The 65,609-nt window shown below is 54.0% G+C and overlaps 5 protein-coding genes across 9 annotated transcripts; 2 read left to right on the forward strand and 3 right to left on the reverse strand.

Moving 5' to 3' along the window:
- Positions 1-468: 468 nt before the first annotated feature.
- SIN3A (SIN3 transcription regulator family member A) lies at positions 469-27,127 on the forward strand. The gene is made up of 20 exons (XM_086471428.1): positions 469-657; positions 2,296-2,472; positions 3,909-4,015; positions 4,512-4,794; positions 7,574-7,825; positions 8,367-8,519; positions 8,861-9,019; positions 10,318-10,407; positions 11,871-11,989; positions 14,064-14,274; positions 16,318-16,434; positions 17,140-17,378; positions 18,555-18,738; positions 18,923-19,496; positions 19,990-20,159; positions 21,291-21,464; positions 22,311-22,403; positions 22,754-22,848; positions 23,404-23,611; positions 26,155-27,127. Exons 1-20 carry the CDS (start codon positions 469-471, stop codon positions 26,383-26,385), a joined length of 3,825 nt encoding a protein of 1,274 aa, XP_086327554.1. The 3' UTR covers positions 26,386-27,127.
- Positions 27,128-29,499: 2,372 nt separating this feature from the next.
- Positions 29,500-43,003, forward strand: MAN2C1 (mannosidase alpha class 2C member 1). Of its 2 annotated transcripts, none has more exons than XM_086471926.1 (26): positions 29,500-29,591; positions 30,144-30,269; positions 31,355-31,478; positions 32,237-32,307; positions 32,550-32,727; positions 33,208-33,397; positions 33,883-33,989; positions 34,166-34,276; positions 34,650-34,742; positions 35,132-35,248; positions 36,032-36,127; positions 36,430-36,575; positions 37,063-37,186; positions 37,693-37,814; positions 38,657-38,742; positions 39,271-39,441; positions 39,711-39,793; positions 39,964-40,058; positions 40,180-40,284; positions 40,507-40,663; positions 41,017-41,164; positions 41,265-41,385; positions 41,952-42,031; positions 42,141-42,286; positions 42,639-42,742; positions 42,821-43,003. In XM_086471926.1, exons 1-26 carry the CDS (start codon positions 29,500-29,502, stop codon positions 42,936-42,938), a joined length of 3,111 nt encoding a protein of 1,036 aa, XP_086328052.1. In that variant the 3' UTR covers positions 42,939-43,003. The 2 variants fall into 2 exon arrangements, with proteins under 2 accessions (XP_086328052.1, XP_086328051.1); XM_086471925.1 differs by having other exon boundaries at positions 41,017-41,160; positions 41,276-41,385.
- Positions 43,004-43,814: 811 nt separating this feature from the next.
- Positions 43,815-48,117, reverse strand: NEIL1 (nei like DNA glycosylase 1). The gene is made up of 9 exons (XM_086471656.1): positions 47,699-48,117; positions 47,458-47,577; positions 47,226-47,304; positions 45,983-46,082; positions 45,709-45,833; positions 45,180-45,207; positions 44,592-44,653; positions 44,222-44,420; positions 43,815-44,061 (listed from the first exon to the last, which is right to left on the reverse strand). Exons 1-9 carry the CDS (start codon positions 48,115-48,117, stop codon positions 44,042-44,044), a joined length of 1,152 nt encoding a protein of 383 aa, XP_086327782.1. The 3' UTR covers positions 43,815-44,041.
- A 280-nt stretch (positions 48,118-48,397) lies between these two features.
- Positions 48,398-50,019, reverse strand: COMMD4 (COMM domain containing 4). 4 transcript variants are annotated; one of them, XM_086471627.1, is made up of 8 exons: positions 49,984-50,019; positions 49,829-49,900; positions 49,683-49,748; positions 49,397-49,436; positions 49,165-49,284; positions 48,878-48,958; positions 48,611-48,787; positions 48,398-48,502 (listed from the first exon to the last, which is right to left on the reverse strand). In XM_086471627.1, the coding sequence occupies exons 1-8, from the start codon at positions 49,984-49,986 to the stop codon at positions 48,462-48,464; spliced, it is 600 nt and encodes a 199-aa protein (XP_086327753.1). In that variant the 5' UTR covers positions 49,987-50,019; the 3' UTR covers positions 48,398-48,461. The 4 variants fall into 4 exon arrangements, with proteins under 4 accessions (XP_086327753.1, XP_086327755.1, XP_086327754.1 ...); XM_086471629.1 differs by lacking the exon at positions 49,829-49,900 and having other exon boundaries at positions 49,984-49,997; XM_086471628.1 differs by lacking the exons at positions 49,829-49,900; positions 49,984-50,019 and having other exon boundaries at positions 49,397-49,589; positions 49,683-49,710.
- Positions 50,020-55,981: 5,962 nt separating this feature from the next.
- CUNH15orf39 (chromosome unknown C15orf39 homolog) lies at positions 55,982-63,489 on the reverse strand. The gene is made up of 13 exons (XM_086471328.1): positions 62,717-63,489; positions 60,865-62,539; positions 60,309-60,367; positions 59,842-59,996; positions 59,313-59,416; positions 59,146-59,204; positions 58,737-58,873; positions 58,537-58,661; positions 58,117-58,175; positions 57,576-57,730; positions 57,069-57,178; positions 56,802-56,924; positions 55,982-56,029 (listed from the first exon to the last, which is right to left on the reverse strand). Exons 1-13 carry the CDS (start codon positions 63,487-63,489, stop codon positions 55,982-55,984), a joined length of 3,582 nt encoding a protein of 1,193 aa, XP_086327454.1.
- Positions 63,490-65,609: the final 2,120 nt, after the last annotated feature.

A 65,609-nucleotide genomic window follows, 5' to 3' on the forward strand; every position in this document is an offset into this window, starting at 1 on the left:
TGGCTGTCATCCTACCTGGACTGTCCAGGAGGGTTTTTTTCTGCTTTCAGCACAGGCAACTTTGTCCAGGCTGTGTATAGGTAATGCACCCTCCCCCAGTCTCTTGTGTTCAAATACTGCATTCGGTGAGTTCAGGGTCTGCATGTGCTTAAGATGCCCAGTGTCCTTTAAGCAAGATTGAAGAAATCATTACTTTCTAAGCAGAGTATTTTATTTCCAACAATAAGGGCTGTATTTTTTTTTTGTGATTAAACATGATTGAATATTTTATGCAGCAAGCTGAATCTTAATTCCACTTTCCTATCTTGAGGTATCAGTAACCTAAATGAATAGACAGAAACTTGCCCTACCTGCTCTTGGTGAAGAACTTGGTGTCCACGGCGCTGGCAGGGAGCGATGAACCAATTGCATTTGTTAATTGGTCTGTTTTTAACAGGTTTTGTAGTGCTTCCCGAGCATGAGTTCAGAATGAAGCGACGATTGGATGAGCAGGAGTCACCCGTGTATGCGTCGCAGCAGAGACGTATCACCAGCAGCACCGAAGCTTTTCAACACCAGCACCGCGTGCTTGCCCCGGCACCTCCGGTATATGAGGCAGTTTCGGATACCATGCAGTCTGCCACGGGGATTCAGTACTCGGTAACTCCCAGCTACCAGGTGCGTGCGCTCGTCCCTTGGCTGCATCTCGGCTGCCTGACCAGCCAGCACCGTGTCATCTCATGGTAGAATTTTGTATCTGAGACGAGGTTTTATTTTACTAACCAGGGCTTCCTAAAGAAAAACTGAGAGTGGACAATGTGCTTATCCTACATCTCATTTTAAGGACTTGCTTTAGGACTATCAACTTCATTTGTGTTCAGAGCCACCTGAACAAACGTGATGTGACTTTGTTTTTTTTGAACATGGTTCTTGTAATGATTCTCTCAGATCATGGTCTCTGAATCCTAGAGGCGATTCTGTGCAGGGCTTTTTCTCCCTTCTTTTGTTTCTTTTTTTTGTTTGTTTGTTTGTTTTTGGTTTTCACCGTGAAAAGGTTTGTTCTTACAGTTACTCTGTCACAGGCGTATGATATCTTGGGTGATCTCAAGCTTAACAGACTGGAATGGATCAGCATTTAGATTGAAGGAAAATGGAAATGTTTCAGAAAACATTACCCCAGAGTCATTAGGTGGCACTCTTCACACTCTTGCCTCCTTTACAAGGAGCTGTCAGCTGGGGAGAGGGAAAAAGGCACCTTAAGAGTGCGTTGGAGATGCCTCCCAGTGAAAGATCAGGGAAAGGCTCTTCCTGTGTTACGTGTCTTTGCCGTGGTTTTACATGTCACATCTTCCAGTCTTCTGTTGCTTGTGAGCTGCTCTCCCTGTCTAGTGCCTAATTTTACACAGAGCTCCTTCCTTACTTCTGCAGAAGGGGTGTTGATGCTGATAGTAGCAGCCGCAGAGCTGAAGAGCCTGCAGGCAGACACTTGCAGGGACTGGAAGAGGGTGTGTTTATGCTGGCAGTCATTCCTAAAAAGAACTTGGATGGACCAGCAAGCAAATAATTTCTTGTTCATGAGAAGGATTAAAAAAAAAGTGTATCCCATCTAAAAGAGGCTATAATGGAAAACTAAGTTTGTGGAAAATGAAAAGTAATTTACTTTTTAAAAAAAATTTAAAGGCTCTTAATGGATTTTCCAAACTGAAACTTTTCTGGTTTAATGTATGAAGGAGACCTGAAAATTGCGTGCCTTCTGTTCCTTTCTCTGTTTTTCTAGGGGAGATATCAAGAGTTTTCCCCTGAGTCTGCTGGTGTCAGAGAGCCACAATAACTTCAAGTACCCAAACTGAATAACAAGAGTGTAGAAGTTCGTAAAGATTCATTCATTCAGATTATTACTTGTGACACATAAGTGTCATAGAGACAAAAGAGAACCTTGACTCTCTCAGGCTAAAGATCCCTTTTTATGCCTGTTTTGCAGGTCTTTATGTTAGTGTTAGTGATTAGACAGTCTGCAGGCTGGAGAGAACCTGCGGTCGTAACGTGTTTGCAGAGAGGGCTCTCCTATATTGGGAGTATAGGGTGAGGGTTGTTTTGGTTTTAGGTCTCTGCGTCGTTGTTGAAGAAAACAAAAGATGTTTTTTGAGTAAGGTCGTTAGCAGTCGTGGTTCAAGGTCAAACTGACTGTGTTCTGCTTCCTTAAAATTTTACTTGTACGCCTGGGTCCGGGAAGACTGATCTTGCTCTCTGCCTGCGCGGTGAGCGGAGGCGGCCGCCAAGCAGTAGCCGTCCGTGACCTCCTCTTTGCCTCGCCAGGTGTCGGCCGTGCCGCAGAGCTCGGGCAGCCATGGGCCAGCCATTGCAGCCGTCCACAGCGGCCACCACCACACCGCGCCGGTGCAGCCTCACGGGAGCCAGGTGGTGCAGAGCCACACTCACCCCACCGCGCCAGCCGTGCCCGTGCAGGGGCAGCAGCAGTTCCAGAGGCTCAAGGTAACGCCAAGCATTCCTGCCTTGAGTACGCCAACCTCTGCCTAAATCCTTGGGTGACCGGGGGCCTTTTTCCGTTCGGTGTGTAGGGGAGGCCACCCCACAAGGCCAGCTGGTGACCTCCTAAAAGCTCTCTTGACAAGGCTTAGGTGCTTCTCCTGTTTGGAAGACTATTGACTGCAGAACGGGACTTCTCTCTGCTGAAAACCTGTTGTTTCAAATACTGTGATAAAAAATGGACTTGCTGGGAGAAGATCAGGGGCAGGAAGGAGGAGGAAGAAGTATTGATCAGAGTATCCATATGAATGGGTTAAATTGCCAAAACATTTGGTGCTTTTCTGAACACATGGCTTATGTGGGTGGTTGTGTGGGAGTAATTTGGGAGTAAGGAAGGCTCTATTCTCAGATTATGTGCTGTAAAATCCTTAAAAAAAGAGAAAACTCCACCAAAAATAACCCATTTAAGTAGCTACATTTGGTTCAGCGCTAGCGAGAAGCCATGTGTATGTGAATTGATGCCTATTTCTTTGTATCTTCCAAATATGGTGCAAGTCTCTTCCAGTTTTGGTGAAACCCACAGCCTTTCCTTTTGCAGTGTGTAGGACACTTCATTTCTTGAGACCTCTGAAAATGGTTTCATGATGTGTCGTTCTTTCTCCCGGTGAAATCGATGGCAAATCCTCTGCCAATGCAAGGTTGGGGCTATATGTAGTAGTCCTTCTTCCTTTGCTGTCATTTCATTTCAGACAAAAGAGGTCCTGTGTGTAGCTTTTGCAACTGATGAGCCTGTGGCCTGGCTGTTGGAGGCGATAGGGACCCAGAGCTTTTGCTTTAGGCTGTGCCGTTCTTTCAGTACATCTGAAAATGGGATGTTGGTACACGAATGGTTCATAAACTTCTTGCTGTTTGAGGTGTAAAACAATTTACCGCCCACAGTTGCCATTTTCAAAACCCTTATATGTCGAACTGAAATGTCTGGCTTTTAGAAAAAAGTGCAAGCGTGTACCTGGCAGACATATACTACACTGAATATGTCATTTCCACTTTCTGCTTATTCTTAGACTTCCATAATAATTTCCACATATGAATGCAGGAAAAATACTCAGTCTAGTTCTGTTTATCCTAGCAGTCCCTTCAGTGATGGTAAATTCAGAGTATGTTTTTTTTCCTTTGAGTAGTTCTGCTGATCTGTGTTGGCTTTTTCTTCTTTTTGTTTCTTTTTTGTACAGTTTTATCTTGTGAGCCCGGAGTGGGGAGTGCATATCTCTTATTCAAATGGCGCTGGTAGTACACTAACCGGGCTCATGATCTTTTGCTCTTTAATTCCCTGCCCAGGCTCAGGGCTAACAGCTGTGTTTTCAAATAATGCGTGCTTTGCAGAACAATGGAGGTGAAATAAAATCTGCTCTGCTAATATAACCTGTCTGTTCTGTCTCCAGGTGGAGGATGCATTGTCTTATCTTGACCAGGTGAAGCTGCAGTTTGGTAGCCAGCCACAGGTCTACAATGACTTCTTGGATATTATGAAGGAATTTAAATCTCAAAGGTAACAAGCTGCATTTTTGCATCTTCCTTCCAGATTAGAAAGAGTGTGTGCAGGCATGGGAACACAGGGCAGGAGCTAAATCCTGTCTTTCACGTGCAGAGTAACACACCTCTAGCAGTACTGTAAAAGCAGTTGCGTGCTTTCTCTTCCGAAAGTTAAATGCATCCCTTCATTTCTACTAAATCTCTGCTTAGAGTGGGAGTTCACAAGTTCAGCCTTGATAGCTGATTCATCTGGCTGTCTGGTTGTCTGCCCATTAATAATGGTCAGACTTGGGACTAGATCTCATGGGTATAAAATGCTGTCTGGCTAATAAAATAATTCTAATGTTGTTCTTAAGTTGGGTGGTGTATTTATAGGAATCAGGTTTGCTTTGTGTCATACATTAAAGATGATAAGATAAAAATTCTAATGGAAAATTCTTGCGTGGAGAATTTGGTGTACCGCTGAAAGGGTCTTAGAGGATCGTGACGTTGTGATCTTATTCCTTTTTCAGTATTGACACTCCAGGAGTGATCAGCCGCGTATCGCAGCTCTTCAAGGGCCACCCAGACTTGATCATGGGTTTCAACACCTTCTTGCCGCCTGGTTACAAGATTGAGGTGCAGACGAATGACATGGTGAATGTGACAACACCAGGGCAGGTTCACCAGATCCCCACTCACGGCTTGCAGCCCCAGCCGCAGCCCCAGCCCCAGCATCAGTCGCAGCCTTCAGCGCAATCAACCCCAACACCAGCACAGCCGGCGCCGCAGCCACCACCTGCCAAAATCAGTAAGGTGGGAGACTTTGAATGGCATACATTGGTAAGGCAGGGATCCTGTGCCTCCCGCTGAAACTGGCGTGGAGCTAGAGAGCAAAAAAAGAACTTCCACACTGCTTTTTCATAGTATTTGTGAGCCTGTGTGTGGTGTGCTTCTGCTGCTGGATTAGTGTCTCCTTTTCAAACTTTAAGATGTGTCCTGGTTGGTTTGACAGTAATTCAAATGAGCCGCCTTAAGGGGTTGGAAAAGCCTTATTGCTTTCAGTGGGGAACTGGAAGGTGCTCAGAGCAGCTGGTAAAATGTACACATGTTATTTGGGGAGTGATCCAGCAGCCCCAGCCCCAAAATGCATTTGACTTCACTAGAAGGGCTTCCTAGTTAAAGCACTGGGCGCACGCTGAACTGCTTGCTTTTGTGTATATTGTCTCAGAATAACTGAAGTTCCGCGGGTTTTCGCCTAAAATAGAGGCTGTGATAAAGATGTTGCTCTTGGTGTGAAAGTGTGTGTGTGTGTGATTTCAAATGCTTGGGGCAGTTAAGCCTTTAGAAGAGCTTGATTAGTTATTTGGTAGATTCTGCATTGCTTGAAGTCTTGTTTTCAGATTGGGTGTTTTTTGTAAGAGAGTCTGGTTCAGCCATCAGCTGGATGGGTGCAGGAGTTACTGGCAAAATCTCAAGTGCGAGAGTTCAGGCAAGGTGACCATGATGCTGCCTTTAGGTATTGGTTTGTGCGCCTGAAACCAAGACCTTTCAATAACAAATAGAATTTGACTCTGGTTTAGATGTAATCCAGGTGCTACTGTCCAACAGATGTGTTTTATGTGATTGGAAACATTCAAGGAGCTTACTCAAGATAAAATAATCATGTATTTTAGCCTCAAAAGATTTGCGAGCCTTAGGGAGGGAAAGAATCCTCGAAGTTTCAAGGGTTAATCTCTAAATTATACAATTAGGTAACAAATGGCTGGAAAAGACATTAAAAAAAAAAAAAGGAAAAGCAGTTAGAAAGCAGCAGGATTTAAAACATGACAATTAGATGGTCTCTAGACAAACATTGGTGGGACTTGCAACCTCCTGTTCAGAAACAGCAAACAAAAACATGCTAGAAGATTTGCAAAGCTGAAAACTGCAAAGCTAAGGCATTCCGGAATTAGCTTACCTGTGCCAGATTTCAAGGCTTTTTTCCAAAGAAGTAGTACATGCTCTCAGTGAAGAGGTAGCAGTCTCTTTCTCGTCGCTGTGAGCTAAGTGGTTTTCTCCCCATTGACCTGCAAAAACTATTTTTGCTGAAACTTCAAAATGAACCTGAGGGACATGCTAGATAATGGGGTGAGATTTCCTTACCAGACAGGTAAGGTTGTAGGTAAGCAAGGCAGGATCTTGTAATAGGATGCTTCTGGCCATCCTGAGGCAGTTAACTACACTGTCAGTCACGAAAACTCCGCGTAATACAAGTTTTGAAGTTTGGAAGGTGAGAGGAATGAGTGCTTCCATTTCCGTTTAAAATTGCCACCTTGAAAGTGCTGCTAGATTTTCCCGTGTCTGTTAAGAGTGTGCAAAATATTTACTCTGAGAGCCTTATCTGCATTCTCTTTGTCTCAGTATTGAAAGAAATTCCAGTTTTCCCTTGCTGTTGCCTTAATGCATCCCAGAATTCTTCACAAGGGGTAAAATAACTTGCCGTGTTGGAGCAAGCCATACCTCTGCACTTTGGCTGTGTTGAATCGTTGAGACAGTATGTGTCTCTTGTCAGATTTCAGTCAAAAGCAATTAGCGAGGAAAATCAGCTGTTAATGACAACAGCTTGAGTGGACAGGGTGTTTTGGCTTCCTGATAAGATGTAGTCTCTGCTGGTCCGCTAAATATTTATCTATTTATTTGCTTTGGATAGTAGTTTTCTTCTGCTTAGTCTGCCTGTATTTGTACTTCTGTTAACCTTTAAAACGCAACTCTGACTGTCAAGTGGTACTTCTTAATTTTGACTCTTAACAGCAGTTTCTGCTTAGACAGCCACTAGGAAATGTTCAGTTTAGGAAAGATACTGTTAAAATTGTTTAGAACTGCAGAGGCAATTAATTGTTCAGTAGCAGTTTAGAAAGACCATGTTTTTAGGAAGTGCAGCATCCAGGGCCCGTATATGGAAAGAGGTTGTTTGACTGGATGTGGTAGCAGGAGATTTCGTCCACTTGATATATTCCGGCTCGGAGGTTGTCCTCGTGTGACTGGGATGGAATCCCAGCCCAGCCATGCCAGGCAGGCTGTTAGCAGTTTGGAGTCAGCCAGGGCAGCTGACCCAAGTTAGCTGCGGGGGTAGCCCATCCCATAACGTCATGGTCATTATAAAGGGGGAGGATTGGCTGGGGAAGGAGAACTCTTGTGGGGTTCCTGATGGGGTTCCTCCTGCTCCTCCTCTCGCTTCTCCCGAGGACTGCTCTCCTTTTGACTGTGACCGCAGCATTTGGCGGAGTATAACTCTGTGTACCTCTGTGGTTTTGGTGGTACCGCATTTAAAATCTGTTCTCGCTTCCACCCATGGGTCTGCTCTCCTTTTTCTTGATTCTTCTCTCTGGCTGGTGAGGGGTTTTCAGGTGATGGAGCGACTGTTATAGTTTTGCCCGGCTACAGGCTAAATGTAGACAGAGGTATCTCTGCTGAATCCATGTTGTTCCACCGTTGGCATCAGGTACAGTTATGTGCTGGGTTGTTTCCTCCAGATATGGTCTGTAAGTGGAATATCTTTATTCTAAACATAAAGGGATCTGCTAACTTCTCGCATGGCTTCTTTTCATCTTAGCCATCACAGTTGCAGGCACATACCCCTGCCAGCCAGCAGACTCCTCCGATTCCACCATATGCATCACCACGCTCACCACCAGTCCAGCCTCACACGCCTGTGACAATCTCTCTGGGAACCACACCATCCCTGCAGAACAATCAGCCTGTTGAGTTTAATCATGCCATCAACTATGTCAACAAGATCAAGAATCGGTTCCAGGGACAGCCAGACATCTACAAAGCCTTCCTGGAGATCCTCCATACGTATCAGGTGAGTGTTAATAGCGCAGATTTCAGTATTTGTACGGTTATTTCTCTCTCCTTGCCATGTGGAGCTAACCGTGTCTGTCCCAGACTTGCATTTGGGTCTTCTGCTGGATTAGCATTGGCCAGCAAGCTAAGCAGAGTTCTTGCAAATTAGAAAATTGCAAATCACGTAGCAGCATGAAGGAATCGATTTCAGTCTATCGTCTTTGTTTGCGAGTGTCTGAAATGCCTTTTTAAAAATCATATTTGACATTTTTTCATGAGCCTGGGTCAGGAGGAGACAACATGCCTGTAGTTCTATGCTGTAAGAAACCACTTCCTTGATTGGTGTCCTACTAGTCCAGGGCCAGTTGGACATTTAGCATGTTATATATGTAACATATATATATATAAGTATATATAACAATCATACTATTAATGTAGTGTGATTCTTTACGTAAGAAGCTGAGGGTTTTGCTGTTTCATTCTTTATATTGCTGAGGGGTTTTTTTGTGACTTAGTTTGTGCGTCCTTTCTTCTGATGCTTCTCCTTTTTCCTGTGGCAGAAAGAGCAGCGTAATGCCAAGGAGGCAGGAGGTAACTACACGCCGGCTTTGACGGAGCAGGAGGTGTATGCGCAGGTGGCTCGCCTCTTCAAGAACCAGGAGGATCTGCTCTCGGAGTTTGGGCAGTTCCTGCCTGATGCCAACAGCTCAGTGGTGAGTCGTCTTGGAGATAGGCTGGAGCTGAAATACTTAGCGGAAAACTGTTCTGCATGTAGCCAGAGTTCAGAAAAATGTGCTTTTGCTGTTTGTTTCTTGGGTTTTTTTTGGAGTGATCTTTCACTGAGTGTGGGAATGGGGTCAGGGCAATAGACGTTGTTTACTGACCATAACTTGTCTTTTAAATACAATCCCTTTGCCTAAAAGGGTTGTTCTAAGACTGCAATAACTGCAGTAAAATACGTTGGTCATCTAGAGCTAGGAGGAGCAGGCATATTTTTTTGCCTGCATGTGTGGAACTCAGCTCTAATGGTCTTGTGGGTTTGTCTCTAAATAAGCTGTTAAGTAAGACAACTGCAGAGAAAGTGGAATCAGTAAGAAATGATCACGGTGGCACGGTGAAGAAGCCACAGCTCAACAACAAACAGCAAAGACCCAACCAGAATGGCTGTCAGATCCGACGGCACTCGGGAACTGGAGCAACCCCTCCGGTGAAGGTAAGAGCGTGTGCTGCTCGTTCAGCAGCCCTGTTTTTCCCAGGAGGCTGTGGCAGAGCGGGAGGCATTTTACGAGTCTGTGCAATTTTTTTTGTGGCACAGGCTGCAGCTTGAGAACACAGGAACTAATGCTTGCCTTTAGAGGAGAGATTTTGAAGTCCTTGTTTCCAAGCTCAAGGCTTTGTTTCTGGTTTTCACAAACTGGTGGTGTTACCTGTACCTGAGGGTGGTAATTGGCTTGAGAAAAATAGGGCTTTCCCCACTTTATTAGGGTGCTGCAGAACGTGTAGGGGTAGCTTTATTGGTGAATAAAGCAGTGTTTGGTGATGAGGGGGAGATGTGGGGTGTGGAGGCAAAAGTCTCAGTAAAGTCGCAAAATAAATTTGTCCAAAACTTGTAGCAATGTTTCTAAGGCACGTGGGAAGATGAGCTGAGGGAAAGATAAAAGTGTGCCTCAAAGCTTCGTTGTAGTAGATCTTGGAGCAGACACAGTGGCACGTTGTTTGCTCGTCTTTCCTATGATAAACCTTAGAATACAATGATGAGTGATTCTTCTCTTAGCAGAGTTTGCCCTTTTCAAATGATGCACGTTTTGAGAGAGCAAGGCTTTGTAGTGTCATAAAAGTGGTGTTGTGGCCAGGCGGTTTAGTGTTTGTGCGTTAGGGACAAGTTCGCCTGCTTTATCTGAAGGTGGCGTGTCTTGCTTTGTGATGAAAAGCATTAGCACGTGTAATTGTAGCATTTAAATCCAGTGATTTACTTGCCCTTCTGCACTTTCTCCTCCTCTTCAGATAAAGGGCAGCAAAATAAAACATGTTTTGGAGGCAGCTTTCAGCCTTTCTGAGGGTGTGGGGTGCAGTGCTGGTATGGAAAATAAAGGACCTTGCGGTGGAACGCAGGAGAGCAAACGAAATGCACCAATTTGAGAGAGGTGTAAGATTTAAAGAACTGGGCGAGCCACGGGGAAAAAGGCAGATTTATTTTGGTAATTTTGCAAACTAGTTAGAAAGCTGAGGTATGCTACAACCAGTGACTGTTTCAGTGAACTAGTTACAGAGAATGAAGCAACAGTGTATTAAAAATATTTGGAGTTCTATGCTACTGGTCAGCCTTTAATAGATAACGTGTGACACACTCTTTCATGCAAGTTTCCTTCAAAAAAGCCAGCTTTCTTTTAGTTGAAAGCAAATGGTGGGGTCAAGAAGTTGAAACCTTTGTGTGGTAGATAATCAAAATATGGCAACTTGCTCTGCTGAACGGCCTTTTTTTTTCCTTGCCTTTTTTTTTTTTGTTAACAGAAGAAACCGAAGCTGCTTGGTTTAAAAGACCAGTCTTTGGCAGAAGCCAGCAAACATGGTGTGGGGACAGAATCTCTCTTCTTTGAGAAGGTGAGAAGCAATATTCAGAGAAAGCAGTCTCGTGTCGTTGATTTATGTTCTTAGCGTGTATACGTTCGGATTTTTGTCACAGTGAAGTATGTGATGTATATACCACCCTGAAAACATTTGTCAGCTTGACTTCAGATGGATCGTGTGACCTCATAAGTCAGATCCATTGAATTGTTTCAACAGACTGGTGATCTTTTTTTACGTGGATATTTGTGTCTTTCCCCAATGGTTATTCTCCAGGTTTTCACCCGCTGCTGATGCAGTTTATTTGCAGGAATGGGAATTTTTTCCTGTAATGCATATTCTAATTTTTTTTTTCCCCACTTTATGAATCTCCGTACTACCTGTGATGTGTGTGGCATGTTGGCACAGCTTGCTGTACCGATCTGCAACCAGCTGCCTGCAGTGTGGGAGCTCAGTTTACGGAGCAGCTGATTCATGTCAATGTTGGGTTTTTTGTTGGTGGTTGTTTTTTTTTTTTTTTCCCCGAGAGATGAATCTAATTAATTGCACAGTTGTTACCTGTTGCTGGTTTACCACACAGAGCAAATGAAGGATGTGTGAGATGTTTCCAAGTGGTACCTTGGTGTCTCCCTAAGACGTCCATACATTTCCTTATGGCTCAGAGGGGAGTATATAGTGAACATAAACAAGCCTTTTAAGTAATATTCATGTGTTGATGAAAGTCTTGGTAGCTCCCTGATGGCGTGGTGCATTTTGCAGCATGCTGTAGACCAGCTAGTGGTAACTGGGAACCAATCTATTGCTCAGAGGATGTGTAGGTGTTAACATGAGTAAACCTAGAAATCCGTGCTGTTGAATTATAACCGTAATGACGAATATCTTAATGATGATAGATCCCCGTCTGATGCGTAGATGCTAACTGTTCTCGTGGGAAAGGTAGTGGTGTTGGGATGAACTGTTTGGTTTCCTCGTACTGTGAAGATAAGGGTTACAGAAGCTGGCTTATCTGTGATAACCCACGCTGTAACGTAGGCAGAGACTGGAGCGGTGTTACCCAGGGCACAGGTCTCTTACTCCTGCTCCCTACTTGCGATACTCTCTGGTGTTTAAAGGCAACCTGGGTGGATTTGTGGTGCTGCAGTTACAACTGACGTTATCCACGATTCCAGCACTTCGTAATCCAGCTGTTGGGGGTTTTTTTTGAGCTGTTTCTTTCTTTGCTTGCAACTCCTTTCTTCGGAGTAGTGCACCAGGTGCTGATGTTGTAGGGCATACCCAGCACGGGGATGACTCCCATCGGTATCTGGCTGGCCCTGCACACGGTACAAGATACCCTCTGTTCAGCTCACTTAAAGATTTGCGTTCTCATTCCACGTGTAATCTCCATGCATTGGTGGGAAGCACAGTGTTGAATCCAGGTCTCCTGGACAGAGATAGCTCACACACAACTTGATCTCATCCTGACAGCAGCCGTGTTCCTCTTTTCTCCCCTCTATAAGGTCCGCAAAGCTCTGCGTAGCACAGAAGCATACGAAAACTTCCTTCGCTGCCTGGTTATTTTCAACCAGGAGGTGATCTCCCGGGCTGAGCTCGTGCAGCTAGTTTCTCCATTCCTGGGGTAAGTGGAGCCCGTTTCCGTACACGAGGCGAGAAGTTTAATCCACTTGGTCTGCTTCTCTCGTGAAGCCAGGAAAGAAACGCTGACCTTTGTGGTTGTTGAGGGGAATGCATCTCCTGTGGTTGCGTGGCACGGAGGAGGAGGAATGCCGCTGTGGGAGCCGGGCGGTGGTTTCTTGAGCCACAAAGCACATCTGAGATGGAGTTTGCCTGTGCTGCCCACTTCCTCTGCTGTTGGTTGGCTTGACTTTTATCTGGACAGCCTGCAGTTGCTTAATTGTCTGTCCACTAAGTGACTGCACAGGTTGCTTCTGTGGCAGTGCATCCTCTGATCCCCTGTTCCCTCCAGCTCGGCCCGAGTGTCACGAATGTGCGTGGTAAGGTGCCACATGCTGCTGTGTGGGCAGGAGGGAAACTGTTCAGTGGCTTAATACTGTGCAGGTGCCATATGCTTTGGGCTTTCAAACTTCCTTTATTGGAGCAGGACAGTAAGGGCCCTACTTCAGTTTTCTTTCCAACTTCGTGCTCTTCTGCACTGCCCTTTTCTATTTCTTAGCCAAGGGGAAGCCAGAGAGGGATTCCTAGCTATGTCTTGGCAGGCAGCATTCAAGAGCAGTGCCGCTACTGCTTGCTGTGTTTCTTCCTTTTTCAGAAGAGCAAACAGAATTATTTAGCAGCCTGTTACGGCAGTCTCTTGCTCTGGAATCACAGATTATTTCATTTGACAAAAGATTGACTGCTTAATTACATAGGAAATGTCCCCTAAAAAAAGAGCGCTGATAGGAACTCACTAAAATTTCCAGAAAGCAAAAAGCACCTGAATTCTGTCATGAAGCCAAAAATGATAAGGAATACTATAGTTTAAATAGGAATTATGACTTCTATAATTGCCAGTAGTGTACAGAACAACTCTGTATTAATCAGCTAAAACCAGCCGATATCCTGTCATCAACTTTGGCAAGCAAGATTAATGTTCCTTCTTCCTGTGAACTGAGTTCCTGGTTCCAAGGGAGAAGGCAATAGCAACATAAATTGGGTTCAGGACCCCATTACACTAGCTGCTGTGCAAAGAAACTGCCCCAAGGAGCTTCCTCTCTCTCTGTAGCTCCACTGGAATTAGTCAGGCATCAGCAGGATGCTACGTTTAGCTAGGAAAGGGGAAATATTTGACCAAAGAACCTGGGGTTCCTCCCATCTACTGTGCTCCTAGCTATAAGAGTGACTGTCTGTATTGGGGATGGTACAATACAGTTTTCTTATTCTGGAGTTGGAAGTTATATTCTGTCATGTAATGAAAAAGCAATAAATGAGCAGTGATTCAGTTATCCTCAGTAACAGGTTCAATTCCTCATATTGCTGGAGCTTTGTGTGAGATGAGAGGAGTTGAACAGTTGCAGTATTTTAGACTAATAAATTCTTCAGAAAACTTTTCTCTACAAGCAGGCAAACTTGGGCCTTGCAGGCAAAGGCTTCTTCATAATTTGTGCAGGTCTCTGTAGTCTGGGCCGGCAGCACTGGTTGAAGCGGTTGCTTAGCGCTGCACCCTTCTGCTGTGTAGTTACAGAATGGCTTTTCGGTTTCTGCTTGCTGCTTTTGGAAAGGAAAGGTCAGTTTTGAGGTTAAGAACATTGGCAAGCAGCTAGGAATCTGGCCTGGGTTCGCTACTGGTGTAGTTTGGGAGACCCAGATGTGACCCTGCAATGAGCGCTGCCCCTGCAGTGAAGGCTTTGGCTGCTCTTCCTTGCTTGGCACTTGTCTCACGGGGACTGTACCCACAGGCGGGTGGAGGATGTATCGGTGCTTGTCTGTGTATCCCTGGCAGTATGAAGGGGTAATCCTGAAGTTGCACAGAGAGCGCTATCCACCACTTGATCAACAAACGGGTACTTGCTTCCCGTTTGGGCTCTGTGGAAGTGGGATTGAGCAGAGAGGGTCCTCTGTCACCAGACTGGTAGTTCAGAGGGTCTTCTTGGACACAGTCTGTCTGTAGCAATCAATTCTAGCCTCAGCATCATAGCTCAGCGCTGTTTGATTTCTACTTAGCTAGTTTTTCACTTCAATAATCTTATTTTTAGGAAATTCCCGGAATTGTTCACTTGGTTTAAAAACTTTCTGGGGTATAAAGAGTCTGTTCACATGGAGACGTATCCAAAGGAACGGGCTACCGAGGGGATTGCCATGGAGATAGACTATGCCTCCTGTAAAAGACTGGGCTCCAGCTACCGAGCCTTACCCAAGAGCTACCAGCAACCCAAGTGCACGGGGCGGACTCCGCTGTGTAAAGAGGTAAGATGCTCTCAGAGGGGAATTGTGTGACAGAGGAAGGCTTTTCCCAGCCTTCTTGAAGGGATGGAGCAAGGGTGAGTGGAACAGAACGGGATGGGGAATTTATTTTGTGTCCTGCACTATGCTGAAAAGGTTCCCGGGGATGTCAGGGCACATCTGCCCTCGTGCAGCAGAGCTGCGTTGCTGCCGGTGCCCCAGAACCGGCACTGGGCGTGGAGCTGCCTGGTTAGCACTGATCCAGCACGGAGCTGTGCTGCTCTTGCGCCCAGGCGTGTGCCAGCTTACCATCCTGGCTCGGGATCGTCATGGGACATGTCGGAGCCCGAGGTAAGCACACCCCGAGGCGTTCCTAGTGGCAAGCGGGCACTTGGCACTCCTGCAGACACCTGGATCGTGTCCAGAAGCTATTGCACAGGGCGAGGCGTCAGTCTAGGAATGGGTTATGCTGGAAGCTGGCTGGGAGTTGCAGTACCCACGTGGCTTTGATGGTTGGCATCAGCTCTTCTCCAGTGGTGCTTGTGAAAGGATTGCGTGAAGCATTGGGGAGCAGCTGGGAGAAGAAACCCGACAAATAGTTGTGATGTTTAACTACTTATCTAATGGCCCTACATTTTATTTATGTGTGATGTTTTACGTAGTATAACTTGTGAAAAGAACATTAAGATTAGAAACTTAAACACTTTTAAGTAGGAAATGACAGAACTAGTTTTCTGTATGGTCTTAATGGGATCTCAGGGATCTTTTGCAAGGTAGTATTTAATTCAATTGCTACCTTTTTATCCAAATTCCCACTCGGTCTGCTTTCAGAGTTGTTTCTAGTCCAACTTCAAAAGAAAATCAGGTTTTCTGCAGACAGATTCTCCCACATATCCCTCACATGCTTCTTTATTTCTACCTGAAATGCCAAGAAGACCTTTTGTCTTCAGAAATGGTGCTTGCTTTAGAGTCCTGCAGGATCAGATGTACTCATCGAGTCCTTTAATGCGTTGTAATGACCTTTTGATCAAAGTGGGAATGGTACTGGCTGATCCTGTTCCTTCACTGGTGTGAAGGTAATGTTTTGGAGGTGAGTGAGCAGGACTCTTGCTGAAGGCCAGTTAATAAACATGCTGCTTAGAAGTGTTCACTGGAGGAGGGGAGAGGCCCAGGAATCCCTTCTCTGGGTGACTGAAGTCAGCGGTGGCACCTGCAACAAATAGCAAGATTGCCATTTGGGAACATCATGGGTTTTGTGTCCTTACGCTTCTTGAGAGATGAGGAGGACGAACGTGGGTGACCAAGTCACGCAGTTAGCAGTGGTGACAGGTGTTCAGCTGAAGTGGTGGCAAGGTAATGAAAACAACCTGGGCAAGAGAAAATTTTAAGTTTTTTAATCTGAGTCCTGACGTGTCTCTCAAAAGTGTCTTGTGTGATGCAGTTAATGAACTTTTCTTCCTGTGAGAATATAATGAGTCAGTTGTTCAGGCTTCAGGTTTATGAAAGCTGGGCCTGACTTTCAAGACTGGCTGCCAAAATCCTTGTTTCTTTGCCTTTGGCCTCTCTGAGGTTTTTTTGAATGTTCTGTTCCTGTTTTGGGGGTGGTGAAAGCTGCAGGTGCTCGGCTGCTTTGTCAGGAAAGGTGTTGCTGGGGTATGGATTTATATTCCCGATTAGCCTTATTTGGAGGTGGAAACCATGTACTGTCTAACAGTCGTGCCTGACATGATGACCACCCAGTGTTGTCGATGGTGAATCACACACACGATGAACCAGCTGGTTGCAGTTGACTAAGCCAAAGTAACGGAAAAGCTCCTTTCACCTTTCTATTTCTCTTCCCTTGCAAGTTTTTTTTCTTACAGCTCCAGCTAACGAATTTTTCAGGCTGCCTGGATGTTTTGGTTCTGGCCATTTGGGGTTGTCTCATGGATGCTGGGTGGTGCCTTGCTTTGGAAGGGACACACAGTTTTTGCCACTGGGGAATTAGAGCCTCCCATCAGAAGCCGGATGAACGTGACCCCCTCAAAGATTGACCATGACTCTTGTCTCTCCCTGTCTCCCTCAAAGGTTTTGAATGACACCTGGGTCTCCTTCCCGTCCTGGTCCGAAGACTCCACATTCGTGAGCTCCAAGAAGACGCAATACGAAGAGCACATCTACAGGTGCGAGGATGAGCGTTTTGAGGTAAATTGCTTTTCTTCATTCATGTCTCGGAAAGCTTGGGGTTTTGTGAACAGTTAATGATCTTGATATAATTACACCTTTAATAGTACTGCTTAGAATCTGGTTTTTTTGCATGACTGTCACCTGGGTTTTTTTGTGTAAAAAGCTTGTGTTCTTTTAATGCGAGAAGCAGCGGCTGCATGACCACCTCTTGCCCCTCACTTTTTGTGCAGAGCTCTTTGTTCACACGACTCCAGATGAAATTATTCAATGGCCAGCATGTAATGGATGTGTCTTTTCTGTTCTTACTGCCCACGTAGTGTACGAGAACATGCATTCCCCTGTAATAATCTGAAAAGTGATACGTTCAGGATGCTAAATGATTGACATCTTGACTTGAAATGGAAGTTAGCTTGGCAATTACCTGAACACGCTCAGATTCAGAACATCCTTTTGCAGAGTAACTGTCAATTGTATTCTATTCCCAGGTGGAAAGTGTAATTTCCGAACAGTATCCTTCTGGTAGCCTTTAAATTCTTATGCAGTATTCTCTAGGTAGCAGATAAAATATAATTGGATTGTTTTAGGGCAGCTGAACATGGAAACCACTGCTCAGGAATACCTTGTTAAACATGCATGGTTTCTTGTTTCATGTCACTTAAATGTTAGCCTCTGAAGTATCATGTTTTATCTATTCAACAATGGCTAATGCACCATTCGCTTCAGCTGGATGTTGTCTTGGAGACCAACCTGGCAACGATCCGCGTCCTTGAGGCAATCCAAAAGAAACTCTCGCGCTTGTCTGCTGAGGAGCAGGCCAAGTTCCGGCTGGACAACACTCTGGGTGGCACTTCGGAGGTGATCCACCGCAAGGCTCTCCAGAGGATATATGCCGACAAAGCAGCTGACATCATTGATGGACTTCGGAAGAACCCATCCGTGGCTGTTCCCATTGTACTGAAAAGGTACTGACTGCTCCAGCACCCTGCCCCGGGGGCACCACCAAAAACTAGGGCACCATACATGATCCAGATTTATGTAAAAGTAGGTAATTTCTGCCCCTAAAGAGTGTGACCTGCACAAGGCTGTAAATTAAGAAAGTGCATTTTATGTTCTGCTCAGTTGCTGTGTTTCATAATAATCGCCTAGAAAGAGGGAATTACCCTTCTGAAACAAAAACCGTACAGCTCAGCTGGAGAGATGTAGAGCTTTTGTTGTCTCCTCTTAAACTTTGTTTGTTCCTCGGTGTCAGCATCGTGTGTAAGATGAGGAAATGGGCTGTACTGTGTGGATCGTTCCAGGGCTAAATTTGATCCCTTTCCAAATCCTACGGCTGGACGTGATGCGGTGGCTGTGTTAGCCTCAGATTCCCAGTCCAGTTTCTGTTGTCAACCTCCCCTTCCTCAGTCAAGAAAAGGGGATGGATGCTGCAGCTCTTTGGGGAAGCTCAAGGAGATACTCCTTCCTGGCCACTTCTCATCTCGGTGGGACTGTTGGTCCCGTGTCTCAGGGCTCTGAGAGCTGGGGATAACAGCCTTGCCCAGGACACCTGCACAGTCACAGTTTCCTCACCCTGCTGCAAGGACACTCTTCCTGTGAGCCGAATCTCAAGCTGCCTCGGGGGTGCTTTGCTTGAGGTACTGAGTTGAGGTTCAGGAATCCAATCCACGGAAGCTCGGGTGTCCATGCTGCAAGGTGATAACTTTATTAATCATCCAAACTAAGCTGCCCCTTTTCAGCAGCTGGAGCTACATGACTTTCTGGGGATTTCTGAGAGAGCCGGGCCAGTTCTTGTGGCGCTCTCGTCCCTTCAGCCCCTCTCCGTGCTATGGACAGTGGGACTAGAGGGACACTAAGCCCTCTAGCTGGTCTGGCATGCCACGGGGGGAAACATAAGCCTTCAAGCTACTTTTTTCCTCAGTGGTGTTACTTAGACGTGAAGGAAGCACAGAGGGGTTTCTTCAGAAGAGCGTATGCAGGGTGCTTCTCCTGTAAAGCTCCATTCTGAGGGACGGCTTTCGTTAATGTCCATTTCATAAGGGGTTCAGCTCTTCTCAGCGCTGGCCAGGAACCATGGGCTTAGGTTTTCCTTATATGCTCAGAGCAAACCTCTTGGCTCACCCTTGTTTTCTCGATCCAAGGTTAAAGATGAAAGAGGAAGAGTGGCGAGAAGCCCAGAGAGGATTTAATAAAGTCTGGCGAGAGCAGAATGAGAAGTATTACCTGAAATCCTTGGACCACCAGGGCATCAACTTCAAGCAGAATGATACCAAGGTCCTGAGGTCAAAGAGTCTCCTCAATGAGATTGAGAGCATCTATGATGAGGTAAGATGGTCACCAATAGTTTCCTTCCCTCAAGTTTATGTAGTTTGCAAGTGCAGTTTCAGTTCCTGTCCCTCACTGCTCAAATGAGAGAGGAAGTCTGCGTCACTGGCAGAGCTTTCTGAAAGGGTCTTGGGTGGAGACAGGTGTTTGGGACTAATTTTTGTGCTGTGTTTCTCCTTGGTAGAGGCAAGAGCAGGCTTCAGAAGACAATGCTGGAGTCCCCACAGGCCCACACCTATCACTAGCCTATGAAGACAAGCAGATCCTGGAAGACGCTGCCTCTCTCATCATCCACCATGTGAAGCGGCAGACGGGAATCCAGAAAGAGGACAAGTACAAAATCAAGCAGATCATGTATCACTTCATTCCAGACCTGCTGTTTGCTCAGCGAGGTGAACTCTCGGATGTGGAAGAGGAGGAAGAAGAGGAAATGGATGTGGACGAAGCTACTGGGGCTGCAAAAAAGCACAATGGTGTTGGGGGCAGTCCTCCCAAAACCAAGCTGATGTTCAACAACACGACGGCCCAGAAGCTGCGGGGCATGGATGAGGTGTACAATCTCTTCTACGTGAACAGCAACTGGTACATATTCATGCGGCTGCATCAGATCCTGTGCTTGCGGCTGCTGAGGATCTGCACCCAGGCCGAGCGGCAGATCGAAGAGGAGACACGGGAGAGGGAGTGGGAGAGGGAAGTGCTGGGCATAAAGCGAGACAAGAGCGACAGTCCTGCCATCCAGCTGCGACTGAAGGAGCCTAGTGAGTGACTTCTGGTGGGAGGCTGGGGAAGAAAGATGCTTCCATTCATAGCGTGTTGACAGGGCTTGTTTGGTATCTTCAGGCATGTTACAGTGGTGACCCTTTAAGATGGGAAGATCTCTCTTTTATTGTCACTGGGCAGCACTGAATTGGGGGAGGAGACAGGAAGGTGTAGGGTACGTGGGACTCAAATAGCAGAACGGTAATAAGCTTTCATTTTACACTTGCATATCTGAAGTATCCTTAATTCCCCAACTAAAAGCTTTTAAAAAGTGTTTCAGAAATAAAGACCTCATGGAGGAGGCTAGAGCTAGAAAGCAAGAGATTATGAAAGTACCCGTGGCCTTAAAAGGACTAATTTCAATGCCTATAAAGACAAATTTAAGCCTATTCCAGTAACTCTTCAGCTTGACTGGGTAGTCTGAGGGCCAGAACTCAAAAGCGACCCTTCCTGGGGTGGTGTGTTCATCTCTCCCGTTCTCTCTTGTTGCAGTGGACATCGATGTTGAGGATTATTACCCAGCCTTCCTGGACATGGTGCGCAATCTCCTGGATGGGAACATGGACTCGTCGCAGTACGAGGACTCCTTGCGTGAAATGTTCACCATTCACGCCTACATCGCCTTTACCATGGACAAGCTGATCCAGAGCATTGTTCGACAGGTGACTGCCAGCAAAGGCTGGAGGGTGGATGGTCCAGGGTAGAGAAAGTAGTCGGGTTGTTTGCTGCAGTGAGAGCCCAGGCCCACGTTGGAGGGGGAGTGTTGTATGCCTAAATGGGGAAATTTCAGGGGTAGGCAGGTAAATTCTGGGTGTTTTTTAACCCAGCTCTAACACTGATGTGAAGAGACGTGACAAAAGGTAATTTCTGATGTGTTTAAATTATTGAGACTATCCTCTGTGTGCATATAGAGTTCTCCCTTTGTTTTCCAGAAGTTTTAGAGTATAAGTATTCAACTTCAAAGCATCTCCAGAGCTAATCTTGCTTTAACTTTGAAAAATTATTAAATGACATTCAAATAATTTCTTTCCCTTTCACCAGTGCTGTAGGAGCAACTTCTCTAAAAAGCTTTGTCTTTTATCTGGCTGTTTGAGTATCTCATTTTGGCTGTTAGACTCTAGTCCTTTTATTGGGCTGGTAGGAAGAATGTGTGAGCAAAGGAAAAATTCTTCATGTGCCTTTTTGTAGCATAAAGAACAAAAACAGATACAAGGGGCTGGAAGTGGAATGGCTTGAAAGACCTTTCCTTTTTCAGAAGGGTAGAGCTGCTTTTCAGAAGCCCTTTACTTCAGTCCAGAGATTAACTGAATTCAAAAGACAGTTAAGCAACTTTTGATTTTTGATTTTTTTTTTTTTTTTTTAAACCTGTAGAAAATAAGGATTTGATAGTAAATCTCCCACCCCTCTCCCCAGACACAGCAGCAGCCCCTTGCTGAGTAGGGGTTATACTATGTCACAGTGCTCTAGCCCTTCCTCCCCTGCTGCTGCTCAGGATGTTCCCTGCCTGTAGTTTTTCTTGGAGTAGCTGTACTTTGCCGCCTGCTAATTTTTTTAAAGATACTGTGTTTTTTTACGTAGCAGCAGAGATCATCTGCGACTGAAAGAAGTTACTAAAGCTGTAGCCTTAAACTCATGCCTTTTCAGCCTTTTTTTTTTTTTTTTTTTTTTTTTTTTTTTTTTTTTTTTTTTGCTTGGGCTTAAACCCATGGTTACAGCTTTGTTTCTTTCTGTTCTGTGCTGGTGGACATGTAGCAGACTCGCTGACGAATGCCTTCCCCATGTTCTTTTTGCAGCTCCAGCACATAGTGAGCGATGAGATCTGCGTGCAGGTAACAGACCTCTACCTGTCGGAGAACAGCAACGGAGCGACAGGAGGTCTGCTCGCGTCCCAGTCTTCTCGTACGCTTCTGGAGGCCGCGTACCAGCGCAAAGCTGAGCAGCTCATGTCAGAGGAGAACTGTTTCAAGGTAAAGCCGGGTTGTGAACCATGGTGTAAAAGCAGCAAGCAGTGAGGTGGGCGCCTTTTCAGAAGGAAGAGGCACCAATCCTTTGAAAAAGGAGCCTTGGTGAGGCACCCAAGAGCCCTGAGGACTTCCTGTAGCTCTGAAAGTTGAAATGGAAGTTTTGGTGGCATCTCCCTGGCTCTTGGCACGTAGGTTAATGCTTATGTAAGGGCCCCTCGGAAACGAGGTTTCAAGGAGAAATACGTTTCCTGGAACAGCAATGAATATCCCTTGTGCTTCACAGCGTCTTTGGGTTGTGTCATGTTGACTGCTTTGCTGTCTCTGGTTTAAATTTGTTAGCTCAAACTCACCTGTTTCTCTCATCTCAACCTTTGTTGACTGTGGGGAGATCTGCTAATACTGACTGGGTGTTAATCATTGCTGACTGTATACATTGCTAAAAAAACCTGGTGCACTGCGCTAATCAAATCCATGCTTCCTTTGCCTGAGATGCAGGAAGTGGTCAGGCCCTTTCTGGGCAAGTAAAGTACTTTGGATAAAAGCCTGTGTGTATAATCTCTCTTCCCTTGCCCTCAAACTTATTTTGGGGGCTCAAGAAGGACCTGCACCACTCTGAAAACAACAGCAACAAGAAAGAGTTTCAAAAAGCTTTACAATTTTTCTTTTCCTCAAAGGGTGTGCAGTTTCGCTAGTGTTTTCCCTTTGCTGTCAGGCATGTGGGAAGCACATATTTTTCCCCCTTAAAATTATGCCAACTTGCTTCGTTCTCCCTTTGCCCCAATGAGAAGTGGAGGTTGTTTTTTCTATATGAAACCTCTTACTGAAGTCCCTTCTGCCTTTTCTTTATAGCTGATGTTCATTCAGAGCAGAGGTCAAGTTCAGTTAACCATTGAACTGCTGGACACAGAAGAGGAGAACTCTGATGACCCTGTAGAAGCAGAGGTAAGAGCAGCTTGTCCAGAGAGCTGTGATGGCCAAGGGTGCACTGAATGAGAGTGTCCAGTTGACTGTTGTGGTCCGTTAGCACAAGATAATGAAACACCAAGGACATGCTATAAAGCTTTCAGTGATGTGAGTTGTCAAATCCTTCTTGGTTTATTTTGTATTAGAAAACCCTCAAAACTGTGTAGAGAAACATTGTACCTGCCTTTTTGGGGATAAGCTGTACAGAGCCGTCAAAAGTGACCTTGACCTTGTGTTCATCCGTATAACTTCCAGCTGAGCCTCCTTAACCATCTCATGTCATTTGGTGGAAAGGCAGGGGCTGATCTGTGCTCTGTGTTCACTTCCAGCGCTGGTCCGACTACGTGGAGCGGTACGTCAACTCCGATTCTACCTCCCCTGAGCTCCGGGAGCACCTGGCCCAGAAACCGGTCTTCCTGCCGAGGTGAGCGGCCAGGCTGTGCTGTGAACCCGACCCGATGGGCTGTGTCTGCGCTCCCTCACGCTGCTGGGTGGGCAGTCTCACCTGCATTTTAATGCTAGACAGAAGCCGTTACCCTGGCAGCATGCTGTAGAGGTGCCGTGCTGCTGTTCATCCTAAAAGCCTGTGGATCCAACCCAGGCTCTTGCTCTCCAGTGACGGAGAGACGGCGTGGGCTGCAGGTGGCAGAGAGGGCAAGGGCTGGTGGCTCGCCAGACTTTTTTTTTTTGGCAGTCCTGCCTTGCCTTACAGTAACCCTCTACCTGAAAACAGCGGGTGCCACATCAGGGCTTTTCATGAGCAGGGAGCTGATTGCACAATAGCTGTAATTTCAGAAATAAGCTAAACCCAGTGGGCTGACTTGTTGTAGGGGTCTGAGCCTGAATGACTGCAATGAGCAGTCGTGCTCCAAGCTGTTTGCCAGGCTTTTGAGGGACCAGCACAGATCTGCCAGCTACATCCAGCCTCGTAGTGCTAGAGGGTGAGCACTAATTCCAAGAGGGGTTCTCTGGTTTGCAGGAACCTGAGGCGGATCCGTAAGTGTCAGCGTGGTCGAGAGCAGCAGGAGAAGGAAGGGAAAGAGGGAAACAGTAAGAAGACCATGGAGACCATGGAGAGCTTGGACAAGCTGGAGTGTAAATTCAAACTGAATTCCTATAAGATGGTGTACGTGATCAAATCGGAGGATTACATGTACAGGAGGACCGCTCTGCTGCGAGCTCAGCAGGTAGGAGCAAGCGGAGGGACTGGAGTGGGCAGTTGGTGTTTCCTGGGAGCCCCTGCTCCCAAAGGTCAAGTGGGGAGAGTCAGATGAAAGGTCCTTGGGGATCCTGGTTGGTCTTTGTGTTGCCAGGAGGATAGTCTGTTACTTCATCCTCCCAAGGCACTGAAGATCTCCTGAAAGTTCCTAAGGTGTAATCTTTTCTTCTTCCATCTCTAACTCTCATCATCCTCTCACCTCTCCTCCCTTCTCTCCAGAGAGTTTTATCATGGTAGGACAGTAGTTTTGATTGTAAGCTCTCAAATTTCTTCAGGGAGGTACTTCCCATGGGTGGTGTTCCCCCTGTTTTAGGGAGAACCTGTCTTCTGCATGTTCTTGTGGTGACACGTCAGAATGCCTGTCCTTCAAGGGCTTCCCCAAAGAGGAATCAGAGTGCAGAGCATCAAACGCCTTCTGTCCCCATGGATGCCCTTGGGTACCATCCCCTCATGGTTCCCTGTCCCCACAGTCACAGAGAGTGGGAGTCCTCAGGTCGCTCCCACGTGGCAGAGCAGGGCCAGCGTGAGGCAGCAGCTCTAGAAACACTGGTGGTGTGGCAAGGATGGGAGCGGTGAGGTCACCGACACAGGAGAGTCCCTGTGGGTGTTTTTCCAGGGCTTGGAAGTGTTGGGCCCAAGGGTCTGTGGCATCTCACATCTAACAGTCAGTGCTCGTGATTGCTGATTTAAATTGGAATTTGACTTTTTGAAGTTACTCAAATTTGCTTTTGGTTCTGTGTGCCAAAAGCAGCTGTTGGGGCAGGGGAAGGAGGATGTGAATGCGTGTGGGGCAAGTGGAGACGCAGGAGAGTAGAGCTTTTCTTGATCTCTGAAGGTTGGGGCATTGCTTTTATTCAAGATGAAGACAGCTGGTGACTCCACATTGCCTGAGTTCAGGAGGAGTTGGCTGGAGAAAGTGATTTGGTCTTCTGAACGCTTTGACGCTCAGCTACTTTTCTCATCCCATGGGAATATTTCCATCCCGTAGAGTAAACCAGGGAGCTTTACAGCAAGCTCCAGTTCTGGTCTTGCTATTTAGACTTGAGATTTGAAATGCTTGACTATAATTTTATTATACTCTATTTAAAACACAATGTTAAGCAGAATGCCACTGCTTAGAGTGTGGAAGAGGGTGAAACCTGCCAGGTTCAGGCAAAAGTTACTGACTTAAGCAACTAGAAGCAGTGGTACCTGAGAGAGCTCTGTCAGCAGTAGTCTCTTCCGTAGCTGCAGAGATTCTTTTTGGTTTATTAAATTATTTGCTTTTCTGAGCACACTACTGACCGCTGAGAAAATTCACCACTGCTTCCTGCCTGGTGTATCATCCTTCGCAGCTCTGTTCTAGTCATGTATTTAGACTTGTAAAACAACTGCCTACCATCTGTTTCTTGCTGATGAAATACAAATAATGGTTTTATTTCATTAGTTGTACAGTGATTTTGTTAAATTGCATTCACACCAGATGAGTGTTTTATTTCAGTACTGACTTTCTGAGGTGCCAATACTGAGGATTTTGACTGAATTCCGTTTATCCCGTTCAACTGGCACAAACCTCAAGGAAAAGTTGTCTTATAAACAGGATACGACGTGCCAGTGTTTGTCAGAGAGTCTGAACATAAGTCAAATTATTGAGCTTTTGATTATATAGCATGCAGCATAGCCCCTTTTACTGAAGTACACCGAAGGAGCTGCAGAAGCTGCATAGAACTACAAATCTATTGGATTTAACAGTTAACACTGAGAAGCAGCCGGCCTTTGGGAGAAGAACAAAACAAATAATAAAATACATAAGTTTTAATCTTGAGGCTTAATTATATTTGCTGTTTTCAATTATGACTGTAGCTGTGGATTTTGAGCCATGGCTTTAAACCATCTGTCCTGGATTTCACATTCCTTAAGCAGATGCTGTTACTCAAGATCTGTGCAGTTTTTCCTCTCCCGATGCTTCTGTTAAGCCAGCGGCTCTCGGACCTTTTACACCTAACCCGGTTCTTAATTTTCCATAGCACGTGGGTCCCCTGACACGTGTAGTTCATGTTGAGCTTGCTCTCTTCTGGGGCAGTGCCCCTCTGGGGGGGGCTGGAGGCAGACCCCAAGGGCTGGGGAGAGCAAGGCTTGCCTCGTCTGGGGTCTACCTTGGCTCCTGGCTGCTTGAGGAGGAGGAGGGGGCAGCACCCTTTGGGCAGTGTCGAAGGGACGCAGTGCTGGGTGTGCAGCTCTCGGGCTCCCGCAGGGTATCTTCTGTGTCCCCAGCCTGAGAGCTGCTGTATTAAACAAAGGGCATAAATCTCTTGGCATTCCTGAGTTTGTTTTGCCACGGTAATTGCTTGGGAGAGGAGACCTGGAGCCTTTATCGGAGCGTTTCCTCTGTCGTTAGCTGATGCCTGCATTACAAATTCCCTCTGGCCGTTGATCCCCTCGGTTGTGTCAACCAGCAGCCAAGCTTTGCGTAACGCTGCAGTTTGGGGGCTGAAGCTGCCTTTTTCTAACACCTCTTTCCTATTTCTGTAGTCCCACGAAAGAGTGAGCAAGCGGCTGCACCAGCGATTCCAGGCCTGGGTGGACAAATGGACCAAGGAGCACGTGCCCCGCGAAATGGCAGCCGAGACAAACAAGTGGCTAATGGGCGAAGGGTTGGAAGGCTTGGTGCCCTGCACCACCACCTGTGACACAGAGACCCTGCACTTTGTGAGCATTAACAAGTACCGTGTCAAATACGGCACGATATTCAAGACACCGTAAAACTGCCCCAGGGCGAGGGAAGAGCCCGGGAGATGTGTGTGTGTGCGCGCATCAAGGAAAGGAGGAAGATGCCTTTCTCCCCTCACTGTGTATCTCCGTAACATGGCCACTTGACTAGTGCGTGGCTGGTACAAGCCGTCACCAGCGGGATTCCCTGTAGGGACGCGGATCTCCGCTGGGACCGTGGGCCGCCGGCCCTTTGACTTCAGCACGCGTCCCCCAGGGCGGGAAGGACCCTTCTCTGAACTGAGCCATCCCAGAGAAACGCAACGAGCTCGTACACACCAGCAGTGTTGAGGCTTTTGACTCCCTGGAGGCCCTGAGCGGCGAGGGAAGAGAACCGGAGGCTCTCCACGACCGGACCGCTTGGATGTGTCCCGAAATCCCCAGGTGCCTGTCGCGACCGGCCTCTCCTCCCTTTTGGCTGCCGCCAGCTGGCCGGGCTCCTGCGCGGGGCCGTGGGGCAGCCCGACGCCACCTCACGGAGCGGACCCTGGGCTCCTCTCGCCTCCCTCTCCTCCCTCCCAGGCTGGACTCACCCCGTGCAGATCGGTCTGTCCTTTCTAGTGCCAGTGGAACTGTTTATTTTATTTTTTTTTTTTTGTACCTGCTTGTTTACTAGTCTCTCCTAGTGCCATGCACCAGCTTTTCACACACATGTACGTACACACACACAGCAGCGAACAACACAATTTTAACATGTTCCCCTCCTTTTTTTGTAAATAAATGTACAAATTGTCAATTTTTTTGGTTTTATTTTTGTTTGTTTTGGTTGTTTTTGTTTGTTTTTTTTTTATTAAAGGAAGTATGCTTGATGTGCTAGCATAACTGTACTAGCTTCTTGTGTACCATAGTACCAGGTGGCTTGAGAATTAGTACTGACAGACAGACCGATGGAGACATTTATTACACTTTTTACCAAAGGGAGTTATCATTGTAGTGCTTTTGTGTGGAAACTTTTTTCTCCTTTTTTTGTAAATAAAAAACAATGTCTTTGTTCTTAACTGGAGGAAGACACTCGCTCACCCACAGCCCTGTTCCTGGTCTGAAAGGCACCGTGCAGCATGCAGTTTTTGGGGTGGTGAAGGGGTGGGGGGGGGGTGGGGGGCACATCCAACCAGTTTATATGATTTGCTTCACAGTCTGAGAGGAAAAAGCAGAGGCAGCGTGTGTGTTTTGTGGTTAACACAACCAAGGTGTAAGCAGCCTGTGAAGATATATATAGTATATAATTTTTTTTTTTAGTTTTTTTTTTTGCTGGTGGGTAATTTTTATCCACCTCGTCTTCCAGCTCCAAGGACCTTCACTTTTGGGAAGTGTTGCTGAGCTACTTAGCTGGGGTTGATTGTGCTGATGTATTTTTCCCTCTCAGTATTGGAGAAAACATCATGTGAAGTACCAAACCAGTATTTGATAGAGCTGCTCTGCGTGTGTGTTTGTGTGCGTGCGTGCAAGAGAAGGGCGCGGGGGTGGGGCGGGTCTTGGTGCATTTCACTAGTGAAATCCACATGTGGGATATATATTTTTTTAAGTATAGAAGTTTAGCGCTGGCAGATATTTAAAACACAGGGGAAGATTCTGATTTTAAAAGAAGTCTGCGCGGACTTCGTAAGCCACGACAGACACAACTGCACTGTCTCTCCTCCTCACAGGAGGCCGCTTTCCTTGCACAAACCCATGCTGCCAGTCCTAAGCACCCGAAATGGCTTCTGTCGTCTCTGGCTGGGGAGCCGTGAGCAAGGCCTTGACGCTGCTTAAACCTCTCCCAAGGATTTACGTGGGGTTTTCTTGTTTGTTTGTTTGGTTTTTTTCCCAAGATAGCAGGTTCTCTTCTGGCACCAGAGCTCCCCTCCCTGGGGAGAGGCTGGGGACCGGGTCCGGAGGGGAATGTGTGCCTCGCCGGCCCTTCTGCAGCCGGGAGAGCCGGGGTGGAAGTGCGCAGCCCCAAGGGGCCACTACTCCTTGGCAGCCAACGTGCAGCAGGCAGGTCTGGAACGGGAGCCTCCTATGGAGAGAGGGAAGAGCCTGGCGGGAATATTCACAGTTGCCAGCAATAAGTTACCCGTCTCATTTCTCCTCCTTTGCTGTACCAGGCAGGAAGGGGCTCTTGCATGTCCTCTTCCATTTTAAAGGTTTCACACGTGCTCCGCTGCTCTTCCCCCCCCCCCCCCCTTTTTTTTTTTCCTGTTGTATGCTCAAGGTGATCTGGAAGTGAAAATCTTGGGTCATTTAGACTTTTTGACCAGCTTGAAAGTCACAGCTGCTGCTGCTTGGTGGGTGTCTTGTCCCAGGAGTCTGTGCCTGCATGTCATTGAGTGCAAGGGGGGCTGGCGCGGATCCCCGGGACGTGCCGTGGGGACACCTCTGCCTTCAGCCGCCTGCCCTCCGCCTGACATCCCAGCCCATACAATAGTAGAGGTTTGGGGATTTTTTTTTCTCCTTTTTATTTTAATTTGCTTTTTGTATTCTGTAATGTGAACCTCGGCCCACAATCCATGTGATTTCTATACCAATGTTGTAAACTTGACTGTAGTGCAGTATTTCCATTAAAATATCAGGGCTAATCGTCGTGTACAGATTCTTCCTTCCTCCCTGATCATACACAATGAAATTTTGGGGCGCTTCTGAAGTCAGAAGGGGGTAGGGAGGATGAGAGGTGGGCGCTTAGGCCAAGGGACTAAGAGATGAGACTCGCACCTCCGCTCGGGTTCTGCCCCTGGTTTCCCACTGACTGACTAGCCCACGCAGCGTTCCGCGGTGGCTGGAGGCAGTAACCGGGTGTCGGTATTTCTCCCGGAGCCGGGAGGGAGGGGAGGCGGCAAAGCGAGCAACGCCGCCCGCGGGGGCGCGTTTCCAGACCCACCGGCGGAAGGGGCGAACAGGGACGTTTCTCGGGGGCTGTCACAGACCCTGAGCCCACTGAAGCGGCCCAAGCCCGCCGGGGGGGGGGGGGGGGGCCGCCCCGAGCCGCCGGGACGGCCCCGCCGCAAGCGGCCGCCCGGGCGCGGAGCTGCCGCGGACTGACCCCCCCCCCCCCGCAGGCCCGGGGCCGGCCCGGCCCGTGCGCATGCGCCGCGGGGTGGGGCATGCGCAGAGCGCGTCGGGCCAGCCGCCATGGCGGCGCTGAAGCACAGGCGCACGGCTCTGGAGCGGGTGGAGAAATTCATCTCCGAGACCTACTTCACCGACTGCAACCTGCGGGGCAGGTGGGCGGCGGGGCTGGCCTCCCCCGCCTGTCCGGCCCCTCCCCGGCTCGCAAGCAGCTGGTGGGGCCGGCCGCGCCGCGCCCGGGCCTGGGCCTGCTCCCGTCTGGGGGTGTCCCCCAGCTCCACCGCCGGCCCATCGGGGGAGGCCGCTCCCCACCCGAGTCGGTGCCGTCGGGGGAGGCCGCTCCCCGCCCGGGTCGGTGCCGTCGGGGGAGGCCGCTCCCCGCCCGGGTCGGTGCCTGCGGGGACTCGGGGGTGCTCAGTGAACAAGGCACATACACTCTCTGGCCATCCTGGAGCTGGGCCTCTGCCCCCCAGCCCTCCTCGACGGGGCCGCCAGCGGGGGGATGCTGCTGGAGGCCCCGCTCCAACAGGCCCCTTCAACGTGCCGAGCTATTACTCTGTTGCTCAGTTAATACTATGAGGGTATTCAGTGATAGCAGGGTGCCACCAACCATGCCAGAAAAGCAGGGTGCTCCTTATCCCCACTCCCCAGGCTGGTCCCTGCAGGACTGGACTCGTTAATTGTGTCCTGGCCATCTCTGACCACAGGCTTTTTGGGGACTGCTGTCCACTGGCATCGCTCTCCTGCTTCCAGACCCCACGGCGCATCCCATATGATGAGGTTGTCGGGCAGGAATTCAGACCAGCTAAAGTGGGAGAATCCTTTGGGCCCACGTGAGTACCAGGTTTCGGTGGTGCCATGGCTACGGTGGGGCTGGAACTCAGATCTGAGTTACTTGTGTGTGTGAATCTTCTTAATGGAGAAGAAACGAGATGATAATCCTCTTGCCTTTGATATGCTTTAGATAGAAGGTGTCTGTCCAGAAGCCCTTAGGGAGATTTCATGAGGAGACAGACCAAGATGTGTCTGTTGCCAAGGAGAGTAGAGAGCTGGGTTCATCAGTCCTTTCCGCTGAGGGCTTGTGTTCATAGTCATGGTTGTGATCCTGATGCTTGCTTCTGCCTGGGACCTGGGCTGGGAGAAGTTTGGCTTTTTTTCCCAGCAGTGGTCAAAGAGACGATGCTACTGGCTGTTTCTCTGGGGTCCTAGAAGTGGCTGGGTGGAGGCCAGCACCATGGGGTTTGTGTGCTGCCTTCTGAGCTTCCTTGTCCACTGGGGCTGCCATGCCTCCTTGCAGCCTGGGCCCTAGCCTGCCCTGGGGGTTAAGTGGCGTGATAAGAAGGGTCACAGGTCCAGGCATTTTGCTAAGCTGCCCTGGCCCAGGCATAATTCAATTCCTAGTACCCCCTGGTGTCACTGTCTTCTGGGTTGCTGTGCGGGGATGGAGGAACAGTTTTCCAGTCACTGTCAGCTTGAAAGAGCACATCACCCTGCTGAGCTTGGCTTTTAACTTGCTGTCAGGTCTCTAACCCTCAACAATGACTGACAACAGTGGGTGCCACGAGTTAGAAGTTTCACTTGGTGAATGGGTGACGGGCTGGTCAGCAGCTCACGGCGAAGGGAAAGCCCGGTGCATTTCAGTGGCGCAGAACAAGGCTGGCAGGTGCAGGCACTGTCCGCCACTTAAACTGAAGATGTGTCACAGCCAGCCACACAGGGAGCCACCTCCAGACTGCACCGTGTCTGGGGGTGTAGGTTGAAGCAGGTCTTCGTGGACAGGTGGCATCGTTGCATTTGAATCACATCAAACTCCTGTGTTGTCCTCACTCTGCTTTTTCCATGGAGGCTCTGAGGAAGTGTGGTCTCCCTTGAGAGAAGGTCTCGTGGTGGGCTGAGGTTGCTGCCTGCTCTCTTCCAGATGGGAGACTTGCTGGTTTAAGGTGGAGCTGAGCATCCCCCCGGCATGGGCAGGGAAGGAAGTGCACTTTATCTGGGAGAGCGATGGGGAGGGCATGGTGTGGCGAGACGCCCAGCCTGTCCAGGTAAGGAGGCGTGGATCGGGGCAGTTGCCAGGTACCAGGTCACAAAGAAAACCAGGAGGAGGATATGTAGTTGTAGAGTTGTTCAGCCTCAAGTGATAATCTCTGAGGCAATAGGAGAGCTGGTTTTAGATGCAGGAAAAACTTCTGTGCAGAGGTGGGCAGTGCCTGTGAAGGGTCTGATGCATGGGGTGGGAGAGAGGACTACTCTTGTGGCTTGCATGCTGTGCTGTCGAGCCACAGAGCAGAAACAGTCTGTGGGCCGTTTCCAAAGTTCAGCCCAGAGAGGCAAGCTGCTGGTAGTGAGTTTAAGTCTGTTTTCTAGAGTGAACGGGACACTCTGCCCCCAGACAGGAATTAGAATTTGGGTCTGCAAACCAGTAACAGCTGAAAATCCCTTGCTTGGGCATTAGCAAATCTGTCTTGAAGGGATAAGCAAGCATTGGGCCTGAGATGTGAGTTTCCACTGCTGTCAAGAACAGCGGGACAGACTCTTCTCACACGTCAACTTCATTCTTGCTTTGGGGTGGTGAAATGGTGACCTTTTGCAGCCCTGCCCTGCTCTGTGGTGGTGTCCACAGGGTTTCTCTTACTGCTGGGGCAGCAGCAGTTTCCGTGCTGGCTGGTTTTGTGGGGAACATTGTCCCACAAGACATGGGACCAGGCCCCTCCAGCCACCTGGGTGTGTCTTGTCCTGCTCATCCAGCCCGCTGTGGTGGACCCCTGAAGACGTGTGATAAATGTGCTGTCTTCCCCTGCAGGGTTTGACTAAGGAAGGTGAGAAGACCAGCTACATCCTGACAAGCAGCCTGAAAGAGACTGACCCCCACAGGTGAGTGCTCAGCCTGGCTGGAGCCCCAGGGAGTCCTGTGCCACTGGGGGAGCTCGGTGTTGTTTGGAGCCAAGAGGCTGGGGTGAGACATCCTTGTCTGCGTCCTGGTGCTCTGGGAAGTACCCAGCATTCAGGGGCTCTGTGTTGTTCAGGTCGAGCAGGTTGCACTACAGGTCAGGGAGTGGACTTTCCTGGCTGGTTGCCTGGGGTCTGCTCCCTGATGGTTCCGTTTTGCTCTCCAGTCTGACGCTGTACGTGGAGCTGGCCTGCAATGGTCTCTTTGGGGCCGGCAAGGGCAGTATGATCGCCCCTCCAGACTCTGACAGGAGGTTCACCCTGAGCAAGGCTGAGCTGGTCGTCTTCAACAGAGATGTCTATGAACTGCTGGTGGACCTGGAAATACTGCTGGACATGGCACAGGTCTGTGAGCTCCTTCTCTTCCCTTCTCTCACCCTTTCCACCTCCTTCCATGACTTCATTTTATCTCCTCTCACCATTCTGTGACCAGTCTCCTCCCAGCGGGAGGCCCCGGAGGAGCAAATGTTTACTGCTGCTGCTGCGTTAGCACAACTGATGTTGTCTAGAGTGGGAGAAAACTGAACAGAGAGAAGCCACCAGTGGTTTTTTTCATCCCCTTTCTGCTCCAAGGCAGGATCTGTTAAACCAGAGCCCCCTGGGATGGGCATGTGTGTAACCTGGCTTTAGAAGGCGTGTGAGCACAGACATGAGGTTGTGCCTGTGAAGCAGGGATGTGGTGTTTACCTGGCACCACTGGCAGAATCAGATGTTGGAAGGAGGCAGCAAGTTCTCCCTGGGGCAGGTGGCATCCAAGCTGGTACAGAGAGCTGCTCTGTGCCAGGGGATGTGCTGAGCTCTGAGTTGAGCTGTTATCACTCCCAGCTCCTCGGGGAGGAGAGCCAGAGGAGTTTCCAGGCACTGTACACTGCCAACCAGATGGTCAACGTGTGTGATGTTATGGACCCCTCCACCTTCCCCGCTGCCCGTGACCTGGCTGCGGCAATCTTCAGCCAGAGGAACGGCGAGAGCCAGCACACCATCCATGCCGTGGGTCACTGCCACATTGACTCTGGTGAGAGCAGCACAATGCTCCCTCTCTGCTGACCTGGAGGCCAGGGGGTGCTGCCCAAGGGGAGAGCTGGCTGCCCTTGGGCTCCAGGCACTGGGTACTGTGCCCCGAGGGAAGGGAAAGGGAACCTCTGTGCTGGCATACAGCTGGTCTGTCACCGAGGCAGGGGAACGTGTGTCTGGCCAGCTGTGCTGTTTGCAGTGCTGACAGGGCTGGTGGTGAGGGATGAATGCCAGACAGCTGTCTTCCACCTGTTGGACTTCACCCCTCGCTTTCCAGTCCCTGGAGGGGTTTCAGTCTCAACAGAAAGGCAGCAGGAGCAGGAGGAGCTGGAGGCCCCAGGCTATGTTGCTGTCAGGCACTTAGCCAAAGGACGGCATTTTGCTCTAGCATTTTCCCTGGCTGATCCGAGAAAAGCAGGACAGCCCCATTCCCAAAGGAGCTTGTGCTGAGTACTAATGGCAGTGGGGCCGTGCCTGTCCCCGCAGCCTGGCTGTGGCCGTACGAGGAGACCATCCGTAAGTGCGCTCGGAGCTGGGTCACGGTGGTCCGTCTGATGGAGCGCAACCCGGAGCTCACCTTTGCCTGCTCCCAGGTCAGTGATCTCCCTCTGGGGAGCTCCCCTTCTGCTCCTGGCATGTTGCTTCTCCAGCATGATTCACATCGAGACGGTGGGGGGTGGCCGGGAGCGTCCTGTGCAGTTGCAGAGGGGAGGGACATCGGTGTGGAGTGATGTGGTGGGACCTGAGTCTGATCTCTGTGCTCTGGCAGGCTCAGCAGTTCGAGTGGGTGCGGAGCTGGTACCCTGGGCTCTACGTGCAGATTCAGGACTTTGTGGCGAAGGGGCAGTTCATTCCTGTCGGAGGCACCTGGGTGGAAATGGTGAGAAGCGCAGTGAGCCTGGCTCACCGCACCTTCCCTTCGCTGTTCCTCTGGGACTGGTCCTGACACTGGAGGCGGAGAGCGGAGCCTTTGCTGAGCCAGTCTGGTTGGTGATGGGCTCCAGACTCAGAAAACAGCAGCTATCTGCAGGGCCTGGCCTTGCAAAAATACCGTCGCTCATTCCCTGAGAAAGGAGCTTTGGTCTGGACTGGTTGAGCTCTGTTCCTTCTTTTGCTGTCTGCCAAGCTCTGTTCAGATCCTCCCCGTGATCTGCTGGGTCAAGCTGACAGCAGGTGGGAACAGGGTGCTCGCATGACCTCCCATTCCCTGGCGCCTGGCTTGCTGCCTGTACTCCCTGTGCTTTTCCCCCCAGGATGGGAACCTGCCCAGTGGGGAGTCCATGGTGCGGCAGTTCCTCCAGGGACAGCGGTTCTTCCAGGAGCAGTTTGGACGGATTTGCTCAGAGGTACTTGCTCTTTTCCAGCACACCTTCCTTGCACACCGTCTCCTTCCACCTCTTGCTATGCGTGAGGGTTTCTCTCTGGTTTGCCTTCCAAATGCGATGTTCTGATGCCTCACATTGGCCTGCTTTTTGCAGCTAAAGCTGTGATGAGTAGAAATCTAATCCCCCATGTATCATGGCAGCTAGCACAGCCCCAGGCCTTGGTTATAATGCCTGTAGGACCCTGGCAGGTCTCTAGAATTGTTCCTTGTCTAGCACATCTTCATTTCCCTCTGCAAGAAGGACTCAGAGTCTGACTACCAAGAAACCCTCCATGAGCTCAGGCTGTGGTTTGTGGCCAGTGTGAGTCACGTGTGTCTCTCTCCCTCCTCTGCCGTCACCTCTGTTCCCAGTTCTGGCTGCCAGACACGTTTGGATACTCTGCCCAGCTGCCCCAGCTGATGCGTGGCTGTGGGATCAGGCGGTTCCTCACGCAGAAGCTCAGCTGGAACCTGGTGAACGCCTTCCCGGTGAGCTGTGCTTCCCTTCTTCCCAGGGGATGCACTTGCAGTAGCTGGAGTCTGTCTGCAGGGCTGTACCTGTTGGTTCCACAGGTCGAGCCAGTCCTTCAGCTCAGCCGACACAAGCTCTTCTTTCAGAAGCCACCAGTTTATAGTGGTAGCAATTTCCTGTCAGGCTTTAGGGGAGAGGAAGGACATGGTTAGAGATCCCAGCCCCCTGGCCTACAAATTCCTTCTGCTTCCAGATGGGAAGCTGTGACCTGCATGCAGGTCTAACAGGCAGCAAACCCAGCCTCTCGGCTGCTGTCCCCTGCCCTTGTGGCATTCCCCATCCTTGTGCGGCTGTCTCCTTGCGCTGGTCTGTCAGGGCATCCCGCAACCCCGTGGAGAGAAAGCAAAGGCCCAGTTTGAATCCTCAAGGGGCTCTGAAGGGCCTGTCCCCCATGCACTTCCCTGCTGACAAAGGTGCTGGGCTTTGTGTGCTTGACAGGGCTTGCGAGGAAGTTTGGGCTTTTAGTGCAAAGTTCTGTGCTGGTGTGGTCAAAGTGTGCCCTCCACACACATATTTGTGTGGGAGATGAGTTTGGGGGCCTTGAAACACTGAGCTAAGAGTGAATTTCTCTCTTTCTGGTACCAGCATGACCAGAAATTTCCTTTTGGGAACTCCTGGGAACAATGGGGGTGTGCTTTTGGGAACTCCTGGGAACAATGGGGCTGTGCTTTAGCATTTTGGCCCTGTGTGGTACAGGGGGGCTGTACGAGACACCGTGCTTTCCTTTGGCTCCCCTCCAGCATCACACCTTTTTCTGGGAAGGCATTGATGGTTCCCGAGTCCTGACCCATTTCCCCCCTGGTGACTCCTATGGGATGCACGGGCGAGTGGAGGAGGTGAGTGAGGCTGCCAGACCCGCACGTGAAGCGAAACGCCAGCCCCTTGGGGCCAGATCTGATGCTCCTGGGAGAGGGCACTGCCTGGGAAGGGAGCGGGATAGCTGGCAGCGTTGCTGGACAAAGGCTGTTTGGGTGCCTGGCAGTCAATTGCCTGCCTCTGTGTCCGTGCCTGATTTTGGCAGTTTGGGCTGGGGAAGAGGGGCAGGACTGGGCTTTGCACTGTAAAGGCTGACCTGGCTTTCTCATGTGGAGCTGGGGCTGGGCAACAGGGGATTGTAGCTGTCCAAAAATCCCTCTAGATGCTGAAAACAGCAAAGAACAACAAGGACAAAGGACGTGTGAACCACAGCGCTCTCCTTTTTGGCTTTGGAGATGGAGGAGGAGGCCCCACGCAGAAGATGCTGGACAGGATGAAGAGAATGAGTGACACAGACGGGCTGCCAAGGTGAGAGGAGAGCTCCCTTCCTCTCCTTGCAGGAGCACTTGTTTTGAGCCGGGCCTGGCCCTCAGCAGTGCCAAAAGAAGGGGGGTGTGAAGGAGGGCAGGGAGCAAGCAGGGTGAGCAGAGGGCTAGGAAGAATTGTCAGGGAGACAGAGTCTCTCCATCATCAAGAGCTGTAAGGACAGGGACACGGGGCGGCCTTGGACTGCTTGAGAGCCCTCAGTAGAGCCATGGCGTGAGTGGCCAGGACAGCAGCGGTGCCTGGCAGTCGCTCCCTGCCTGGGGAATGTCCAGATCTCCAGGGCAGGCAGGAAGAGCAGTGCAGAGTGGGAGAGGGGTAGGAGGAGGTTGAGGGGAACGCTGTGTGTGGTTGTGTTTGGTTTCTGAGGCCTTCGTTCTGGGGTTGTTGCCTTTCTGGTCGGCATGCACTGTTGTAGTCATATCACAGGCTTCTCCCCTGGCTCATGGCCGTTTGTGCGTCTCTCCCGCAGGGTTCAGATCTCCACTCCTGACCGACTCTTTTCTGTCCTGGAGAAGGAGTCGTCCCAGCTGTGCACCTGGGTGGGAGAGCTCTTCCTCGAGCTGCACAACGGCACGTACACCACTCAGGCCCAGGTGACTGTGCACGGGATGGGGACAGAGGTCTCCCTCCCCCCCAGGGAAGGCGGCCATCCTCGGGTCTCTTTGCTACTGCTCAGGCAGCTCCAGGGATTGGGTAGTGCCCTTTAGGTCTCGACAGCGGGAGCCACCCTGTAGCCAGGACTCCAGAAGGCAGATCTATTGTCAGACTGTCTTCAAGGGGTGAGAAGGAAGCCTGGACACAGCAGGGCCCCCTTAGTCAACAGCTGCTGCAGCCTTCGCTTTAGCAGATGGTTGCAGAGCTTGTGTGAAGAGTCAGAAGAAGGGGAAGAAGGTGAGAACAGACAGGGGAAGCTATGTCCTGCGCTGAGAGTTTGTTTGATCTGTGGCAAAAAATAACTCGCTGGTAATGGTAAACTCGTGACACCTACAAATAACCAACCTTCCTGCACTGGAGCCAGGCTCTTGCTGCTGGTGTGAGAGATCCACTCCCAGCTACAGATTTCCTGAGCATCTTCCTTCTCTCCTTGCTTTGACACCAGATAAAGAAGGGGAATCGGGAGTGCGAGCGAATACTCCATGATGTTGAAGTACTCAGCACCTTGGCTGTGGTACAGGGGGGCACGTTCCAGTATCCTGCCCGCCAGCTGCAGCGGCTCTGGAGGTGAGGGCCTGCGGGAGCACTGATGGTACCAGGGGAGGATGTGGTGAGGGCTGGGAACTTCAGTGTGAGAGCTGGCTGCTCTTGGGGTACCGCTCCTCATGCCTTGCAGCTCCTTGTCTGTGCCTGAGTCTGGGTGGAAATCGTTTGTTATCAGTGCACCAAAATTAGCCCGGACCAGTCAGACTGCACTGGTGTGGGCAGTTACTGGGAAGCTCAGTGGGCTGACGGTGGGAGGTGGTCATTTATCTCTCAGCCCCGTTCAGCTGGAGCCAGCAGGGTGACGGACCGCAGCCTGTCTTCATTTGAACTGCCTCCTGGGCGAGTTGAGAGAGCAGTGCACAGTTGGGATGCAGGGGCCTTTGCAGGCGCGGTACTGCAGCACCGTGTGTACGTGACCCCTTCTGTAAACTCCTCAGGGCTCCACCTGGAAAGTGTTTCTGTGCTCTGCTTGATTCTCCCGTTGGAAGATCGCTCCAAAGCCTCACTACTTTGCTGGCTGGAAGCTTCATTTCTGACCTAAGCTTATTCCTCGCCAGTTTTGACTTGTCTTAACTTGGGCAACGATATACTGGTAGCCCTGAGGGATAAAAAAAAAAAAAAAGAATAGCTCTTACTCCCCATGGTTGTGGTTTACTAAGATGACGGTTGACAAGTCCTAAGCATCTTCCCATAAAGGGATTTAAAGGATGCTACAGAAAAAATCCTTTTCTCTCAAGTGCTTGCTAACAGGGCGATAAGGAACAGTTGTTAAGTTTGTCCATCTTGCAAACAGGGCTCGCTAAGCCAGAACAAACCCAGTGCTCTCCCCTCCTTCCTCCCCTGTTTTCTGTTCTCTCTTTTAGGTTATTGCTGCTCAACCAATTCCATGATGTTTTGCCAGGAAGCTGTATCCAGCTCGTGGTTGAGGATGCCCTCCAATACTACACAGGTGAGCGGGGAGTTTGACTAGGAGGGCACTTCTCTGTTGGAGCACACCGGGTCCTGCCTGGTAGGGCTGCAGAGGTTTCAGTCCTGGACTGCCAGGCGCTGTGGGTCAAACCTGCGCAGGCCTGTGTCTGTAATAGTGCTGACTCAACAGGGAATTGTTAGCAGGAGAGCCAAGGGGTTAAAAACCATCCCAAGTTATTGACTTCTCTGCTTGCTGCTGGCATGTCAGGATAGACCCCAGCAGATGTTTGCTCCTGCCTGCCCACAGGCACTTGCAGTAGCTTTACTTTATTATAGCACCACAGTGTTCCAGTTGAGCTGGCATAGCTCATTGTAATCTTGTAATAACAAAGTTAAGAATAATTATAAACTTCAATTACTTACTAATAGATAATAATAATGAATGATAACGAGTAACTTGAGCTTAGAAGTAGTGAAAGTGTGTGTACATTGCATGGGAGTGCCAGCAGCTCTCTCAGATGTGAGAAGCGGCGTGGCCGGATCCAGCTCAGGCCTTTTTGTTGCTCAGAGATCCGCAGGGCTGGTGCTCGGCTGCAGGAGGAAGCCGTGCAGTCCTTGTGCAGGGAACTGCTGCAGCCCAAGGCAGGGAGCGCTGAGAACGCCCTCGTGTTGAACACTTTGCCCTGGGAGCGGACTGAGGTGATCCCCAGGACTGGGCCAACTGGAAGAGAGACTTTAGGTATGGCTAACTCAGGGATAACTCCTGTATCAGAGTTTTTACAGGGGCAAAGAAATACTTTGCCTCTCCCTGCCTTGGGGAGGGTTTGCTGGCTTGGGACTCACTCCTTGGGACTTTATCCCACTTCCAAGTTGTCCCTGAATTATGGATGGAGAAGAGGAGGATATGAAAGGAGGTGGTAGGTCTGACATGAGAGCAGCAGGGCGGCACAGTGTGACTTAGGCTTAGGTCTGGGGCAGATGTTGGAACAGAACCTCTTTGGTTTCCAGCTCTGGTGACAGTCCCCAGCATGGGCTATGCTATGGTGACGGAGCCGTTGCTGCCCCCTCAGCCTGTGGCAGTGAGGAGACAGGTAAGCACAACGGCAATTGTCCTCACATCGGTGTACCCTGCAACAAAGGTGGTTTGGGGAGAAATCCAGGGAATCCAGCAGACAGCAAGTCTGCACCCTAGATTTACAGCTGAGGCACTCAGCTCCCGCAGGTGTGGGTCTACGAAATCTGTTTCTGTCCTCTTCCCAAGGAGGACGGCTCCATTGCCATGGAGAATGGGGTGATCGCGGTCTGCCTGGACACGATGGGGCACCTGACCTCGCTTCGGCTGGTGGGCTCCGAGAGGTATGTCTGCCACCCAGTTAACGGAACTGGGCTCCTCAAACCTCACTTAGGTCTTCTTCTCACTGTACGCCCTTCTCCACTTCTTCTTACGCTGCTGTTTCCCTGTTCCACTTTGTTCCAGAGAGTCAGTCCCAGATGGCTGCTATGCCAACCAGTTTGCGCTCTTTGATGATGTCCCTCTCTACTGGGATGCCTGGGATGTGATGGATTATCACTTGGAAACCAGGTAGAGGAGCAGTGCGTGCAGCACTTGGATTTTGACTGTGCTTTGAGGTCCTTGCCTCCCTGTCAGCCCTAGCTGTAACAAAAGCTGTAACAGAGCATTCACTCTGGAAAAGTGAGTGCCTGCTGGGTGGGAAGCTGGATTGGGGTGTGGGAAGCTGGATTGGGATTTGGAAATCTGGATCTACCAGGCTGAGATCAGCTCTGCCTTCATCCCTTTCTCTAGGAAGCCAGTGACAACGCTGCTGAAGCCTTTGGAAATCACCCTGGCTGGAGGCCTGCGGGGAAGCGCCAGCTTCTCTCTGCGGATTGGGGAAAGCAGCACCTTAACCCAGGAGATCATCCTGGATGCCACGTGCCCGTACCTCCGCTTCCGGACCCAGGTTTGGCCAGCGGCTTCGGCGCAATACGAACATGGGTGCTGTGCCAGCAGGGCCCTGGGGAGCTGAACCTCGCCTCTGCATTATGTTTCCCCCTCCTCTTTCCTTGCCTGCAGCCTCCCACTGCCTGTCCTCCTCTGCCTTAGGGGAAGACAGCCTGAGGGTGGGGGTCCTGAGGGACAAGGGTGGAAGAGAGACCTGCCAGTTCATCTGTGTTCAGACTCTAGTGTGGTTTTGTTGCACCTGGTCTGGCCTGCGTGCGAGCTGGCTGCTGCACATCGGGGTGGGATAAGGGCAGCCTCTGCCTGCCAATGCCCCTCCGCCCTGTGGTGACGTCCTTCTGCTCCTGCATTTAGGTGGAGTGGAAGGAGGCTCACAAGTTCCTGAAGGTGGAGTTCCCTGTGCAGGTCCGGAGCACAAACGCCACCTATGAGATCCAGTTTGGACACCTGCAGCGGCCAACGCACTGGAACACATCTTGGGACTGGGCTCGATTCGAGGTGAGAAGAAGGGTGGTCGTGTCCCAGGGCCGAGCTGCTCCTCCCGTGCTGGGGCTGCTTTTGCTCCCAGGCAGGAACTCTGTGTGGTGAATATGTCCTGTGGTGCCTCCTGCAGGTGTGGGCTCACAAGTGGCTGGATCTCTCCGAGCACGGCTTTGGGGTGGCACTGCTGAACGACTGCAAATACGGGGCGTCAGCCCACGGGAATGTCCTCAGCCTCTCGCTGTGAGTCAGGGTGGGGTGAGGGTGGAGCTGCAGCAGTCGCTTTGCCTTCTGAGGTGTCTCTTGGAAGTCAAGGCAACACCTGGTCCTAAATGATCATAGTTTATAAGGAAATAGTCTGTATTAGCCTAAGTGGAACTTTTGTCTGACTTACATTATCTTAGTCAGTTGTAATTAATTCCCGTGAGTTATGCTTGTAGGTAAAATCCAGGAGAGATCAGATCCACATTTGCACCAAGTAATTTTTTTGTTACTGGCTAAAACATGCCCCAGGAGGGGAGGTTTAAGGAGAGGAAGGAACAGCAATGTTACGGATGCATACAAAGCTAAGAGAAACTCTACTCCTAGTTTCACGGGTAAACACCCTTCAAATTTTTTAGCTTCTGGGACTGTCCAGGGTCTGTTTGCTGTTGCCAGAAACCAGCAGCATGTTGGCTTCCACCTCGGGGCCCAGCCTCGAGGTAGCAGGGGGAGGCAGTTGTCTTGTCACGGTGCTCCTCTGGCTCTGCACTGGGTGGCAGAGGGTGCTGCTGAGACACCAGCCTCACAGGTAGCTCTTGTGGCCTTAGGCTGAGAGCACCCAAGTCCCCCGACGCCACGGCAGACGTCGCGCAGCACCAGTTCACCTACGCCGTGATGCCTCACCTGGGTGAGCGATGGGCCCTGTGGGGCCGCGCAGGGTGCTGCGGCGAGCCTTGGCGCGAGCACGTCTCTGGCTGTAGCTGTGTAGAGGCTGGCTAGCGGGTCTTGGCTTGCAGGTTCCTTCCAGGATGCCGGGGTGATCCAGCGTGCCTACAACTTGAATTTCCCCCTCCACGTGGTCCCAGCCAGCTCTGCCCAGTGCCCGGCCTGGAGCGCCTTCTCTGTCACCTCACCTGCAGTCGTCCTGGAGACCGTCAAGCAGGCGAGTCCCCGCGGCAGCAGTGGGGAGGGCAGACGAGTTAAGCTTGTGCTTCCCCCGACGCTGGGTGGCAGGAGCGGAAACAGTGATCCCTCTGGTCTGCAGGTCCTGCTAGGTGGGGACAAGGGGGGTTAGTGCTCCTCTCTGCCAGCCCAGGCAGGCACTAGCAGCAGGGATGTAGTGTGGTAGTACCCACATCTGTACGGGAGTACTGCAGGCACAGCTGTGTGCACAGCGTGTGCACACAGGCAGAGCCGCTCAGTCACCATCACTTGGGACGGGCTGTACCCCGAGGGGCAGGATAGGACGCCCCTGTCTGGTTTGTCTGAACTCCCATCTGCCCTGTCCCCCACAGGCTGAGGACAGACCTGAAGCCGTGGTGGTTCGGCTGTACGAGGCCCACGGCAGCACGGTTGTCGCCTGGCTCCAGACCTCCCTCCCGGTGAAGGAGGCAATGCTGTAAGTCCACGCTGGAGGGCTGTGTGTGTGTGGGTGGAGATCTGTCGCTTCAGCCTCACCCGCTGCTTTCTTCCCCAGCTGCGACCTCCTGGAGCGGCCGGCTGCGCAGGGCCGCCTGCCGCTGGAGCAGCAGGGCCTGAAGCTCTCCTTCACCCCCTTCCGCGTGCTCTCCGTCCTCTTGGTCCTGAGGCAGTGACACCAGCCCTCGCCCTCGCTGGTGCCGCGCAAAGCAGCAACCTAGACCAACACCGTGAGCTCAGATTGCAGCCTGAGCCTTCCCCGATTCCAAGAGCTGTGCGAGGAGGTGGAGGTTCCAGGGAAGGGCAGAGTCTCCCCCTCACCCAGCCGTCGGAGAGCAGCGCTCAAGAACAACCGTGTTCTTCAGGAAAGGAGGATGGTTTTTCCCTGCCTAACCAGGGGAGGAGGGCCCGAGTGAGTTCCTAGCTAGCTGAAGCCTGGGTAAGGTTGTGGGACAGGCTGGCTGGCCCCGCACGGGCTCTGCTCCCACCCCCAGGGGGTTTGGGGAGCAGCAGCTTTCCACGGTGGCTGCTGTGTCTCAGCCTTCATCTTGTCCAGACGCTAGCAGCAAGCGTAAAGACGTATTAGAGTCATTCCCCTCACCCTTCACCCACCTCTTGCAAAGGGGAACACAAGTAAACAGGAGAATTACACGAAAACAAGCTCCAGCCTGTTTTCTTAAGTTATTTCCAGATAATGGCACTGATCTGTCTCCTCCCAGGGGATCTGTTGTAGCTGCTGCTCTGCTAGTGTCCTCAGCAGGATCTCGCTCCTAGGACTGGGGAGGCAGAGCTTACCTTTATTTTTGGGGGGTGAGGTGGAGGGGAAGCCTGCCTCAGCCCATCTGGGGAAGAGGCTGGGCACGGAGGGCTTATCCTTAGCACAAAAAGGTGTGCACAGTGATTTCTACACAAAATACTTTTATTAGTCAGCTAAAAACCGTGATCCAGGCAGCAGCCAGAAAGGGAAGAGGGGAAGGGAGCAGGAATCCACTTTTAGGCAGAGGGGAAGGGTCAGAGTCCAGCACAATGTGTGGTCCGTGGCCCTTATCCCCCTCTAATGCCTGGGGACAGCAGGAGGACACTGGATAAATCAGCTCCATCACCAAGCCCAGCTTCTCCTTTGCACACTGGCAAGTTGCAGCAGTAGCAAGCGGGTGTGAGCACAGGTACAGGGCAGCCCCGTTTCTCCCCAGCACTAGCCAGGCCCCCAGCCAGGCCCTCCCTGAGCTCCTCCTGTGGCTGTTAAGATGCCCCTCAGGAGGAGGGCAGCGTGTGGCACTCACACGGCAGGGGCTGCGCCTGGAAGATGGAAAGGGAAATGAGAAGTCGGGGGGGGGGGGGTGGTGCCTGGTTCTGCCCCATGAAGCCTCGCTGGCTCCTGGTGTCCCCTGGACACGAGGGAACGCTCCCACAGCCCCCGGCCTGTGTGTTTGAAAGCCGCAGGGACTGTCAGCCTCACCTCTGCCCCTGCGAGCCGATGTCCGGTGGCTTCTTTGGGCTTTGACCGGTGCGTGAGGCTCGGACGGGGCCGGAGGAGCAGTCGCTTTCCTCCTCCCGCGAGCACGTCCCTTCCTCGGCCCATCAGCCGCCACCTCCTTGGCCGACTTGGGGGGTTTCGCTGCAGCCCTGGGGCGCCCTTTTGAGGCACGTGTGGTGACCTGGGTGGACATCAGAGCCGGAGCTTGGCAGCAGAAGTGTTTTTTGGACTGCCAGATGATGAGAAACTCCAGGTAGGAGCCCCACTGTGACTTCAGGAGCAGCCTGAGCAAGGCATGGGGAACAGGACAGCCTCTAGACCCAGCTGGAACCACAACCACAAAGCTTCTTACCTTGGGGGTGAGATCCTCGGGATCTGCCTTCAGCTGAGCACGCTTCTTGCGGGGTGTCTGCCCTGTGTGAGAAGTGCCCGGGTTAGGCAGGGTGAGGGGCGATGGGGCAGGGAGTGCTTGCACCTCGAGGGACAGGCTGTGGCATAGTCACCTTTCAGGGTGACCTGTGAGCTGGGCACTGAGGAATTGGCACTGGGGTGGAGGAATGGCTTGAGGGGGCTCCTTCCCACACCCCCAGATTCCCTCCCCTGACAAAACATCGCTCAGCTCAGGCTTGCAGCCCCAGGGGGGAGCACATCCTCCGGCTCCCAGCCTGGCAGGCGAAGGAGGGAGCGTAGGTGCCGGCCTGGAAAAGCACCCTGCAAGGCACCGCGGCTGTGCCCAGGCAGGCGGGTGCTGGTAGGAAGCCTTGGGCACAGCGGGCTCCGTCCCCCAGTGCCACTGGCCGTCCCAGGCCCATCAGCGCTCCAGGGAGAGGGGCTTTGCTCCTGCCTTTGCCCCCGTGCAGCACAGCAAGCACCGGCCTTCCCAGGCTTCAGCCTTCCCGGAGCAAGTGCGGGTCCCGCAGGGAGGAGAGTGGACACTCACCTTTGGGAGCCATGGGCCCAGGCTCTCCCTGCAAGGAAGGTGACAGAGCGTTGGCTGGGGCGCAGCCATTCCGCAGGCAGCGGCAGCAGAATCCGTGCCCCTTCACCCCGCAGCCAAGGCAGCGACAGGGAAATGGCCACGTTTCCCCGGGAAGCCAGGGGAGTCGGGCTTGCTCTGCCTGCCCCTCGGGGACTCTCCTGTCAGCGCCTGCTTCTTCGAGGCCCACTGCAGTGCCTCATCCAGACACGGGGCCCAGGAGGGAGGAACGGGGCTGCCAGACTACCTGAGCCCCTCATTCCTGTAATCAGCCCCTCTGCTCCAGGCTGCCTGCCATCCCTTGGCCAGCTGGCCACAGCACAGAGGGGCCTTGTCACCTCCACGTCCAGTGGTCACAGCAGTCTGTCGGAGAGGGAGACCCCCAGCGACACGGTGATGCTGGAGGGTCTCAGGAAGCAGAAAATGGGCTGCTGTTGCCTTGGAGGTGTGGTTGGGGGCCACCCAGCCCCAGGCAGTGACCCCAGACTCCTACCTGGAACCACACGGTCCTGCCGTTGCGGTCGCGCAGGGAGCTCATGCCAGGCACCAAGTAACACTGCAGCCAGTTCTTGAAAGCGGCGTAATTATCTGAGTGATCTGGGTCAAGGAGCTTTTTCTCTGGGAAGGGAGAGAGGGAAAGGATGGAAGTAGAGAGGAAGCAGTGGCCGTGGTGTCAGGGTGCACCCCCAAGCCTCCTGCTGCTAGGAACGCAAAGCCCGGGCCTCCCCGCCACCCCTGTCCCCCAGCTCCCTGTCCTGCCACCTCACCCGCCGCGATGACCTCCATGGGCACGGTGTGGCACAGCTCCAGGAGATCCGGGTTCTCCCGCATCAGCTTCAGCTTCTTGCTCAGCGTCAGGGAAGGGTTCTGCAGGGGTGGAGAAGGGGAGGGAAGTCACCTGCTGGCCACCCCAGCCTCGTCGAGGTCTCCCCTCCCCAACAGCAGCCAAATTCCCCATCATCTCCTCTTGCCCTCCTGAGGGTGAGCTGCCCCACTCCCCACCACGTACCAGCCCTGAGCTTGCCCTGTTGTAGGCTTCGAACTGTGTGTGCATTAGCACATTCCCCACAGCTACAAAGACATGAAAGAGGGCTGGCCCAGAGGAACATGAGCAGTTTGTAAAAACAGCCCTCAAGTCGCGTGTTTTGTTTTCAGCCTCCTTTAAAATAGCCACCTTCTCTCCCACGAGGCCACAGGACCAGCCATGGGCTCTACTGCAGCCTTCCCCAGAGATTTTAAGCTTGCAAGGTGTTTGCTTCCCTCGCCCCTATACCCGGCACTTCCTGAGGGCAGAAGCTGGGCGCAGCCGCGCGCCGGCACAGCACGCAGGCGTGTGCCCGGGGAGCTGTCACAGCTCGTCAGCCCGGCCACGTGCGAACGAGCATCGCACGCGTGAGGTTACAGAACCGCTGCTCCCCGTTTGCTGCTCCGTTGGAGGGGCAGACGTGCTCAGACACGGGTGTTTATGGCAAAGGACAGTAAAATGCTTGAGGAGACGGATCCCACGCAGCAAGCATTACAGCTGTGAAGGGAACACGCCCGCTGCCAGGTTGGAAAAGACTCAGAGCAGCAAATACCTCGCGACAGCGGTGCGGGCAGAGGCTGCGAGAGCCCTGCAAAGGCCTCGTGACGATGTTCTGCCCCATCAGAGCAAGGAACCAAACATGAACTGAAACTGGCCCCGGACCCTGAGCTGGAACAAGCCTGAAACAGCAGACCTGAACCAGAGTTTTGCACCCGGCTAAGCCCAAAGCAGAGCCAGAGCAAGGCAGCCAGCCAAGCCCAGACTGGGGGCTGGAAGCAAACTGAACCACCTCCACCACTGCTGAGCCCAAACCTGAATCAGAAAGGCTTCTCAGCTCAGTCCAGCTCCCTGCCCAGAAGGCAAGAGGCTCCCGGGACCCCAGGGAGCTGCTGAGGTGTCCTGCAGGGACTCAGAAAAACAAATCCCTGGTGTGGTGTCCATCTGGAAACCCGCCCCTCTCTGTGAAAGCACCAGGTATTTCCCACCTTCTTCCTCCTCGCCTGCTCCTGATCCTTCAGGGCCTCTAGCACGGTCCGAGCCTTTTCGAAAGGAGGGATCTTCAACCTGGGAGAGTGGGATTACACACGGGCCTGAACTCTCAGTTCTGGCACTTGCCTGAGCCCAGGTGAGGAGACCCAGCCGGCTAAGCCGAGGAGCTGTCAAACTCTTGGGGACCAAACCTCCACGGCAGATCAGCGGGCACTCAACCCACCTCACCTGTACAGGATCTCAGCGCGGAGGTAATTCCCAATTCCATTGAAAAACTTCTGGTTTAAGAGGGCCTCGCAGATGGGCTTGTCAAAAGCTTTGTCCTCCAGGTTCTTCAGCACGTTCTCCCTGCAATGGAGCACGGGGCATCAGGAAGGGTCACCTGGGCACAGCCGCTTCACTGCTGTGCAGTAAAAGCAGCCGAAACAAAGCAAGGGGGGGGCCTTCCCTCGGGCGGTGGGTCGCTCACCTGAAGGCCTGGTACTCGGAGAGGACGCAGGGCCCGCGGCCGAGCTGCCAGGCGTCGCCCAGCCGCCATGAGCCGAAGCGCCGGGCGTCGACGAAGCAGAGAGCGCGCGGGGGGCTCTCGCCGGTGAGGAAGCGGAGGTGGGCATGGCGGGGCAGCTGGGCGGCAGGACACAGCCGGAACGACCCGGACATGCCGAAGCGGAACACGAGGTCCTGGGTCGCTCCGGGGCCCAGCGGGGCCAGCGTCAGCCGCAGCTCCTTGCCCCGGGCGGTGGCCGAGATGCGGTAGGCCTCGCTGGAGAAGGGCACCTCCGGGCCCCTGCCCACCGCCGAGCGCTCCACGCCGCCCGAGAACACCACCCCGCCGCACGCCTCGTTGATGTAGCGCCCGGCCAGGTGCAGCTCCGGGCCCTCGGGCATCGCCGCGGCGGCACCGCACAGCGCCGCGGCGGCACCGCACAGCGCGCACCGCGCTCCGCCGCCCGCCCCCTTGCCTGGAGACACGCCCAGGCCCCGCCCCGCCCTCCTCCCATTGGCTGCGCGGCCAGCGGCGCCTGCCGGGAGTTGTAGTCCCGACGGGCTCGCCCACCCCCGAAGCCCGCCGAGGGAAGAAACAGGCGGGACACGGCTCGGCGCGGTCACCGTCACCTTTATTGGCCCCTCCCCCGGGGGGCGGCCCAGCGGGACCCCGGCTTCCCCCTCCCCAGCCGGGCAGCGCCTGTCCTCCGATCCAGGGTCGGCGCCTCCCGCCAGCGCCCGGCTCCTCAGAGAAGGGTGTTCATCAGGGCCTGGGCCTGCTTCAGCTCTGAGGAGCGAGGGGGGAGAGGGAGGCGGTGGGGGAGCCGCCGGCGCTGCAGCATCCCCCCCCCCCCGGGGCAGGGGGTCCCTGCTGCCGCCCCTCCTCCAGCCTCACCTGCCAGCAACACCCGGAACTTGTCGGCCGAGAGGGCCATGGGGACGGCCGCCGTCCTCCCGCGCTCGCCGTCCCGCACGTCGAAGGTCAGGTGCACGAGGGGCTCGTTGACCTCCCGCAGCTCGCTGGAGCTGAGGGTGTAATCCACCCGCCAGCGCACCGAGCCCAGCTGGCTCACTGGGCCGGGCAGCAGGCGGCGTCAGCACCCCGGGGTGCTCCGTCAGGGCGACCGACCCCAAGCCCCAAACCCCCCGACGCCGCACTCACGTCTCAGGCTGCAGGCCCTGAGGCTGTCCTGGAGGGAGCTCTGCTTCTCCTCGTAGGACCGGCACAACCCACTGGCGTGCTCTGCCCCGGCGGAGAGACAAGACAAGAGATCCACCCGCTCAGGACAGCCCCGCTGCGGCCAGACCCCCAGGCACGGATGGCGCAGAGGGGGCGTGATGGGGGGTGGCACGGCCGCCATCCCGCGGTGGATCTGGGCGCGAAGGCAGCAGCGCTGGGGGCTGCTAGCTTCACATCCCACCAGGCCCCCGCCGAGGGTCCTCCCCCACCTTTGGGCAGCCCCAGCTGCTGCAGCTCGCTCGACAGGGACTCGCTGTCCACGTTGTGCTTGGCGGCGCTGGAGAGGATGAAGCCGAGGACGGCAATGGTCGCCTTCACGTCCCCTGACTCTGCGGGCGGGATGGAGGGTCAGCTTCGCCGCCTCGGGAAGGCGTCCCCTGCCAGATGGCTGCCGGTCCCCGCAGCGCAGCCCCTGCTCGGGGCTGGGGCAGGGGTGCTCACCTAACTTGGCGTCCGAGGTCAGCTTCAGGATCTTCTCATACTGCGGGAGAGCAGAGCGTCGGGGTGAACACTGGGTACCGTCCCGCCGCGTAACACCCTCGCTACCGACCCCGACGCTGCTAATTCTTACCGCAGCACTAACAGCACTCAGCATCCATCTTGTTACTACTAGTAACGGGCGGCAGCATTAAGGCTTCCGTTAAGAACAGAAAAGTCGGTAACATCGCTAATGACGCAATTAGAGAGCTGGACCAGCGCCCCCCCACACCCGCGGAGCCCCACGCACCTCCATGGCCTCCCCCAGCAGGTCCCGCAGCACCTGGGCGCAGATCAGCTTCAGCTTCACCGAGGACTGCGGGGGAGACGGAGGGTGAGCACCGCGCCGGGACGGGCAGGCGGATGGGGACAGGGAGGGGGGCGCGGGCACTTAACGATTTTGGCCAGGGTGCTGATCTCGGCCAGGACCCAGTCGGGGCAGTCCAGGTCCCCGCAGAAGCGGAACCGCTGCGGAGGGAAGACGCGGTCAGAGCCAACCGCGGGCCCGCCGCGCCCCCCCCGCCTTCCCTCTCCGCCAACCCCCGCCCCACCATGTCGCCGCCGGGCGCCGGTCCCCGCTACCGCCGCCGAGCCGTCCGCCGCGACCCGGAACCGCTCCCGGCCGCTCGTCGCCCCGCCCGTGTAAGCGCCTCCCGCCGCGTTCCCGGCCTCCTGGGAGTGCCCGGCCCGGTCCTTCCGCTTCCCCCGGCCGGCTCCGGGCCCCGCCCGCCCCCAGCCCAGGGAGCCCCGGGGCGGAAGAGTCCCCGGTGCCGCCCCAGCCCCGCCCCCGCCCTCCCGCGGGGAGGCGGCCCGGGCCGGGGCGGCCGCGGGGCGGGGGCCGGGCGGAAGGGGCCGAGCCGGGGAAGGCGCGGGCTCCGCGGGAACGGGCACCGGGGGCCGCGGGCGGAGCGGGGCAGGCGCCGGGGAGCCCGGCGGGGCCGCGGCGGGTCCCGGGCCGAGAGCGCGGCTGCAGCGGGGCCGGGGGCGGCGGCTGCGGGCTCCACGGGGGCTCCCCGGGCCGAGCTGCGCCCTCGCCCCGGGCCGGGCTCCCCCTTCCCGGGGGCGGCTGCTGGGCGGGGCCCCAGCGAGGCCCTGCAGCCCCCGGACCCTCCTTCCAGCCCGGCCGCACCCGCGGGGCTGCGGCGCCGGCGGCCCCGGCCCCGGCTCGCCCCCGGCCCCGGCTCGCCCCCAGGGTCTCCGTCTCCCCACCGGGCCCACAGCAGTTGCTTCGGCTCCAGCCCCACGGTCGCTATTTCAGCTCCAGCCCTGCAGCGTCAACAGGCAGTAGGACGAGAGGAAAAGGCCTCGAGTTGTGCCAGGGGAGGTTTGGATCGGGTATCGGGAACAATTTCTCCACCGAAAGGGTTGTCAGGCACTGGAACAAGCTGCCCAGGGCCCTGCTAGAGACACCCTCCCTGGGGGTATTTAATTATTTACTATTATTACAGTATTGATCTACAGTCTTTATTTCAGCTCCAGCTCTGCATTCGGATCTGCCCCTACAGTCGCCGTTTCAGCTCCAGAGTCCCTGTTTCAGCCCCAGCCCCACGGTCTGTATTCCAGCCCCAGCCCTTCGGTTTCTATTTCAGCTCCAGCTTTATGTTGGGTCAGCCCCTGCCCCTCTCCCACCATCTTTATTTCAGCCCCAGCCCCACAGCTTTTATTTCAGCTCCAGCCCCTGCCCTACAGCCTTGATTTTTGGCTCCAGCGCTGCGCCGTTGCTTCTCCAGCTCTCCAGTCTCTATCTGAGCTGCAGCTCCAGCCTTTATTCCAGCTCTGTGAGATTTCAGCTCCTGCCCTACACTCTCTATTTTAGCTCCACGGTCTTTACTCCAGCTCCAGTGACAGTCCCAGCGCCGTGTTGTCTCAGCTCCAGCCACGCAGTCGGTATTTCAGCCCTGGGGTCTGTTTCAGCTCCAGCACCAGCACCAGGGCAGTGTTTGTATTTCAGCTCCAGCCCCACGGTCTGTACTTCAGCCCAGCCCCAGCCCCACAGTATCGGTCTGCAGTCTTTATTTCAGCTCCAGCTCTGCACCCTGTCAGCTCCAGCCCCAGGGTCTTTATTTCAGCTCCAGCTCTTAAGGTCTGTATTTCTGCCCAGCCCCAAGGTCTGTATTTCTGCCCAGCACCATGGGTTTGATTTCAGCTCAGCCCTGCATCGTTTCCCCTCCAGCCCCATAGCATTTATTTCAGCTCCAGCTCTGCATCAGGCCAGCCCCAGCCCATCCTGCATTTCAGCTCCAGCTCTTCATTGGGATCAGCTCCTGCAGTTGCCATTTCAGCTCCAGCTCTGCAGTATTTCAGCTCCAGCCCTGCAGTCCCTGTTCAGGCTCCAGCTCTGGACTCTTTCAGCCCCAGCCTTTATTCCAGCCCCAGCCCTACCACCTTTATTCCAGCTCTCTGAGATTTCAGCCCCTGCCCTACAGTCTCTATTTCTGGCCCAGCTCCACAGTCTCTATTTCAGCCCCAGCACCGTGTTGTCTCAGCTCCAGCCATGCAGTCGGTATTTCAGCCCTGGGGTCTGTGTTTCAGCTCCAGCCCTACAGCATTTACTTCAGCTCCAGCTCTGCATTCGGATCTGCCCCTGCAGTTGGTGTTTCAGCTCCAGCCCTACAGCATTTAGTTCAGCTCCAGCACCAGGGGCAGCATCTCTATTTCAGCTCCAGCCCTATGGTCTGTATTCCAGCCCAGCCCCACCCTGACAGTTTTTATCTCAGATCTTAGTCTACAGGATTTGTTTCAGCTCCACCTCTGCCTCACAGTTGATATTTCAGTCCCAGCTCTACAATTTGTATTTCAGAACTCCAGCTCCACATTGTGTCAGCTCCAGCCCCACGCTGGTTTCTTCACGTCTAGCTCTACCCTTACACATTTTATTTCAGCTCCAGCCCTGCCATCTTTACCTCAGCTCTGCATCTTCCCTCGGCCTCCACGTGAAAGCTGCTCCTGCTTCCCACAGCAGCACTGGGGCTGTTGACAAGGTCATAAATCAATCACTGCCATCACTCACATATCACCCCTGTCCCAATATTGCCTTCATTCGTGTGTGCGAACCCCGATTAAAGCACTGGTCCCCCAGCCCCCACCTCAGGCACTGAGTTCGGCCTGGTGCATGCCAGCGTCCTATGCTTCAGGGGCAAACACGACCAGACCCCCACCCCCGGTGAGGGCCCTACGGCCCTGATCCCTCCCCCCCACCCCCCGAGCTGCCGTCTGGGTGCTGGGAACAGCCACTTGGCCTCTGGTTCCCCATCTCAGAAGGCAGCGCTCGGGCCAGTTCCAAGCCCCCAAAACGGCCCCGAGCCCCAACCCCCGGCTGGTTCCCAGGCCTGGAAGCGCAGCCCTGGCTCCGCTCCCCGCTCTCAAACCGCAGCACTTGGGCGGCTTTTGGCTGCGCAGCCCAAGCGCTGAGCCGGTGGTTCAGCCCCAAAGGCGGCCCTCGGCCTCTAGGGCAGGGGCCGAAACCCGCCGAGGGACGGGGTTGCGCACCCACCCGCAGCCCCGGGCCCGGGCAGGGAGTGCTTGGGAACGGGGGGCACCTCCCGCGGGGAGGGACCGGCCCCGGGGCACCAGGGGCAGCGCCCGGGGAAAGCCTGAGGGAGCTTGGTCACACTTTATTGAGCTGTTACACACCGTGTTCACAGTAACAGAATAAACCAGTAGCAGTTCTTCCACCATCTTCAATTACTTTATTAGCTAAGCCCAAGGCCCCGCCCCGCCGGGCCCGAGCCCCACCAGCGCAGCCCCGGCGCCCAGGGGACGCCCCGAACCCCGACCGGGCTCCCGCTGCGGCTCCGGCCACGCTCGGGACTCGCCGCCCGGAACCGGCCGCCGCCCCCCCGGAACCCACTCGGCGCCGCACGAACCCCCGCGGCACAACCCCAGCGGGGAGCGGCCGGCGGGACGGCGGCCGGCTCCTCCGCCGGGCACCCACACGGGCCGGCCCCGCGCTCCCACCCGGCACGCCGCCCGCCCGGGGCCGCCCCCGAACCGCCTCCGGCCCGCGGCTCCCGGCCACGCCTCTCCCAGCCCCGGAGCACAGCGCGGGCCCGCCCCGGTAGGCGCCCAGCCCGCTCTCCCGCTCCGCAGCCCGGCTCACCGGCGCTCCTCGGCCCGCCGGCGGCAGCACCAGCAGCAGCCTCCGCTCCCCGCCGCCGCCGCTCCGCACTGACGACGCCGAGGCCCGCGCACGCGTCCTACAGCCTCCGGGCCCGCCCCCGACACACCCAGCCAATCCTGGCACAGGCCACCGCCCGGTCCCACCAATCCAAGCCTGCCCGGCCACGACCCGCCCACCTCATTTTGACCCAATCCCGGCCCGTGCCCCTCCCGTCTCCTGCCCAATCCTGACCCATTCTTTCAATCCGGCCCTGCCCCGCCCATCTGCGATCACACAATCCGGCCCCGCCCCACCCGTCTCCTCTCCGCCCAATCCCGGCCCGTCCCTTCAATCCGGCCCCGCCCCACCCGTCTCCTCTCCGCCCAATCCCGGCCCGTCCCTTCAATCCGGCCCCGCGCCGAGAGCCCGCGGGGTCCGGGCCCTGCTGCCGCAGCCCGGCAGGCGGTGTTGGGTCCCGGGGAGGGCGGGCGGCGGCTCCGCGGCGAGGCCGCGCCCGGGCTCGGTTCAAGCCCCCAGAGCCGGGAAGGGCCTGAGATCGCGGCGATCCCGCGCCGCCGGATCCGGGAGCGCCCCGGGAGCGGGACGCAGCCGAGCGGGGCAGCATGAGGCTTCCCGCGCCTCCGCCGAGCAGCGGTGCCTCCCGGAGCGGCGGCGGCGGCACGGGGGCCTGCGGGGAACGGGCGGGGCCGTACCCAGGAGGGAGGCAGGCAGGCAGGCAAGAAGGCAGGACCGGGGCGGCCCCGCGCAGTCCGCCTCTTCGCCCGGCCCCTCCCCGCTCCGGGCCCCCGCCCTCCCCGTGGCTGCTGGGGCCGGGGCGGGGAGCAGTCGGTCCGGGGCCGTTTTGTCCCCCCACGCCTGTGGAAGAGGGAGAGTCCCCAAGGCGGGGGCAGGGGCCGGGGAGCCGGCTCCGACTGTTGCCCCAGCGGGGCCGCGGCTGGGTCACCCGGGAGCACGGTGACACGGCGGTGGCACCGGCAAAGCGCAACGGGTCTCGGCCTGGGGCCGTGGCGGGGAACAGGCAAGAGGGACGCTGCTGGTGGGACCTCGGGGACAGCGTTGGAGCAGGGCGGCTGCCAGGCCCCAGCCCTTCACCCCGGCGAACCCCAACTGCCAAACAGCCCTGCCATGTCGTTTGTAGGTGGACCAGGATATTTATTACTTTTTTTTCCTGCCTGTTTTACCTTGTTACAGTCTGGTTTTGCCAGGTGGACTGTCATGCTGGTTCAGCCCATTTGTTGGTGTGTGAGCAGCCACAGGCGGGACGCAGGGACCGCCACAGAACCACGTCTGAAATGCAAAGAGTAAATTTATTTTTGTTACCTCGCCAGCTAGGGGATCCCCAAAACAGCAGCCAGGCAGGGACACAGCAGGTGGGGACACTGGCCCCATAGAGCTCCATCCTCACTGGAAGATGGCCGACCCTGCAGGTTTCACCTGTATTTTGGGGATTTGCACAGGCGTAGTTTTCCACTGTGCTTCAATCTTTCCTGTAGCAGGGCAGGAATCTCAGGCGTGTTCAACGAAGCAGCTCAAAGTCTATCACAGGCCTATGATATCAAAACATGGGTGTTCTACTTGTCAAACACACAAAACTAAGCAACAATTAGCATGATACAGGTGTTTTTCCACACCCCAGCTGCAAGTCACTTGAGCACGTTTACCGCTCTCCTTGCCAAGCTGCTGGTATTTCCCCACAGTTGGGATTCCCCCTTTTTTGGCACACTTGCTTTCCTCACTGCTTTTCCCTGCCTGCACCTTCGAGTAAGTGTCACCTCTAGAAAACCAGCATTTAAAGAGGTTTCTGTAGAATCCCTTCCTTTTCTCCTCCTAAGTGCAGCAGAACTGGTCTGGTTGGGCTTTGGGTTCTGCTTATTACTCTCTGCTCACGTGCTGGGGGTAGGTGACATCCAAGAGAAGAGGTGAGTCAGTTCTGAGGAAGCGCTCAGCCCTCAGTTTGCAAAGCCAACCCTACAGCTTTGAGTTGGGAAGCAGCAGTGGTGGCTGCTTTGTGCCTTTGTGTGCCCCAGCTCCGATTTTCCTCGAGGTTTGAGGATGCAGCAGGTTCCACCCCCTCACCCCAACCCCCCCGCCAGGAACTTACTGCTTGTGGGTCATTTCCAGGCAGGAGCAAGTTGAGGAGCATTAAGTGGGTTCCTCATCTTGCAGATCACAGGAAAAGGCTGGGTTTAGCCCCTCTCCCCCTTGGAAAGGAGCCCAGCACATCCCTATCAGCAGCACCCCAGCACCCTGCTCCCACAGGACCAGCTCTCAGCAGGTGCAAGCGGGGCCCAGCACCACAAGAGCAGGATGGGGTCAGCTCTGCCCCCTCACCACAGAGAGACTTGTCTGTGCCTGCTTTGGAGAACCATGGGACTGGATGACCTTTGAGTACAGAATAAAAAACACAACCAAAATTCCTTTGAGTGTCTTTACACACAGCCTGCTTTCTGCCTCCACACAGAGCACAGGCCCACACACTGGGGAAGAGCATGCAGTGAGACAGGGGAAAAATCCCAAGCTTTTGGGTGGAAAAACATCACCTGATAGCAATAACAGCCCCCATCACAGGGTGCTTCACCTGCTGGGGTGAAGGGAAGCACCCAGCACAGAGCAGTGCTTTACCCAGGGTGTACCCCTTGTTGGGCTGGCTGGGGGGGAACCCTTTTCTTGGCCTTTTAACACCTTAGCACTACAGAGTAGTTAGTCAAGAGCTGGAGAAAACCAAGCTCAGCTGCTTGATGCCTGTTAGAGCAGCAGGATAGAGCTGGTGGGCAGGAGCCCAGGCCAGGAGGGCTCAGCACCACCCATACAGCAGAAGCAGAGCCTGTTGACAGTTGGGGTTGACATTCTATAAGCAGTTTATTAAAGTACAACATACAAAGTTATTCCTTTATACACTTGAACCTGCATCTTTCTCAGGGAGCATTTGGCAGCTGCAGCCCAATGAGCATCTTCTAGGCATTTCTCCCCCCCCACAAGCCTTCTTCGGCCTCACCCCACATTAGCAGCATCTTCTCATCAGGCAGAGTCATTTTGCAAGAGTGTATGAGCATCTTCAGGGCCCTGTGGGTGAGAGAAGTTACTGTGCCCACTTCCAACAAGGGCAGGGGGTGAGGGCTCCTTTCCCCCCCCCTCCCAAGGGGGTCTCTAACTCCTGACACTGCCCAGGACCATCACCAGGTACAACAGGAAAAGCAGTTGTGCTCCAAGGCACAGAGACTAACTCCAGGGACTGTGAAGGCCGCTTGCCTGTTCAGAGGATGCCCAGAACCCTTGGTCATCCATTTCCAGGGTCTGGGTCCCCACTTCAGGGTCTCTTCTGCCCCAGAGGAGGGCCACGTCGCTCCAGCCAAGCCTCTTGATCCTCAGCCACTAGGGAGGAGAACATGGAGGCTGCAGCCATGCCTGGGCCCACACCCATCCCCCTGCTCTGTGCTCCCCTCACACAGGGACCAGGGCCGCTTTGCCCCAGCTTGTTTCCATCCAACCCAGGAGATAGACAGACATCACCCTTACCACCAGCAAGATGATGGGAGCCGTAATGATGCAGAGGCCGCACACAACCATGATGGCCACACCGTACTCAGGAAAGCCTGGTTCGGGCAGGGGGGGCTCCAGGGTGTCCTCTGGAGCAGGGCACAGCAGTTAGCACAGCCCACAGGACAGGACAGGCCACGAGGTGGCAGCCACCCACTCTCCTTCAGGACACAGGAGGCAATATATAGGATGCCGATAATATCCAGCTGACACCCTCCATGTGCTTTCCGGATAACCCTTCCCTCCTACCCTATGCCAGCCGGGTCTGTCTCCAATCCCTCCAGGCTGTGCAGAGGGACAGGGCATGGTTGTTACTAGAATTGTACTTTCAGCTCAACCGTTGCAAGCTGGTCACCTCACCAGCCAAGACCTCTCACCCTCCCTTTGCATAAGGGATCTGGATGTAGTTGGTTGTTGATCTACTCTGCTCACACAGCAAGCAGAGAGCCACAAGCTGGCACACCCACACCCCCAAGGGAAGCTTACCTCCCACAGCAAGAGAGTATGGGTCCACCTGGAAGTCTGAACCAGCCAAAGCCTTGTTTGGCCCAACTGAGAGCACAAGTGCTTCCAAAACTTCCAGACTAGTCGGAGCAGGGTGCTGGAAGACCAGGTCCCCATGGCAGATCAAGGAGCCAGGCCTGTGGACAGAATTGGGAAGAGCTCCAGCAGCTGCCAGTCCCACCGTGACCCCAAAGCCACATGCTGGGCTATGGCCATGGGCACAGCCAAACTCCTGGCTGGTTTTGCTCAGAGGGGCCCCAGGAGGATGCCTCTGCACTCAGGGAGGCATTAGTTTTGCATCTGCTCTTTGGGATGGAAGGGGCATCCCTGGGTGTCCAGCAAGTCACTCCTGAGACAGTGGGTAAATGCTTGACCTCAGCTGCCTGCTGCAAAGCCTTCTGTGGCTGAAGACAGTACACCTGACAGCCATGACCTGTTGGTTGATGGTTGTAGGGAGACCTCCCTGGTTCTGCACACCCCTGCCCCTCCCTCTTGCCCTGGCAGACCCTCTGCTCCCACTCACAGGAATCCTCTGATCACCAGTTGCAGGAAGCTCCTCTGGTCCTTCAGGGCTCTTGCCACCTGGAAGAGAGGTTTCGCTTAGCACCCCAGCAGACTTTGGGGGGTGTCACCCAGCCAGACCACCACTTCCACAGCCATGGTGGAGCTGGGAGAGCCACTACGGCAGGGACATAGGGCAGCTGCAGTCCCCTATCACCTCCAGGTTCCTGGCTGCATTGTGGTGGCCTGAACCACCACCAGAGACAAAACCTCCTGCCACTAAAGCATCAGTGCCTGCCTTCAGCCCGTATCAGCCATGGCACTGGAGTTGAGGGGCTGGTTTGGACAACCCCAAAGCAGTCCTCCTTCCTCCAGGGGTCCTTAGCCTCCTTTTCTCAGCACCCTGGGAGGATCCTGGCCCCCTCCCACCAGCCATGCCTACCGCATCACCAAGGTCTCTGGTGAGCTCCTGGTACTCTATAGCAAGTGGATCCAGAAGGTTCTCACTGAAATGTCTGTTGATGATGAGGAAGGAGACTGGGTAAACCTGCAGGTCACGCTTGGCTCCTGAAAAGGCGAGACATGAGTGCTAGGTGAGGAGAGCTGGCAGCAGGCCCTACCACACACAGGGACTGTCCTTACCATCCACTGAGAGGGAGGTCAGTTCCACAGAGAGGGTGGAGAGCGTTGTCAAGGCCTGCAGAACCTCTGCAACATCAGCATGAACAATCGTATCAAGGTAGATGTCTGCAGTGATCTCCAGGTGCCCACTGAGGTTTCTAAGGGGAAGAGAAGGGCTCTAAGCAAGGCAGAAGGGCTGGGACCAGGCTCACCAAGCACACCCTTGCTGGCTTTTTTTCAGCAACACATGACTACTCAGCCCAGGGAAGGTGCTCAGTTACAGTATTTGCCACCAGCTGCACAGTTTTCCCACTGCAGCACAACCAGTCCTCTCCATCTTCACAGCATTGGAAATTAGCTGCTGAGTACACGAGAGGTAGCAAAGGTAAGACAAGGAAGAGCTTTGGAGAGGGGTAACTGTGTCCCATACTTGAGCTGCGTGATAGTGAAGTTCCTCACATCGTAGAGGGCACCAAGAGATGAAGTCACCTAGAGGAAGGGGAGACAATAGCTCACACCCTGCCCCTGATTTAGGGCATGTTATCACACCATTTTCCCAGCATCATCATTTGGAAGGGCCACCAAGGCTTGCCTTACCTCACTCCTCAGCCTCTCCAGGGGGTCTGTCCTGCTCCTCCCAGGCTGGAGGACAGAAAGAGAGATGGACAGCTTCTCTGGGTCCAGGTTCTCCAGGCTGAAGCCTAAAAGAGTTCAGAAGACAGTTATGCCCATACCTGTTCCTCCACTTTCCTTGGGAGATACCAGCCAGCCTTGAGCTCCTCCTCTGCCACATGCTGAGAGCAGAAGCCAGCAGGGCAGCTGAGTGAAGATTAATACCTTTTGTGGTGGGAAGGGCTTGGGATCTACCACCTCCCAGGGCAGGAGAGGCAGGCCAAGGAGGGGAAGCCAGAGCTTTTAGCAGAAGCACTGGACCACACAGGTTCAGCTGCTGCAGATGTGGTCTCCAGCATTCTTAACACTAAAGGGTTTTGCATGGGTCAGGAGCAGGGATGTTAAGTGAAGGTGAAGCCTGAAGTCCAAACTGGGCAGGTTTTGGCTTTGATAAAGGTACAGTGAGGACACTCAACAGCAGTAGCTCTGCTGTGGGAAGATCTCCATGGCTTACCACTGGACTGGACAGATTGTGTCTCCAGTTGCCAGCTGAAGATGCTCTTTCCCCTGCTCGCTTCTGTGACGACTGTCCGGATGAGGTGGGAGTTGGTAGGAGCAGGAGTATCCCCCCGGAACAGAACCTCCCCTCGTACAACCACCGAGCCATTCCTGGGAGGGAGATGAGATGATGTGCAGCCCACCTCCCCTTTGGGAGCAGCTTTAGAGCCCCGCCCACCTCCCCTTTGGGAGCAGCTTTAGAGCCCCATCGTCCTCACATTAACACCCCATCCAAAGAGGTCTCAGGTCACTTTATCTGCAGCTTCAGACACTTTCTACCAGGGATCCCTTGGGACAATGACACTGGGGAGGGAGCATAGCCTCTCACAAGACTCATCTGGAGCATTTTGCTGGGCAAACCCTTCCCTCCAAGCCAAACCCACCCTCTCCATCTGTTGCCCCGGGGCAGAGCTGCATACTCACATGAACTCAAGGACATTTGCCTGCAGGAAGGTCTCATAGGTGGACAGCATTTGGTTCAGCTGGAAGTAAGAAGCACCTGTTAACAGAGAAGCTTTTACAAGCCCCTCCATGTGAAGGGGACATGTACCAGGAGGTGTGCAATAAATAGAGGGAAGCCAGCTCAGTTTGCCCAGGGTGGGACATGCCGTTACCCCAGGGTATGCCAGGCCTCTGGGGATAGTCATGGCTGAGCTGGCATACCCAGGGCTCCCATCAGCCTAGAACCAGCACCCCGGAGGGAATACCCCAGCACCACCACAGTGTGCAATGGCCCTGTTAGCTGCCAGAGGTGAGGCGAGTCCAGTCCCACCTCAAACCAAACATCCCACTCCAGCTCCTGTGGAGCAGTACCAGGGATTTACTTGTCTCCACCATGCCTAGGTGGGTGATAGACCAAGTCAGGGCTGACGCAGCCTGCAGGCTCCTCACCCCAGCAGGGCTTGCTGTGGTTGATGCACTAGCTTCTCAGCCGCACCCAGAAGTACCAATGTCTCCACCAACCAGCTCCTGCACTCACCATCAGCCTCACTTCTTCCTCCAGCTCCCTGTAGCTCTTCGAATCCCTGCTGCTCAGAGCCTCGGTGTAAGCGATGCCCAACAGCCGGAACTGCAAGGGCAGCACGTGTGCGGGCAGAGGCTGTGCAAGAGAGGGGAGCCCCGGGTGGTGGGATGCAGGGGGCTTCGCCCCTGGGGAGCCAGGTTTGCCCATCGTCATCAGCTCAGCTGGGGTGAAGGCCTCTCCCGTAGCTGCAGGGAGATGCTCACTGGCTGTGGAGGGGTGCTGGGAGGTGACAGAGTGACTGAACATGGACTGAGCGTCAAGAGTCACTCCTGCTGGGGCAGCCAGGGTGTGAGAGCTGAGCAGGGAGCTGGCAGCACGCACAGGTCCGGTGGAAGTCAGCAGGTAGGGTGGAGAAGGTGAGCTTGTGGTGCTGGTGTAGTGCACAGCCTCAGTGCAATGCTTTGAAGCAGGGTTCTTGGAGCTGGGAGGAGGAAGCACAGAGCTTGGGCTGTCATGGGTGGGCCCTGGAGGTCCTGCTGGAGCAGCAGTGGGGCCTACCGACACCATCGTGGGCTCGCTGTGCCCAGCTTCTGCCACAGACGCCTGTCCAGGCAGCACACTCATCTCCGCCACCTTCACAGCCTGGCGTTGCCCTGCAGCGGGTCCGTCCTCAGATGCTGTCATGAGGAAGGGATCTGGATGCAGAGATGGCTTCTGGGTAGGTGACCCCAGCGGGGAGCCATGTGTCACACCTGCAGCTCCTGGAGAGGGGGCAGCCACTGTAGCAGCTTCATCCTTACAGGGGGCTTTGGTTGCTCCAGGCTCTGGAATGGCATCAGGGGCTGCTGAGCTCACCCCAGTCACAGTGGGACCTGCAGCACTGGGGACGCTGGTCTGAGCAGGGGAAGGGTGAGCTTCTGTTGATGTCAGCAGAGCCTGCTGTGCAGGGAGGGAAGAGGTGACAGCAGGTCCCCCAGCCTCTGCTGTAGGAAGGAAGGGAGCCAGCACTTGTGGGTGGTTGACATCATGAGCCAATGCAGCGCTGGGAAGTGGTGCCGAGACAGTGGCCAGAAGTCCAGACCCATTTCCTGGGACCTTGGCTGAGACAGTGTCCACCAGCAAAGCGTCTTCACCTTGCGGGAAGGCGCCAGCAGGCCTTGTGTCCCAGAGCATCTGGGGTGTCACAGCAGAGGGGACCCACACAGTGCCAGGATGCGTTTCGGTCAAGCTGGATGTCCTTTCTGCTGGCAGAGCTGAGGGCACCCCTGGAACGGGCACCCAGTGAGCAGCAGTGGTGCGGTCTTCACCTATTCCAAGGTCAGGCAGGCCAGGGCTTGGCCTCACCTCTTCTTTCTGCCCATTGTGGCTCCTCATTGCGGCTCCAGCAACAGAAGCTCCATGCTGGACATCAGGGAAGGCACTGGCTGTAGACTGATCAGATGCAGGCACACTGCTGGGACCCCGTGCTGCTGTCGCAGCTCTGGCCCGAGAAGGCAAATCGCTGGCTGTGACCACAGCAGGAGGCTCCGAGCTTGGAGCCAGGCTGAAATCTGCTCTGCAGGGCATGGTCTGATGGTCAAGGGATGCCCCAAGGACCAGTGTATTGTCACCTCCGGGCTGGTCCGCTGTGTTGTGGCTCTGGGAGGGAGTACCCACCAGTGTCCATGCTGACCCTGCATGTGCCGGGGCATCAGATGGGACGCGAGCCCCCCCAGCAGCCCCTTCAGGTGAGACCGGCTGGGTGGGCACCACCTCCAGCCAGGCAGCCCCTGTGGAGGGGCCGGAGGCAGCCGTGGGCAGGGAGGGAGGCTGCAGCCGTGCCGGGGAAGTGGCAGAGAACTGGGCAGACAGCTCACCCAGAGCACGGGGGGTGCCCCCAGCCCTCCCCGCTGGACTCCGGGGCTCTGCTGTGCCTGCTGGCCACCCAAGGCCATAGGCCGAGGTCACTGCAGGCACCTGCGCCACATCACTCAAGCCTGGTCCTGTGCCACGGAGGCTTCCCAGAGCAGGGTGGTGCTGGGAGCCAGGGCTGGGGCCACCCGTGGTCTGGGGGAGCTGAGCTGAGATAGCAGGCACCTCTGTGCCAAGCCGCTGCGCAGGGGACAGCATCGCAGCCCCTGCTGTGCCCAACCCAAGCCCTTCCCTGTGCCCAGATCCAGACTGCCACTGTGGTGAGGTCAGAGCTGTCACAGGAGAGGCAGTGGCTGTGGTCGGTGTCTCCAGGCTCCATCCCTCAGCATCTGTACCATGGCTCATGCCTCCTTCAGACCCCAGAAAAGAGCCTGGGGTGCCCACAGAGCCCGTCAGCACCCTCCCATGCTGCTGCATCGCTGGTTCCTTGAGCAGGTCCCCATGTGTTGTCACCAGATCATCACCTACCCCTTGCTGGGAGGCTGGCGAGTCCTGACGAGTGTGGGAAGGAGGCAGGGACCCCGGGGTGGCCTGGGGCAGAGCAGCCAAAGTCCCCAGGCCGTAGGGGAGAGCAGTGGCAGAGAGGCAGATGGCCAGCACCAGGAAGGCTTTGCACCACAGCCTGCTGGCAGCGGTGGCCACAGGGCCAGCAGGACCCAGGGCCGTGGCCACAGCCCCTTCCCTCTCACCACGGAGCATCACTTCTGGCTGTAGGGCAGCAATGTCCATGGGGCCTGGTGGTCCTACCCCTCGGCTCTGCTTGGGAGAGGCCATGGGGGAGCCCAGCTGTGGGGAGGAACAGCAGGAGCTTTAGGCTGGGTCCCTCCAAGCTCCCCCCACACTTGAGCCCACCCCAGTGACAGCAGCTGGCCCAGCCACAGAGTGTTTCACCCACCAGAGCTGGGAGGCCCCTCATCAAAACATCTCCCTGGTCTCCAGCAGCACTAAGCAGCTTCCCCAGCTCAGGAAATTTCATGTCAAGCCTCAGCACCTCTCAGGAGGTGCTAGGGAGGCTCCTGGTGCAGAGCAGGGCTGTAACCAGCCTTGAGCTCAGACATTACCTCATTCCCTGCCCAAAACACCCACGTGTTCCCAGATAACCTCACCAGGGACAGCAAGACTTTCCCAGCCACCTGCTGCTGCCCCCCCCCTGCCCCCCCCCCCCCCCCCCCCTTACCTGACAGCACCCAAGGAGAGAGCACCAAGCCCCTACCCCAGCCCTGTGCTTTTATCTCATTTCCCGAGGGGGTGGGAGCGTGGCTCCATTCCAGCTGCTCCAAATTAACACACAAACTCATTTGCACTCCCCCAGGTGAAGTTCTTTCCCGGCTGGAGGGGTCCCAGCTTCTTTCTGCTCCTCATTAAGCCCTTGGCAGAGGAAGGAGCATGTGTGCTCATTCCTCCAGGCAGGTTGTTCCCCAAACACCATGGATGCTCCTCAAAACGCCCTATTTGTGGAGAGCGGGTCATGGCAGCACTGTTCCCCTGCTGGGCTCCAGCAATTTGGGCTGAAAAATGTGGCTTGGGGTGCTTAGCTCTCAGACCCAGGCAAATTTTGTGTTTCTGATGGAGGCTCACAAGGGGTAAGGTGTCTTGGGGGTCCCTGCTGAATCAGCCCGGGGTGCATCGCCCCAGCGGCTGGCAGAGGAGCCCTGGGGGACCGGTGCCATCCCTGCTGCACCCCACGGCTCTCCTGCCCGGTTTCTGATGCACAGACGCCTCTGCCAGCACCCTCCTCCCGGGCTGTCAGCCGGGGGGCTCAGCACATACCCCTCATGGATGCTCCCTTACCAACGGGTGACCCACAGGGATCCCTGCACCCCCGGGCACCCCCAGATCCAGCCCTCTAGCAGAGGGGCTGGGCACATCCCTCATGGCTTGTAGGGAGAAGCAGGCAAGTGCATTGGATGGGTGGCCCAAACCTGTGGTTTGCTCTGCCCAGCTAGCCAGGCAATGCTAGGTGCTGATTTGGGACCTCCCCCCGTCCCCAGCAAAGTCCCATTGTGCCCACGCTGGCAAGCAGAGACTGAAGCATGACATGTTTGGAAAGAGCCAAACCCTTTTAATTGGGCGAGGCACTTCTTAAAATTCATATTCTTAAAAAATATTAAATAAAGTGAAAGAACTTTCTTCTCTGGAACCTTATATACATATAAAAATGACAATATTATTAATAAACACTGCTTTCCAAGTCACTTTACAGTGCTATGCACAGACATGGCGTGGCAAGGGAGAGTGAGGAGAATAGCAGTGTTCCCCCCCTTCCCTGTCCCTGACACGGCCGGTATATCCCAGTGGAAAACCAGAAAGGCACCCACAGAAAACATGGCAGCGGCAGCCACTGCCTCCCCAAGCCAGTAAACACATCTTTCGGCTAAAACCAGTCTATGGTACGTTTTGGGTAGGGTTTTTTTTTCTTTTTTTTCCCCTCTTTTTTCTTAGTTTAAAATAAATATTTCCTGTAGTGAAATTAAAAAAAAAAATAAAAATCCTCATTTTGTTCCTCCACGCCTTGTGTCTGTCAGCTGGAAAAGCACCTGAGTGTCGAGTTTGTAAGGCCTCTGCTGTGTGCTGCTGCTGCAGATCGAGCGAGGGGGAGTCCCTCCTTGGCTGCCGGGATCCCCCCTGGGATGCCATCACCCCTCCAGTGCCCGTGGGGTGGAAAGGATCTCTCCTGCCAGGGTCTCGCAGCATTGCTCGCCTCCCCTGCCCCTCACACCGGGGTCACCACTTCTCGATCAAGGTCATCTCTAAATGTGCATCTCCCACGTTCTCCTTCGGGACAGCTGGGATCTGTGTTGTAAAGTGGTTTTCTTTAACAGTCTTCAAATCTTTCTTGCAGCCTTTTT

The sequence above is a fragment of the Leptosomus discolor genome, chromosome 11 (genome assembly GCF_034619465.1).
Source record: "Leptosomus discolor isolate bLepDis1 chromosome 11, bLepDis1.hap2, whole genome shotgun sequence".
NCBI lineage: Eukaryota > Metazoa > Chordata > Aves > Leptosomiformes > Leptosomidae > Leptosomus > Leptosomus discolor.

Bases quoted from the DNA above. Each gene is read 5' to 3' on its own strand.
- NEIL1 (XM_086471656.1), bottom strand. From the start codon at position 48,117: ATGCCCGAGGGCCCGGAGCTGCACCTGGCCGGGCGCTACATCAACGAG. The intron at 47,578-47,698 runs GTGAGCGACCCA...GCTCCATTGCAG, and splicing joins TCCGAGTACCAGGCCTTCAG to GGAGAACGTGCTGAAGAACC. The intron at 45,208-45,708 runs GTAGGAGTCTGG...CCTTCCTTGCAG, and splicing joins GCAGGACCGTGTGGTTCCAG to GGAGAGCCTGGGCCCATGGC.
- CUNH15orf39 (XM_086471328.1), bottom strand. From the start codon at position 63,489: ATGGACATTGCTGCCCTACAGCCAGAAGTGATGCTCCGTGGTGAGAGG. The intron at 59,417-59,841 runs GTAAGCCATGGA...GAACTCTTTTAG, and splicing joins ACAATCTGTCCAGTCCAGTG to GCTTCAGCCTGGAGAACCTG. The intron at 58,662-58,736 runs GTAAGGACAGTC...TCGCCTTTTCAG, and splicing joins GACCTCCCTCTCAGTGGATG to GAGCCAAGCGTGACCTGCAG.
- COMMD4 (XM_086471627.1), bottom strand. The intron at 49,285-49,396 runs GTGAGCACCCCT...TCCCGCCCGCAG, and splicing joins GACCTCGGACGCCAAGTTAG to AGTCAGGGGACGTGAAGGCG. The intron at 48,788-48,877 runs GTGAGTGCGGCG...TGCCCGGCCCAG, and splicing joins CAGGGCCTGCAGCCTGAGAC to TGAGCCAGCTGGGCTCGGTG.
- MAN2C1 (XM_086471926.1), top strand. From the start codon at position 29,500: ATGGCGGCGCTGAAGCACAGGCGCACGGCTCTGGAGCGGGTGGAGAAA. The intron at 34,743-35,131 runs GTACTTGCTCTT...CTCTGTTCCCAG, and splicing joins TTGGACGGATTTGCTCAGAG to TTCTGGCTGCCAGACACGTT. The intron at 40,285-40,506 runs GTAGAGGAGCAG...CCCTTTCTCTAG, and splicing joins GATTATCACTTGGAAACCAG to GAAGCCAGTGACAACGCTGC.
- SIN3A (XM_086471428.1), top strand. From the start codon at position 469: ATGAAGCGACGATTGGATGAGCAGGAGTCACCCGTGTATGCGTCGCAG. The intron at 18,739-18,922 runs GTAAGATGGTCA...TCTCCTTGGTAG, and splicing joins TTGAGAGCATCTATGATGAG to AGGCAAGAGCAGGCTTCAGA. The intron at 21,465-22,310 runs GTAAAGCCGGGT...TTTTCTTTATAG, and splicing joins CAGAGGAGAACTGTTTCAAG to CTGATGTTCATTCAGAGCAG.